Source organism: Paramisgurnus dabryanus, chromosome 3, assembly GCF_030506205.2.
Source record: "Paramisgurnus dabryanus chromosome 3, PD_genome_1.1, whole genome shotgun sequence".
Classification (NCBI taxonomy): Eukaryota; Metazoa; Chordata; class Actinopteri; order Cypriniformes; family Cobitidae; genus Paramisgurnus; species Paramisgurnus dabryanus.
The window spans coordinates 45,305,156-45,373,002 of NC_133339.1; the positions used below are offsets into that span (position 1 = coordinate 45,305,156).

General features: G+C 37.2%; 2 long non-coding RNA genes across 2 annotated transcripts; both read left to right on the forward strand.

Annotated features, from left to right (window-relative positions):
- The first annotated feature begins 47,048 nt into the window (after positions 1–47,048).
- On the forward strand, positions 47,049–56,587 carry LOC135744960 (uncharacterized). Its single transcript, XR_010530897.2, has 5 exons — positions 47,049–47,607; positions 48,406–48,463; positions 48,563–48,598; positions 50,148–50,192; positions 55,935–56,587. It is a non-coding gene; the product is annotated as an uncharacterized lncRNA (long non-coding RNA).
- Positions 56,588–56,729: 142 nt separating this feature from the next.
- Positions 56,730–60,325, forward strand: LOC135744910 (uncharacterized). Its single transcript, XR_010530879.1, has 2 exons — positions 56,730–58,785; positions 58,918–60,325. It is a non-coding gene; the product is annotated as an uncharacterized lncRNA (long non-coding RNA).
- Positions 60,326–67,847: the final 7,522 nt, after the last annotated feature.

The window sequence follows — 67,847 nt, forward strand, 5'->3', positions numbered from 1 at the left end:
CCCCTTATTGATTTGCGCCCGGCGCAAGAGTTATTTCTCACGCCGGGAAAATAGCAACAGCGCCCAAGATCCGCCCACAAACTCACTTGCGCGTTGCGCTTCACACTTGCGTTTCAGATCGTTAAAATAGGGCCCTATGTGTTTCTAAATGTCAAGGATACTTCCTTGGTAGGACTGGTCCTTCCAAGTCACTTCCTTCAAAGGCTAGGCGATGCTCCTCTTTAGCATTTGGAGAACACGTAAATGGAACAGGCTAGAAAGTGCACGTCACTGCGTCATTACGTCAGTGAAAAGGTCTTTTTTGGTGATTCATGCATGGGATTGTGGGTGATTTAAGAGCGTGAAGGGTACACATATGGATCCTTTCTGTATATGGGATATTTTTCGAGCTAAGGACTCAGTCCTTGGTTGAAGTTCCATGGATCCTCGACATTGGAACAGACCTTTTCGACAGATATCGATGACGTAGTGTCCTCGAAATTCTGTCTTCCGAGGATACTACCTTGACATTGGGAAACACCGACTGACTGACCGTAGCAGCGTCTTCTTCTCTTCTTAGATCACAAACTCAAATTTGTTCATTACTGCCATCTATTGTTATATCACGCATCTTTGCGAGGTCGTCTGATGATTACGAACAGAACGTGCCGAGGTAAAGTCAACATTGTATTATAATTCAGCAGGATGGCTGGTTATGGTTAGGGTTGGGGTTTGGGGTGGGTTTTAGGTTTTATTTAAAAAAAATTTGTCCTTGGGTCAACACAGTATCATGCCCTGAGGACATCAACCACTTGGCAAAATCAGTTTGAGCGGCCATATTTGTCCAAGTTCATGTCTCTTAAAGAAGAGTAAACAGTAAAGCTTATTTGTTCGTATGTAATCTGTGCAAACCAAAGATTTGTCTGTCAAGCACATATCAGATGCTGCCGGTGACTGTGCATCGAGTGATCCTGTGTGCATCACATGTCTGGTCAAAATAAGTGCCTGCTGCAGACGTGTCTAAAGGGTTTATGATAAAAGAAACGCTCGCGTTTGCCAGATACTCACATAATCTCATGTGTAATCAGAGTTTACTATTAAATTGTCTTGCATGTATTTTGTGAATGTGTGCATCTCTTTTATCAGAAACGGTTTTGGCAGCGGCAGAAGGCACTTATTTTGACATGGTTAACATGACGCAACAAACACATATTTTGAAAACGCAAGTAACACACGGATGAGCAGTCACGAGCCGCCACTGGCACATATACAAGTGAGCCATTTTAAATGAATCCTCCTGCTTTATTGTTTCTATTTTAAGTGCAGTGATGAATCAGTGTTTCCCATTATTCTAAAATCTAATCTATCCTGTCACAGTTTTGTAACAAACTTATAAGTTTGTGCCACTGCTTTAGCATCTGCCAAATTAAAAATAAATCCAGATATAACTTATTTTATACTTATTTACCTACTTTTGCAGATGGGTAGCTTGGCTATAGTTAAACTACTTTTACTGATAATTATAAAACAGTTAGTTCCAATCCTTGATTCTGATTGGTCAATAGCTGTGCTTTATAAAACATGGCTATGACCGCTTCACCCAACAGTTCTATTTATCACTGCGCCCTTAGCAACACCCTTAGCAACCACACGTATCAGTTTGAGAACGGTTTGTTATTTTTATTTGAGCTTTCATGCATATTACACATTGGAACGTTGTTGTTCACGGTCAGAGACTATTTTTTCTAGCGGAAGGAATGCTTTTATTGATTTAACTTCATGGAAGTTGCACTAATAATTTTTTTTACTTTAATATTGTGTGGTAACCATTTTATAGAAGCAATAAGTGAATAAGTAACGGCTAAAGGGGTTGCAGGCACTACGCGAAAACGTCTTCAGTCGTTACTTATTCACGATACAGCACAGCCTGTCGTACATTATTGCTTACGTAGCTTGTAGCTTATCAAACAAGTAGCTTTCTTTAACATTGCTGTTTAACATACACTAAACAGCATAAACAATAAAGTAGCTACATGATGCAATAGAAAACCTTTTTTTACAGTTCTATAACGAACCTTTCAAAATGATCTTTAACAATGTTTTTCAGACTATGAAAAAGTAAAAATCAAATGGTCCTTTGGGAAACCAAATTGATTCTTCAATTGCATAAGTGTGAAAAACCTTTTGTATGACCGTTATTTTTTTTATAACATTAGGAGATATACAGTATACAATATATATGCTGTATGCAATACATCTTGTATTTCATTCAAAACATTCAGGGATTGTGTAATATTTTGCTGCATATCATATTTGTGTCACAGTACCATAATGCATCACAAATGAAAGACAGTAGTTTTAACATTAAATGTGAATGTGCAGTGTGGATGTGTACAATCTAGCTTTCAATCCAGAGGCTTTATACAACACATGCAGTCATTCAGGGTATGTCTGTTATTGGGGAGTTTTTTACCCTTTTAAGGTAAGAGAGGAATCCAGAATTACGTAACCACTGAACATTAGCACGGGACGTCCCAGAGGAGAAGTGGCATGCAATGAAGTGCAAGGGGGAATCTCCTCGTCCCTTTAAACCTTGTAATCTTCACTCAACCGCACATTTCTCTCAGCCTGTTTTTTAAAAGCTTTGCAAAAGACAAAGATAATCTTACATGTGTCTTTCAGGAGATCTCAATGTTTCAAACTAATCTCAAACAATTATTTGTATCTATTTATTTTTACCCTAATGAATGTTAATACAATCATCTGGGACAAAGGCTATTTAAAGGTGCCTTAGAATGTAAAACTGTATTTATCTAAGCGAATAATAAAAGCTCTATAAATGGAACACAAAAAAACAAATGGTGCTAAATAGCACTAAAAGTGGTTCTTGGCTCGTAATTATAGAGGAACCATTTTTAGTGCCATACAGCACCGATGAAGTATCTGTGTAGCACCGGTGTAGAACCATATTGTGCTATGTAGAACCATATGTGGTGCTATATGACCCTTGTATGGTTTTTCTTAGGTGCTATATAGCTCCTCTATGATTATGAAGCAAGAACCACTTTTAGTGCTTTTTAGCACCATTTGTTTTTAGAATGTAATGACATATCCTGAGCCTCAAATACGGTCATTTCCTTTTTCTTATGAAACCTCGTTCATGTAAAAAACTGCTGGAAAAAAGACCAATCTCAACAAAACACCAACCTTACTATTTATGACCCTTTCAAATAAGGTAATAATCGACCATTTCATTATAAAGGCAAACACTACAGTTGTAAATGGACATAATTGCCTCTGGGTCATTTTTGCACTTAATAAAGCCACAAACCTTCGATGTAGATATCAGAGAACAATTTAACAAATGTGACCCGTCATGGAAACCAGTGACACAAGTCGGCAGCACAACTTTCGAGATAATGAGAAACAAATTTTTTTTTTCAAAATTTGTGATTTTCGTTTTATTGCAGGATCTGTTAGTTGAGATCACGAAGAAGCCTCTCCATGTTTGAGATAGCAGTTTTTGTATATTTAAAAGCATACATTTTGCGGTTGAAATCGGCTTGTTTTTCTGGAGATTCTAGCGTGCAGCGGGGGGCGTCATTGTCTGTGTGTATTTACATTCTGGATAAGCGGTTGTTTTTGCCCCCAAAGGGAACAGCGTGGCTCCTTAACCATCAAACGCTCCTCGTTTTCTGTTTACACATCTGGCCATTGGGGTCTATATGACCCCAAAATTGAAAGCATAATTGTAAGAAAAATATACATTTTCAATAATACAAATAATATATCTTTTATTTTTTGTTTACTTCTCATCTATACAATACAGTTTTTGCCTATTGCTTACACACTTTTTGCAAAATTTGGCTCATTATGTCAAAACTCTACACACAAGCCACACAGACATAGCACTTGGAGATTAACAACTCACATCCATGCCAAAATGAAACACTGCAATCAAAACTTAGCACTCCTTTCTAAAAATTAAATTCTTGTAACAAAACCATACACACAAGCACCATTTGAATTACTCTTTCATATCACCAGCAACACACTGATCCGCTTTATATATAACACTGCAGTCTTTGTGGTTTTATTTTTATCGTAATTTTCTTAGACTCAGTCTTTAGTAAAACTCAAAAGTAGATTTATTTAAAGATATATTTATTTGTTTAAATTTATTCAGTAATCAAACAAGAGTTTTTACCCCAAAAAAAAAAACATTCTTAAAGAAATAAAGAAAAATAGAACCACAAGTCATTACATTTAGCCACAAAACAAAAGTAAAAAACAAAACAAATACTGGATAAACTGCTATTGTGGGGAAAAACACACTTGTTTTGTGTTTGTGTGCGCATGTATGTGTGTGGTGGGGGCCTGGGGGGTCTTATGGATCCCTCCTTCTGTTCGGATCTGGCCACAAGACCTCGTCGACATCACAGGCGATGTCCTCGCGGGCTAGGCATCGGGGAAAATATCGTCTTGTGTGCCTAATCCACCCTTGGATGGATCCCACCTCAATGTCACCACATGCCTCTTCCATTGCTTGCAGAAGAGGCATGCGGGCGTGTGGTTGCCGATCATAGACTTTCCACCGCCATGCTGAAAAGAATTCCTCGATTGCATTTAGAAAGGGGCTGTAAGGCGGCAGGTATAAAAGTGTGAAATTGTTATGGTTGGTGAACCAATCTTGGACCAGAGCAGCCCGGTGGAAACTAACATTATCCCAGATAACAAGAAACCTGGGCTGCTGTGGTCTGTCCTGCACAACTGCATGTAGTGCATCTAGAAATGCAATGATCTGTCCTGTATTGTAGGGACCTAGAGTGGCATGATGATGCAGGACTCCTTGGACACTAATTGCAGCACACAAGGTGATATTTCCCCCACATTGCCCAGGGTCATTTACAATAGCCCTTTGACCAACTATGTTACGGCCTCGACGCCTGGTTTTGGCCAGATTAAAGCCTGCCTCATCCACATAGATGAACTCATGTGGCTGTTCGGCGGCATCAAAATCCAGAACTGTCTGTAACAGAAAATATTTACAGTAATAGTGTTACTGAAAACACATACAGTAACTACAATGTCTACATTTTGACACAAGTAGGGGCTGAGTTGGATTAGTATAGACAAAAACTACAGGTGGCAGCATAAACCCTCATTCCCACATCACAATATATAGTATGTAAAGTAAAGTGACACATACCTGCACATAATCATGGCGCAGATCCTTGACCCTGACACAGTTCCTCTCAAATGGCACCCTGTACAGCTGCTTCATTCTGAAGTTATGTTTCTGTAGGATGCGACTTATTGTAGTAATGCTGACCCTGTTGATATTGTCGAATACCATTCCATCTGCTATTATGCGCTGTTGCAACTCACGAAGTCGGATTGTGTTATTTGCTTGCACCATTTGAATGATGGCAAGCTCTTGTTCTTGAGTAAAGAGCCGTCCCCTTCCACCTCGAGGAGGTAGCCCAACCATTCTGTAAAAAATGCCCTCACAAGATGTCATTGGTTAGGTTCTTTTTCACATACTGTACTTTCAAACTGTACACAGTACTGTAACATTACAATGATACTCCTTTACATATACTTCACAGCACTTCTCATTTTTGAATAGTACTGTACAGTTATACTGTAATATGATACAGAATCATGTGACACATACAGTAGGTACAGGAGTAGAAACTTGAAGATATACCTGTTCTCCAGTCGGAATGTTCTTAGTATTGACGCTACTGTGTAGCGACTGAGGTTAGGGTGGACTCTTTGCCCAGCCTCCCTCATAGATAGGCCATGATTAATGACATGGTCCACCAGAGTAGCCCTGATGTCATCCGATACACGTCTCCGCACTGGTCCTCGTCTTTGTCCTCTTCCATGTCCACGTCCACGTCCAACTCCTCTCTCTCTTTGTCCTCCTCTAACTCTTACTCGCATTGCCTCCATGCTTGCAAAGTTCTCAGAATGTCTTACCATGAGGCCTATTTGTAGTGCTAAGACTCAGACCGATTGGTGTTCTGTTTTCTGTACAAGTGTATTCAGGTGTGTATGTAAGTGCCTTTAATTGCCAGATGACTTTTGCATTTTGAACAGAGTGTTTTCCCAATGATAATAGGTGATTTCGTTTTTGAAAAATGTGTCTAATGTAAGAAAACGTGTGTAGTGTTTCGCAATAAGTGTGCTACAGAATTGCAAACAAAGTGCAAAGTTGACAATGTGTTTAAGCTATGGTTACACTGTGTTTAAGCATATGCTACAAGAAGTTTAGGTATTGAGGCTTTGGTCTAAGCATTCGGATTTAGTGTGTAAGCAATAGGCAAAAACTGTAAAGCTGTGTTTTGAGAGATTTTAAGTACTTTTGTACCTGTTTACCACTAAAATCCTCAACTACACCATTGGCTTGCCTGAAAAATATCAAATTTTTATGAAAATTCACATAAATTATGATCTTTAAATCATTTCGACCGTCAGATTCCCATAGAGACCCATTCATTTTCCTGGATATAGACAACTGCTCAAATCATTACTTTTGTGATATATTTTGTAAATTTATGTTTATATAAACATTAGAAAGGATATTAAAAATAAATATTATTTCAAATAGTCCTTTTTTATAGTTTTAATGCATTTTGAAATGTCTGTTTTTACAAAATGCCACAGAAATTTGACTGAGTGTTAGTGTATGTGTCTGTGTGTGTGCGCGCATGTGTGTGTGTGTGTGTGTGTGTGTGTGTGTGTGTGTGTGTGTGTGTGTGTGTGTGTGTGTGTGTGTGTGTGTGTGTGTGTGTGTGTGTGTGTGTGTGTGTGTGTGTGTGTGTGCGTGTGTGTGTGTATGTGTCTGTGTGTGTGCGCGCATGTGTGTGTGTGTGTGTGTGTGTGTGTGTGTGTGTGTGTGTGTGTGTGTGTGTGTGTGTGTGTGTGTGTGTGTGTGTGTGTGTGTGTGTGTGTGTGTGTGTGTGCGTGTGTGTGCGTGCGTGTGTGTGTGTATGTGTCTGTGTGTGTGCGCGCATGTGTGTGTGTGTGTGTGCGCGCATGTGTGTGTGTGTGTGTGTGTGTGTGTGTGTGTGTGTGTGTGTGTGTGTGAGAGAGAGAGAGCCAGCATGTGTGCTTGAGAGAATGTGTGAGAGGCAGAGAGAGAGAGCATGTGTGTGTGTGTGTGTGTGTGTGTGTGTGTGTGTGTGTGTGTGTGTGTGTGTGTGTGTGTGTGTGTTTGTTTGTGTGTGTGTGAGAGAGAGAGTGTACATGTGCGTGCATTAGGTCACACCCCTTTATATCTTGTTTCTACATTTGTGGCTGATTTTATTTGCAAAATTTTATAAAAATTCTCTCTGTGGTAGTCATGCGTGTGTGTGTGTGTGTGTGTGTGTGTGTGTTTGTGTGCTTGTGGTTGTATGTGTTTGTGTGTGCGTGTGTGGGTTTGTGCGTGCGTGTGTGTGTGTGTGTGAGAGAGAGAGAGAGAGTGTGCGTGAGAGAGTGTGCATGAGAAGGAGAGAGAAAGAGTGTCTGTGTGTGTGTGTGTGTGTGTGTGTGTGCGTGCGTGCGTGCGTGCGTGCGTGCGTGCGTGCGTGTGTGCGTGTTTGTGAGTGTACATGTGCGTGCGTAATGTCACACTCCTTTATGTGTTCTTTTCTGCATTTGTGACTGATTTTATTTGCCATATTCCACGCAAATGTGTCATACCTGTGTGTGTTTGTGTGTGTGTATTTGTGTGTGTTTGTGTGAGCATGTGTTTTTTGCATTGCATTTGTGCACAAGTACCAGGCTTTCATTTCTGTGTCAAAATTTTCAGATTTTTACTGGATTTATTGATATTTATTTTTTGACAAATGGAAAAAAGTAATTTTTTTGCATTTCCCATTCACTTTCAATTGAGATCATATTGACCCCAAGGGACAGATTGATAAAAAAATGTTTTACATACCTTTAGAAAAACCGAATCAAGCACACATAGATTATTTAGGAAAAGTCACAAAGTTTTACATCTCTGAGATGAAGGGAACCTTTTTTTTAACCAATGAAATGTCGTTTGGGGTCATATAGACCCCAAGGACCAATTGAGGGTTAATAGGGATAGTTTGCCCAAAAATGAAAATAATGTAATTAATGACTCACCCTTATGTCGTTCTAAACTCAGAAGACCTCCGTTCATCTTCGGAACACAGTTTAAGATGTTTTAATGTTAGATTTAGTCCGAGAGCTTTATGTCCCTCCATTGAAAATCTGTGTACAGTTTCCATGTCCAGAAAGGTAATAAAAACATCATCAAAGTAGTCCGTTTGACATCAGTGGGCATCGAAAATACATTTTGGTCCAAAATTAGCAAGAATTACGACTTTATTCAGCATGGTCTTCTCTTTTGGTTCTGTTGTGACGTCACGTGACTGTAGTGACGCGGCTGACCTGCTCCTCAGACATGTTTGCTAAGGGTTTTTTTCAAACTTATAGCGTGCGTCTCACCAGACTGTAAATGAAGCTCGGGCTCACAAAACAAAAGGAAAATAACTGGGGCGCAACAGATAACAGTCAGCCGCGTCAATGGCTTGTTCGACTTTATGCGGCGCTGCAGTCAGACGTCAAAGTAATGCGAGAGCTCTTCGGAATCTTACACATGTATTTTAATTTCGACTCAATCTAAAAGTGATCACTAACCAATAACATTAGGTATTCTGGCTAAACATACAATCTCTTTGGGATTCATAAAACCATAAATGAAGATTACTGAATTGTTTTGTATATGTGAATTGGCAGGATAGGAAAGTTATTACACCACTGTTCCTGTAGCTCAACTGTTAAATTCCCAGTATACTGATTAAATGTATAGATTGAATGAATTGTAGCTCCGAATAAAAGCGTTTGTGTAAATGTTAATAACACACAATATCAAGAGATATCTGTAAAGACACCTCTCAGATTGTATTTTTTTTAACAGTAATATAGCACGCTAATATTTAGCTTATAACTCAAGACAAATGGGAGCACTGAATAATATGAAATATATAGATCTCCAAAATCAAATAAGAAAGAATAGACAGATCCATTTACAACCATATGGTTGCTTTAAATCAGTCCATATGATTAATGCCTTCAAGTCACGACAGCTTAAGTCTTTAGAAGACTCGGAAAAGCACAAAAGTGACTTCTGTACAGGAATGTGATGGATTTACAGAATTGCCATTATTATGCAATGCAGTTCTTTTGAAAGACATGCCAGATCAAATTGGCAGAACGTTATGTCCACTGCAGTAAGATACGGCTGGATTAAACTAGATGATAGTCTTCTATAACCTAGAAATGCTAGTGATAAAAGATCAAAGGAGGTCATGAGGGACTCTGTGTCATCATCGCTGGTTAAAACACTGGACACACGATCTCACACAAACTCTCCAGAATCAAAATTTACTTCACACTGATTCACCTCAGCAAAAGTCGCACATACATGTTATACATAAGATTTAAGGATGTCACGATTTTCGAAATCGATCGAAATTAAGTCACAACCTCGAACATCAAATAAAAAAATGGAATCGTCAATGTTGCCACACTCCATGTCACGTCCGGTCGGCTTGCCAAGCGGGAAAAAAAAACGTGTTGAGTGCTGCAAGGTTGATTAAGAGTTATGAAAACAGCATTTTAACATGACTTATTGGGGTATAGTCTCACAATCTCGTCTGACGGTAATAAAAGTGCGTTTTTAAGGTGCAAAGTACTGAAAGGAATGTTCATCTGACAGGAAGTTTTGTTTTATCAGGTATGTGCGTGTACTATATTTTTCCACTGGCAGCACGACTAACATGGCAGGGCATTTCCGGATTCAAGGTCAGATAATATATTCTATAAAATTCTAGTCTAAAAATGGCATTGCATTTTTTTGTGCTTTCAAAAAAAAAAAAATTGAGAATTGAACCGTGACCTTAGAATCGAAAATGTAATCGAATTAAGTATTTGGAGAAACTTGGCACCCCTAATCAGATTAAATGATTTTTTATCTAAGTTGCTGGTTTGATTCCCAATATCACCACTGTACCCTTAAACCAAAATGGAATCGTCGATGCTGCCACGCCCCCATGTCACGTCCGGTCGGCTTGCCAAGCGGGAAAAAAACACATGTTGAGTGCTGCAAGGTTATGAAAACAACATTTAAACATGACTTATTGGGCTATAGTCTCACAATCTCGTCTGACGGTAATAAAAGCGTGTTTTTAAGGTGCACAGAGGTGGGTAGTAACGAATTACATTTACTTCGTTACATGTACTTGAGTAAATTTTTTGGGTAACTAGTACTTTTAGAGTAAATTTAATGATGGGTACTTTTTACTCTTACTCAAGTACATTTCTAGTGAAAAAACTGTACTTTTACTTCGCTACATTCGGCGGCGTTACTGCGCTACTTTCAACTGGTAATAATTAATGAATATATATTTTTTAAGTTTATAGGGCGTGTTCGAAAGTTTCGCGAGACAGGCTGCGTCACCCTGTAGCGCGCGCGACCGCGCGGTCACCCTGTAGCGCGCGCGACCGCGCGTAGATGACAGGAGAAGCAGATGAGGGCGCGTGTGCATTGTGCGAGATATCGGAGGCAGATCATGCATGGCGGCTTCAAGTTCGGTCTATGTTTTCACTCCAAGAGGTCAAAAAGAATAGTTTCATAATGTGATGCATGCTTTGTTCAATAAACGAGCTGACATCTCAGCGTACAGGAATTCAAGATCCAACCTGAAGTAAGTGTCACAGTATTGTCTATTTGAACACTATTAATGGTCATTTCACACACTGTCCGAGTTTTTTTGCCATATGCACTCTTGTGCAAGCGATGACAAAACCTAGTGTAAGTTAAACCATACAAACAGCACGTTCATCTGCACATTTCCGTATAATTTCCCCACTGAACACCAAAATGTAAGGACGTCTTGCATTTGTACACAAATCCTGACACCTAACTAATGTGTAGAAAATACATTCAAATAAACGGGATTGTATTTTATTTAAATCCTTCTAAAAGCATGTATGAATAAAAATAAAAGAATAAAGTTTTAAAGAATTTTAAAGAAAACATGTATTATATATTATAATAAATGTAGAGTTGATTTGCTCGTGTTTATGTTCAGTAATTGCACTTTAATGGCAATGAAAATAACCTATTCATATAAAAACATGATAACAAACAGACACACATGTCCTTTTTTGTTTACTGTTTGCATGTTTAAAGGCAGATGCTGACAAGTTTTTGTTGTGAACATGAAAATAAATACAGAGTTAAACGTCAGAAAACATCTGTGTGTGTGTGTGTGTGTGTGTGTGTGTGTGTGTGTGTGTGTGTGTGTGTGTGTGTGTGTGTGTGTGTGTGTGTGTTTGAGATTTTTTCTCAAATGACACGTTATGTGATGTTAATGTACCCATTGCAGGACTGAGATAGGCTGCTTTACTTGTATATAAGCAGAACAATGAGACTTTTAAGGAGAGGTTTGTGAAAACCCTCCAAGTAGTCTAAATTTAGTGCTTTTGCGCTACTTCTTTATCAGATCGGAAGTAACGAGTAACTAACTACTTGAGTAGTTTTTTCATCTAATACTTTTTTACTCTTACTCAAGTAAATAATTAGATTGATACTTTTACTTTTACTTGAGTACATTTTTGTATAAGTACTTGTACTTTTACTTGAGTACAGATTTTGGGTATGTTCAGGAATGTTCATCTGACAGGAAGTTTCGTTTTATCAGGTATGTGCGTGTATCATATTTTTCCACTAGCAGCACAACTAACATGGCAGGGCATTTCCGGGTTCAAGGTCAGATATTATATTTCATAAAAGTCTAGTCTAAAATGGCAAGGCATTTTTTGTGCTTTCAAAAAAAGTAAAAAGAAGTCGAATCAAATCGAATCGTGACCTTAGAATCGAAAATGTGATTGAATCGAGGATTTGGAGAATTGTTACACCCCAAATCAGATTAAATAATTTTTTATCTAATGCCGCGTTCCAGGCAACCTGTAACCCATAAATCACAACTTCAAAACCACGACTCATGACTCTGAACTGGAAGTACATCGATCTAGTACGAGTTCGCGGGTGGGAAGTCACGAGTTTGACTACCGTTCCAGTGCACTTTCACGGGTAGAAGGTTGGAAAAACACGGGTTACAGGCTGCCTGGAATGCAGCATAAGTTGCTGGTTTGTTCCTAAAATCACCACTGTACCCTTACACCAGTGTTTCCCAATCCTGGTCCTCAAGTACCACCTTTCAGAAAGTTTTAGATGTCTCCTTATTTAAAACACCTGATTCAACTCATCAGCCCCCTTCCAGAATGGTTAAAATGTCTCCCTAACAAGCTGATGAGTTGAATCAGGTGTTTTAAATAAGGAGATATCTTAAACTTTGTGGAAGGGGGTACTTGAGGACCAGGATTGGGAAACACTGCCTTAAACCACTTAAAATTGCTGGCTGATTTTCAACCCAACGTTGTGTCAAAAACGGACAAAGCCAACGACTGGAGTACATTAACTCAAAAACAACCCAACATTTTGGATTGAAACAACTAAGCATATGTTAAATGTCAACACAACGGGTTGAATTTTTCACTTCTTGACCCAACGCTGGATTGGACATAACATTTTAGTTCAACTGAAAATGATATGTCAATCCAAATCATGCTGTTGTTTTTCATGTGGGATACAAAGGAAGATATTTTTCCCTGATGTTTTTCATACATTGACATTTTAACTGGTGAAAGTTGTAGAGGAAAACTGCATTAGTTGTGTGGTGATATTGTGTTATTTTCTATTACTGTATAACACAGATCTAACTACAATCTGATTGTCTGTCTTTGCCATTAGGATGACAAATCAATGCTGACCACACGGTCCATATTAATGTGTCAAGTTACTACAAGAAAAATGCACTAAAAATAACGTTTAGTTATGAGAGCTGAGCTGTAATACAGATAGTAGAGTAATTTGCCCAAGGAGTCGTAGGTGCACATTCATCTTTTGTACTGTAATTCAATTCAGACATTGAAAAAAGACAACAACACTAACAGGCCCTTAGTTTGGACGTGGTGGGAGTTTGAAATTGGGTTAGAAACAAGACTTGCAACACTTTTGTGAGTAAAGAAAAGAAAGATACAATAACCACACGCTGGATATGGAAGATGCTTCTCAAATGCTCCTCAAAAGTAAACAGATGACGCAGAGAGACGACATCCACATGAAAAACATGAGATCACACATGAGAGCTGAGAGCAGCAGGGGTTCAGGTAGAAAGCTTTTATTTATCTACACCCCAGAGTTTACCCTTTATCCTCTAAATCAGGAGTCAGAGCCCTCAACACAATAAACAAACATTTATGAAATCATATGAAATATAAATGCTCTCCTGACTTACACAGGTCTCTCATACACATTCATTCAGCTGTAAACATTACATTGGCCCAAACTTAAAGGTCAAAGGTGTGGATTTTATGTCTGGGGTAAGGTCTTTTTCAGGTCTCTGGAGGTTTTATCTCCATGACAACACACATCTATCCCAAAAACACAAGAGCTCTTAAAGGATGTTCTGAGAAGGCCTGAGGATGGCAATTCAATATCAATTTACACATTTAAGGAGGTTGCACACTGGACGCGCAGCTCAGCTGTGACTCAGGAAGTTGCTCAAATCCCTGTTGCGCCACTCACATAGTTTTACATTAAATAATATCATATTTGTCCCAAATCATTAATGATTACCATTGGTTGCTAACGTATATTTTGCATTTTGAAGTAGACGCTATCTGACCAAGCTCGCGCGATTTAACGTGCACATGCGATTTTACGATACCTCCAAGTTGTCCTAGACCCAACTCTACGCGACGCATCCGGTGTGTGACCCCCTTACATCTACAGCTTTTCATATTCAGCAACTAGGCCAAGTCAGATTAATGGTACTTTTTGGCAGGAAGTGTAACTAAATTATGGCTGTTTTTGAATTGCGTTGTTGATAAACATTGTTTTTGGTCTAAATGGTCTTCCCACAATGCAGTTTGATGTGTATTTTTATTACACATTTATAAGTTTTTCACCAAGTTCATGTGATGTAATCATTGCTGTCACTGTGACGTCAACACAACGTCAGGGGCCAAACCATTGCTTCAAACATTTACATAAACCTCCCATTTGCATTTCTGCCGCTGAAATATCCTTCTGTTCCTGCTTTTATCTTTCCGTTAGAGAGATCGGCGTCCGTGCCAATACCAGCCAGAAAAACAGAGCAAAACATTGCGGCAGCACAAATCATCAGGCTTCTTCGGCTACATGCTGCTCAAAGCCCAAAACACAAGTTACTAGATTAAATATTCAGTGAAAATGCCTTAACCTTAACACTGAGGCTATATTCATATATAAATGTGACAGATCAGAGAGAGAGAGGCGGGGAGGGGGGAGCATATTACTGTTTTCATCAAAGACACGCCTGCTGTGCTTGTCACTAACTGGGTTGTGTTGGTCTCCTGAGAAAAGTCACAAGTCATACAGTAAGAAGTGGGTTACCGGCCATCCAGAGGAAACTAAACCACTGAGGTAAAAATGTGTGCACACATTAGATAGACAGGCAACAGTACAGCTAACAAAGAGTCACAATGTCAATCTGCAATGACACAAAAATAATTTAAATCAATATTAATAACAGTTTTTTATATGATTTGTCTTTAATCCAGCAACTAATGTAACTTCCCTAACGAAAATTAACCATGGATTTAATACAGTTAAAAAAAAACACATGGTTGCTATAGTTAAACCATGGTAACTACAAAATAATCATGAGGTAAAGTGTGCAGTGCTTCTCAAATTTTTCGCCCCCCCCTTACCTTTTGAGAAGGGTGCCTCCCTTCGGGGCCCCCCAAAGACAATTCATAATATAAAGTAATCTCAAAATTTTAATTTATATAATTTAATGTTTTGTTTAATTAAACATACTTACTGTTGGCAAGTAGCCTTATTTTTATGAGGTTTAATTGCACAGATGTTATGAATTAATGTATTTTAATAAATGTCACAAAACTTTGGCCCCTGGCTTTATCTCATACACCCCCATCTGGGAACCACTGGTTTTGCCAGGTCATACAAGTCTCAATATAATTGAAGTTTATATATATAAGTAATATTGTGGTATTTTTTTTACAAATCACTTATCTGTAAACTTCATTATTTAAAACAATTTTAATTTGCCATCATAATCTTTAATCAAAAAAACGCGAATCTCCTCTCCTCAAAATTTTTCTTTACTTTTGGTCATGAGGTATGGCAGGTGGGTGAGGCCCAAGAAAAGATTGCAGCGATTAGCAAATAGCAACATGACCCAACTTCCAAAGATTCAATTCTCAATGGACAAATTTAGCCTGTTTCATTCAGGAAAAATAAGACAATCGCTACTTATGTTTAATTTTAACTTTAAATCGAACACAATGGATGTATCAATGTTTAACTAATTCACTGACAGCTTTTTTTAAAGTTGCCCACCAGCATTTTTGTGATTTTCACAAAATGCCTTCCAGGAAAATGTTCTTCTATAAATATATAAACATAGAAATATATCAAATTAAAAATCAGACCCTCTGGTTTCAAACAAACAAAACGGGAAAATAAATGTTTCAATTGTTTATGATTGTTTACTTTTTATAACCTCTTAAATATGGGTAGGTTTCTGCATTTTTGTAAAAGAGTTTTGTTAGAGATCAGATTTAGAACCATTATTAAAACATACACAGAGTTTAAAATTTATTCAATTCGTTTTTGCTTCAGTTTTTTATAAATTTACTAGGGCCCTATTTTAATGATCTAAGCACATGGTCTAAGGCGCACGGCCTAAATGGGCATGTCCGAATCCACTTTTGCTAATTTAACGACGGGAAAAAATTTTTGTGCGCCGAGCACACGGTCGAAAAAGGTTGTTCCTATTCTCCTAATGAGTAATGAGAGTGTTTTGGGCGTAACGTGCAATAAACCAATGAGAGTCTCTGCTCTTATCCCCTTTAAAAGACAGTTGCGCTGGCGCTATGTCTAATCCCTACCCAGTCTCACAAGGTTTCGTGATATAGTCAGTTTAGTATAGTTTATACTTTTTTCGTGATATTATCACGAATTTCTGCGTTTTTTCGTGATCGTATAACGAATTCCTGTTTTCGTGTGATTATCACGTATTGGTTACTCAACTGCTTTTTCCTATTTTTAAACCATTGTCACTTCGATTTAGGGTAAGATTTGGTGCTTGCATTAGAATGTCACTTTATACATTGGTTTATACTATTTTTCCTGATTTATTTTTTTATATGTCGCCTGGCGTTAGGGTTAGAGTTGGGTTTGGGTAGGGATATCATTTTATGTAAATCTAACCCTAAACCAAAGCTACAATTGTAAAAAAAAATAGGACAAAACAGTTGTGTAACCAATACGTGATAATCACACAAAAACAGAAATTTGTAATACAATCACGGAAAAACTTGGAAATTTGTGATATCACGAAAAAATTATTAAAAAAATATGTGACTATATAACGAAATTTCATGAGACTGGGCTGCTAATTCCTATTTAGAAAATGGAATTTGGAGACTGAAAATCTAAGCGGAGGAAGAGCCCCAGTTTAAGATTAATGTTAAATAATTGTGTTGTTTTTCATTTGTATTAAATTTTTTATTTTTTATTAAAACCTTTAAAACCTGTTTTCTTTTAGTCTTGGAAGTATAAATAGCAGGCTTTTAATTGCTGTAAATGTATGGCTATCCAATATCATCAAAAAATAATTTACAAGTATGTAAGAAAAGGTTTGTACTCTAAAAATACTTTATTTGTAACAAACAGGAGATAAAGAATTTACAAACGTGTGGAAAGCCGTTTCAGCACCTTGACAGCGCCATGAGTTTTTTTTAAAGCATTATTTAAAGCATAAATGTTTCCATCCCACCATATCCACAGGTACAGAGTCATCATATACAATAAATCTGTGGGGTAGCATTTACAAAAAAACATTTAAAAATAGATGCATTTGTTTTAAGTAAAGTATTTATTTACTTACCAGGCTGCAGGTAAAGCAGCTCTTTACGCCTTCTAACGTCTCAGAATCAGTCCTCATTTATGTCCAAGAGACTCAATAATAATCTTTTACATTTGAATGCTTTACTTTTCATATGTAAAAGGGTTTTTGTGCTGCTGCGCATCCATGTGTTTGATAAACGCGCTCATTAAATAACAAAAAAACAAATTATTTTAGTTGCCTCAAAATAGCAACGCGCCAACAATGCGCCTAAACACACCTCGTTTTCAGACCAGAATGCCCATGGGCGCAAATGCATTTGCTATTTAAACAACGTGGCGCTTAACGTGAAAGTGATAATTGCGCTGGATTGAAACTAGCAAAAGACACTTGCGTTGCGCATTGCGCTGCACTGCGCTGGGTGTATGATAGATCCCAGAGTGGATAATAGCGGAATAACAGATTACTGTGAAAACTCGTCGGGAAAGCCACATTGGCAGGGAAATGTTTTCTCTTAATTGACAAGATAACTCGTCAATGGGGGGGAAAGAGTTAAAAATTATAATTATAAAGTAGCCCTAAAAAGTATTTTGGAGACTTATAGTCAAAGTGCCAGATTTACTAACAGCTTGTGCCAGCGCAAACCATCATTTTGTCATTAAATAATGACACGCAATAGATAATTAGCTCTGAAAAGGTGATGTCTAGTTATTTTTGCGACTGAATTATTGCATGTATTCTATCTAGGAGTTTCCCTTTCAGACGAAAAATTTATGGGAGGAGATTATTTAGGTGATTTACACAATGGAATTTACTAATGTTTGCGCTTGTGATATTATTGGTATTTGCACCATTATTTAACATCTTAAATCATTATGCGCTTCAAATGGCTGCAATTGTTGCTGACAAGAGAAGGCATCACAGAGATCAGAGAGTATGTGGTACAAGAGAATTTTTAACATGTAACAGTTTATTTGGAATGCCAGAGCAGACCTGCCAACCTGTACGCATTTTGCGTAGCAGGTACTCATTTTGACCTCAATGTACGGTGGTACGATTTGTCACTCTAAACTATGCAAAAATCTGATGACGCCCTTTGCCGAGCGAAGTACTCAAAAGAAGCAACAGAAAAAATAAAAATATGTCCAATCATAGCACTGGGCTCATCCACCACATAGAAAGTGGGGATGATTGACAAGTCGTATGGCCAATCAGTAACAAGAGTCTGCTATCGATGGAATCACAAAATCCAGCGTGATCTCCTTCCTCCACCCGCAGTTTCTGACCATCTTTTTCAACGGAGAGTCAAGACGTCTGACCCGCTAAGGTAAACTGGTCAGGGTGGATGTGCAAATAATGAAATAATAATGCATTAGCTTAATCCTTTGAAGTCGACGGTCGCGCGGGCTCCGTTTCATAACGTGCACTTGACCGCAAGATGCGTTAACATTACTTCTGATTTGTAAATGGGCATCATTTATAATTGAGCGCTTACGAAAAAGTACAATGATTTTACCATGGGGCAGATCATCCAGTTTTAGTCAAATAAAAAGGAAAGTTCACTCTCAGTGAAGGGAATCCATCTGACATCCGAGTGAAGCGGATTAAATGCGTTCTGAAATAACTCGCTCTTGATAATTGTCAATAAAATAAAACGTCATATACAAACCACATCAAATAAAGTTTTATAAATGGAGAATATCTCGTGTCTCGAGCGCCCACGTGATAGGTGCCTATGCCGTACTGTACTGCACTGTAAGCAAAGCTACAATAAATTACAGACAGACATACAGTTAACAGCACTACTGTCACAGTTATGGTTGAATTTAAAGCAGTGTTAACTCTAAAACACTGTCTTAAAGGTATAGTTAACTTAAAACATGTAATTCAGTCATAGTTTACATAACAGAACAGACCATCCAAACATTTATTTTAGTTTCTTTATTGTGTGATACACAAGTTATTTTAAAGAGTGTTGATAACCACACTGTCTGGTCCCCACTCCATTTTATTTTTTGCTAGTCAGGGAAAAACAACAATTTTTTTTCTCAAATTTTTTTTTTTTTGTGTGTGTGTTTCACTCGAAAGAAATCATGAAGGTTAGACACAATATGAGGTTGAGTAAATGATAACAGAATGTCATTTGTGGGTTAACCATCTCCCACTATTTAACAGTAATATCACTTTAACAGTATTCGTGCAGACATGCTAAACTTTGGAGAATACAGTATTTAACATTAATAATGTTATTAATCACCATGTATGGCAAATTTAGTTAAACATGATTTTATTCACATTTATTATTATTTTTAAAGCAGATTATGGCAAGATGGGGAAAAAGTGAGTGCAATGTGCAGCATGTTACCTTGAAAGTTACCAAGAGGTGTGTGTGTGTGCGTGCATGTGCGCGTGCATGTGTTAAATTATATGTTAAAACCCCGTGTTCTGTCCTTTCGGCCGATGCTACTGTACTCAAAAAAAAAATCCAAGGTTGGCAGGTCTGCCAGAGGAACATATTATTTAAAAATATTGTTTGCCAAGCCATGCTATTTTATTTGCTGGAGGAAATAAAAAAGGTGTCACTAGGAGAAGTCACACAATACCAAGTGTTTCAAAACTTCTTGTAAACCTTTCTTTGTCCTCCAGTTCTTTTCAGTGTACTATGGCTTTCACACCACAAAATATATGCTGCGATGTCTGTGGTGCTGAACTCAAGCGCATCAGGTGTTAGTAGATCACCCGCACCTCATCAGCTCTGCTTATTTGTGACCCTGAACTAATTTGTAGATTGCGTTGGTCATTATGGAAATCAGCTATTGCACCTGTGTTATTTAATTTGCACCTTTTTTAGTAAATAACCTGCAAAAATTACCACTCCCACCAGCGGTTTTTAATTTTTTTGGAATTGCGCTCTCATGCTAATTTTGTTATGTTTCGCTCACGTTTTTTTACATGAAACGAAATTGGAAAGGGAGGTACATTTACTACCCTTACGCCTCACACAAACAAGACCGAAAGTAACACATGATTTGGCCACATCTGTGAGCATTTCCAATACAAGAATGGCCAAATGTACTTGCTAACAGTATCTTGTTTAATTCAGCACACCGTGAACTCTTGGACTCTTATGCACAGCCAATCTTATTCTACAGAGACCCTTCAGAAACTTGCAGCAAAGATAAAGCCTTTTGATCAAAGCCTTTACAAAGCCTTGCTTTAACAACAGAGGAAGAGAAAGAGGCCTCGGCAGAGTGCTAAAGATGTAGAATAATTGCGTATTTATTTTCACCTCATACTCTGTATCTTTCTGTATGACTCTGAAAATACTGGACCGTTGAAAAAGAGAAGGCTGAATATTATTACATCAGGAAGAGAAGGAGACCCCATTCCTACCTCAATCTCAAGATCCCCTTTCCTTTCACATCGGGGAGAATTCATAATACTCAGAATACTCAAAGCTCTGGAGATGAGGACACACTTAGGCCCAATTTTATTTTATAACCCTATGCCTACTCCCAGGGGCGGACTGGCCATCTGGCAAACCGGGCAGTTTCCCGGTGGGCCGACGTACTTTTTGGGCCGATACATCTCATACTATTTTTGTCTGAGCAGCCCAGTTAGCGTCTTTTTTTCTAGTAGACAGACCGGCCCACTGACATTTAAGCAGCAGCCCATTGGTTATTTTTTTTAAACGACATTAAGCTGGCCCAATGACTGACCAGCACAGTCATCATCCTTTCTTTTCCTAGATAGACCGGCCCACTCACATTTAAGCAGCAGCCCATTGGTTATTTTTTTTAATGACATTAAGCTGGCCCAATCACCGCTTTGGTCTCTGTGCAAGCGAGCGTTCATCGTCGGTCAGTTCACGTGTCAAAACAGAGAGAGAGAGAGAGAGAGAGAGAGAGAGAGAGAGAGAAAACGCAAGGGAGGCGCAGAAAAACTGCGCGACAAACAGAAGCAGGCTCTTCAGGCAGACGCTGCAAAATGTGTTAAAAACACACAAATGTTTTCTGCGGCAGCAAGACCTTCATCTCGCGTCGCTGGTGATGATGATGGTGGCGGCGGTGGCACTGTCAGCACCAGCACGCAAAGGGTCAGTGAGGAGAGGGAGAGAGAGACGAGGGAGAAGTGAGTGTATAGTGCCTGCGGTAAGCAGAACTGCTTTCAAAACACAAGTTTAGATGGATACCCCTTGATAAAGCGTCAAAAACACAAAATATGTAATCATACATATCATAAAATATGTAATAATGTAATCACACTAGTTTAGTTCAGTGAATGTAGTGAATACTTTCCTGTAAGTACTGGAAGTAATAATCAGTTTTCAATATTAATGTAAGCAGCACTTGTATTTTGTAATAAGTCAGCAATATAATGGCAAATTTTGCCAATTGCATGAAGCTTGTTTTAGGATTCATAAGTGTGGATTATACAGTTTTATTGCATTAATAAATAACACGTTCTAGCAGTGTTGGTTGTGTCAACTCTCACTCTTTTCTACCTGCTATTAATGGGGTTTAGTGCTTTTATGGAATTGGAGTTGCTATTGCTATACATATTTAAAGGCGTGCAAAGATGGGTGGTATTTGTAATTATACACTGCAAAATTATTTTCAAGAAAAAAAATTCTTAGTATTTTTTTCTTGTTTTCAGTAAAAATATCTAAACATTCTTAAAATAAGATGGTTTTTCTTGATTATCAAAATGACCCAAGAAAATAAGTCTAGTTTTTAGACCAAACATTTTACATTTAAGTGATTTTGTGCATAAAACAAGCAAAAAAATCTGCCAATGGGGTAAGCAAATTTTTCTTGCATTTAGTGTTTAAGAAAAATGTTCAAGAAATTTTTGCTTAACCCATTGGCAGATTTTTTTGCTTGTTTTATGCACAAAATCACTTAAATTTGATATTTTTTTTTTTTGATTATTTTCTTGGGTCGTTTTGTTCATCAAGAAAAAGCATTTTAACTGTTGAATTTTTAGATATTTTTACTGAAAACAAGACAAAAATACTAAGAACATTTTTTCTTAAATAATTTTTTGCAGAGTATATAGTGTGGGCCGGTTTGGGCCAAAATGCCAGGGCCGAATTTTTGTCCCAGTCCAGCCCTGCCTACTCCTCACCCCTTGTCCATCAAAACAGAGTGGAAAGGGTTAAAAATATTCCCCTTAGAAATGTGACACAGCTACTACACTGTCATACGACATCAATACGTCCTATGTCAAAGTAGATGCCATGTTTATCACAAACAGTTTGTTGTTGGTCAAAGGCAAAGTCTATTTTAGCTGCCTCAAAATAGCAAAGCGCCAACAATGCGCCTGAACACACCTCATTTTCAGACCAGAACGCACATGTGCGCAAAATTGGGCGCAAATGCACGTGGCTCTTAACGTGAAAATTATAATTGCGCTGGGTCGAAACTAGCAAAAGACACTTGCGTCGTTGTAAGATAATTTCCTAAATAAGATAGCACCTCCACAAAGGACACTGCATGGGGGCAAAGTGAGGGCGCGGGAAAAGCCTCTCTCCACGATTCACAGTGGACTTCCCACTGAGACACATTTGGGTTTCAAAGACACACCTTTAGGGTTTTGTATTATTTTCTCTAAAAGCAAACTGTATATGAAATGCTACATGCACAAAGAATCTAAAATCTGTATCTTATTTGTTTTCTATTGGAAAGTCTCATTGCAAGTGGTTACAATGGTCTCACTCTTATAACAACAGTTATAACATTAACAAAATGTTAAAGTATATGTGAAACTTCATTCAATGTTGATAGACACCTCCCTTTCTAAGCATAAACCAATCACCCACTGTATACAGATTAAGGACAGCCCTTAGTTTTTACAACAACCAATCATTACCAAATTCCTATATGCTTTGTTCTCTGGTTATTTAAGGAGATGTGTAGAAGATTTAGGCGGGACTTTCAATATCGAGAAATGCACCCCCATGATGCTGTCCTGGCACAGCATCATGTATTTTTATTTTACTTTGAGGAATCTGTAACCAGATCTTCATCTCCTTACCAGGTATGCAATGGTTTTTCGTTTGTTTCGTATTTGAATTGGAATGTAAATTGGCTTCTGAATTATGTGCTACCTACCTGGTGTCAGGACTCAAGAAAACAGAGAAGATCCCAATGCAGTAAACAGAAGGTTTTATTTAAATAATAATGTGGGTAAACAGACAATTGCGCGTCTGGGCATAAAGCCACACCAGGGCAGACGGCTGAGGCGGGGAGCACACACAAGCACCGGGGAGGAGAGCCACACACGTTCGGGCTCCGGCCAGACAGCGAACGGTGGGAGAGAGTATATGTGGGGGCCAACCACAAAAGGCCAGATGACAGTCTGACTACAGGCACTCGAGGCAGATGGAAGAGGAGATCCTGTGGCGGGCAGAGAGAGAGCGTTAGTGGTGCTGAAGGGAGAAGCCGTGCAGCTTCAGTGCTGAAGGACCCTCCTACTGGACAGCGGCAATGCCGCGGCGAGTGTGCGCTGCTGTAAGCACAAAAGGCAGTCAATAAAACAGGCAGGCAGTTAAGCAGGCAGAAGGAGAGTGGTCCGTAACTGGTGAGTGAGAAACAGTCTCTGAGAGCCGTTGAGTAATCAGAGTCCACAGAAAAACTCCCGGGTAGCAGAGAGCACAGACTGGGGTAGGAGAGATAATTCCACAACAAGAAACAGACACAAAACACAACTAGGAACTAGCGTAGCTAGAAATGGCAAGAACATACACTGTGACAGACTAGTATAAAGACAAAGTGACAGGCGAGTATCTCAACAAACTATGACAAACGAACTTGCAAGGAACAAACAAACACACAGGGCTTAAATACACAGACATGATGACGGGAAAACAAGCAACAGGTGAGGAAGACGAGAGGAGGCAATCAAACTGAACAGGAACACCTGTGAGGGAAGCACAAGTGAACCTGTAAAACACATACAAACACAAGACAACCACAGTACCCACAAGACAAAACCATAAATATATTTATATATATAAATATATACAAATATATAAAAACATATACACACATACATACAATATACACATATATACATATAACATCCATACATCCATACATATATATATATATATATATATACACACACATACATACACATATATACACACACATACAAATACACATACATACACATACATACATCCACATGCACATATACATACATGAAAACAGAACACTAGACTAAACAAGACCTAAAAGACAAAGACTGGAAAATACAAGGGAGCGGGGAAAAATAACACACAATGACAAGAGAATACAAGGGAGCGGGGAAAAGTCACAAGACATGGGAAAAACGTGGTCTGATATGACAATATCAAAACCACGCTCTCCCACACAAAACATTGTACTGTCAGGACCCTGCCATACACAACTAGATATAATTACCAAACCAGACTATGGCAGAGTCCTTACACCTGGTTAATAAATTGTGTTTGGATTATTCTGTGTTGCTACGAAAGTTATTGACATGATTAGTAAATTACGATGTATCCTTGTTACCGCAATGTCTGAAAATCAGGCTAGTATTACGGACCAAAATCCCAGACTAGATGGCATAGTAGTACATCAGCGGAGGATTTTGGAGATCCGACTAGCACTTGGCGTTAGTTTAAGTTAAATTAGATGCGTGGAGGCTAATTTCCTGTTTAGAGTAACAAGTAAATGTTGTCTGACCACTCTAAATCAGATGAGCCTCAGCCTCTGGTTATTTCAATATTAATCTATCTAAGTTGCATATTAAATTATGACACGATTATACAAAGCTATCATTGGAGAAGACGGTCAGTTTGTTTTATGATAGTGGTCGTGAGCCTCTGGTTAGAAATAAATATTGTAATAATTAAGTTGCACCTCTATGGGGACTAAATAAAGTATGTTCAGAGATGAGCACGTGTAAGAGCGGCCTTCTGAACATATGGTCTAACCTCTAGCAGCGACCAAGCCTGATTCGGTTGTGATCGTGGGCCCGCATGATTATTAAATATTAATAAACGGCCGGTGCGTGAGTCCAAAGCGACATGAGTAGCCGAATGAACGGATGCAATAACAAGTAGGGCTAAACAAGAATAACCAAACATCCACCCAAATTCTGTAACTGTTAAAAGTAATTATCAATCCGATTTATATTAACATTATCTTGGAGTCAGATAATAATACAAAATTGCATAATGCCAAAACGTCATCTGCAAGCGCCGGAAAAGACAGAACGCGCTATAATCCTCGTTTGGATTCCGCCGTTGGGCCAAACGGATGGATGGGGTCATATTTGGACCCTTACAAAGTGGTGATTCCCGGGACGTGATATTCAACCAGTGAGAAAATCTTATCAAAATGTACAAAGTACGACTGATTCGATCCCTGGAGAATAAGAGTCTTTTCATGGAGCTAAAGGTTTGATCTTCTTATTTCTTCAGCTGATGTGGTAAGTCAATCTTTTCTTTGCCTTTTAAAAATGTTTAAGGGAATGTTTTAAACATCCCACATTTATGAAATAGGTTGTAAATATACCTAATGTTAGACTGGAAATCAAATCCGGTGGGGCCTTTAAGAATGAAATGAAACCACATTATTAGGAAATGCTGTGTGATGTTAAATGAAGAATGAATTGCTTTGCTCTGTTAAGATCTTTTGTTAACATGCCTACGGAAAACAAAAGATTGTCTTAAATTGGAGTTAAATCATCCAAAATTTGCTCTGATCCTCAAACAAGGAAAACATCTAGAATCTAAATTTAAATCACCAAATTCTACACAATTGTTTATGTTGTGACAGTAAATGCACAACATGGAAAGAGTGCCAAAATAACTTTTAACAATTGAAAAATGATGTTGGATGATTTAAACTACAATGCAATGAATGTGTTTGCATGTGAAGGGAGGACTTGGACAATTGAAATGTGAGAAGCACACAGATAGTAAGGTTTTTAAATGCTGCAAACACCAGTGTACAATCTATATTTGATGAATTAAGGTAATATTGTAATCAAGCTGGAGAATGAAGGAAATGAAGGAAATGTATGAATGATTGAAGGCAGCGTTGTTGGATTTAAAAATCCCCAACGCACAGAGAAATGTAACTGAATGGTGGACATTAAGCAAGAAGGGAGATGATTTAAAACTAGTAAAGATTGCTTGTTGTGAGTGAGTCTTCTAAAAGATCACTCTGGATTGAATGAGGATAGAATGGAATCAGTAAGTCATATTACAATTACAAACCTCTAATTCAATGTAGTATTTCTCCATTGATGAGATACAATTAAGCAAAACCTAAAATTGTTGCAGGAAAATATAATGTTGTCCCAGGCCAACACAAATAGTCTTATCTCTTACTGTGAGACACCCAACTGAGATGAAAGGGCTTACCCCCCACTCAGATAACGGGCCATTGTTCCCAAGAGAGAACATCTTTTTAAGAGAGACATTGTCTGTAACCATATTTTTCCTTCTGTTAATCAATCTCAGTGTTCTTTAAGAACTTGATAAACACCAGGACTGTTAAAAGTTCTTGGCTTAGTCTTTCCCTATGAGTCTGTGAATATTGTTTAAAGACAGTTTTATACAGCTTTATAGAGATGTGAAAGGCCACACAATTCTTAGTCTTGAAACTGTTGTAGGAAAACATTAGCATGAACCAATAAACGTCTGTGCCTCACACCAGTCTGTCCAGGGCTGACACCTTTTCACATTCAAATACATTGATACAGTAACATCTTGCAAATTACAAACACCAGCCTGGTGTTCCTTAAAAGAGATCAGTAATGAAAGTATTTTTAATTTATACTATTTTAATGTAATATAATCTATATTGTGATCAAGTTGCAATATACATTATATTATAAATGTATATTGCAGATGGTAAATATTGTGGTGTATTACATGTATGTATACTATTTGAAATAACTTACACAGGCAAAACTCACAGAATTGGTTCACTACACAGTGTGTCAAGGAGCGGAGCACGCTGTCACGTGTTGCCATGTTTTAACACTGAAAAATTACATGACACTCGTGAGGATAGTGAACCAAATCTCCTTCATTGGAAATCCCTAACCCATTTTTTAATCCAATACAGAGGTCTATTTTAATCATTTGGTAACTAAACCTATGATAAATGCTGAACACATCAAACAAAAGAGTCCTTTTGGGTCAGAGATCTGAAGCAGTCAAAGGTGTGATGAGCTGATGAATTGCCCACAGGTCTGACTGAACTGAGCAACTTAAAATGAAGCCATTTGAGCTTATGGGAAAGTTCTCCAGCAGAAATGGAGTTTGAATGCTCACAGCAGACAGCAAGGGTTTAGATGCTTTCACAGCTTAAAGTAATATGCTGTCGGACTACACTGCAATAGCAGTAGTCAAAAAAAAAAAAAAAAAAAAAAAAAACTCTGACCAAAGGATGTAAAGCCAATTTAATCTCTGAAAATAAATTTGCAAAATAATATGACAATGGTACATCTATTCCCTAATGACTGATCACCAAAAGGAGAAATTGTACCGCATGTCTTAATGCAAATTGCATAAAGGGTTAAAAACTAAATTGCTTCTCTGTTTGTCTTTTTATCAGGTTGAAAGCTGTAAATCCTGGCCAGAGATGTCTGGCCACATCAAAGACAGCGAACCCTGCAGAAAAAACAATCTAGAAAACTGAGGATGCGTGCGAAGACATTCAAAGGCCATTTTACACCTCACTACACTATACCATCATGAATAGACATGGCCTCAAAATTTGCAACACTAATTGTTAGAGATAAAATCCACCCATCTTCCAGACAAACACTGACTGTACAGCACACACATTGACTAAAACAATCTCGTAACACATCTGGTATAGACGTAAAGACTATCCAGACATAAACACTACACACCACACAACATATTCCAAACTTAACACTACATTTAAAATCAACATTCTCCTGTTGACACAAACAGGGACATCTAATCCAACACAAATTCTAAGTGATATCATTCACACCCATATTAGCAAAACTACAACATTCATAAGAAACTTACATGGCAAAGTCACACTTTGATGATTATGTTTCTAATTGCAATAACAAACTTACTGTCTAAATCTCAAATCAATAATCTGACTGTTGTTGTCATAAGTGAGGACCAGTGGCGCCCTGATCCTCAACTTATCACTAAACAACAGCACAAACAATTTTCAAGAATCAATCAAACCATTTACATCTCAACTCCTAATATCAAATGTGACTTAGCCGACATATCAGATACACACCTATATAAGTATTCACATATCTCTACACTCATACACTTACTTATACACGCAAACACATTGAAATCTGAGATTCTAAATCTTCAAATGTATGGACTATACATACACATTCACATACAGATACATATACACATAGGCACATACCTGCACATATAGAAATCTAACATGAGATTCTGAATCTTCAATTGTGCTCATGGACTCAACATGTTCTGAACATATACTAAGTTAATCTTAGGCCTACAAGGTGCTTATATTAGAAAATTCAGAGTTCCCTCAACATTCATTTTAGATGTGTGCATGGTATGATTACAACATTATGTGCTTATTATTATTATTATTATTATTATATATGGTCTACCATGCCCATACCTAAATCTATTGTAGCAATATTTTACTATCACGTTTATTGATACACCCTATGAGATGCATTACCAAATTTTACTTTAACATGTTCCGTTATTTTTTTTTACATGACCCAATATATGCATACCTGAATGTTATTTAACACTTTCTGGTTTTTATTTTCTTTTATTTTCACATGACCCAATATGCATACCTGAAGAAGGTTATTTTTACATTTTCTGGGTTTTATTTTCATACAATCTATAATATGCATACCTGAAGAAGGTTATTTTTACATTTTCTGGGTTTATTTTCATACAATCTATAATATGCATACCTGAAGAAGGTTATTTTTACATTTTCTGGGTTTTATTTTCATACAATCTATAATATGCATACCTGAAGAAGGTTATTTTTACATTTTCTGGGTTTATTTTCATACAATCTATTATATGCATACCTGAAGAAGGTTATTTTAACCATTCCTGGGTTTTATTTTCATACAATCTGTAACATGCATATCTCAAGGTTATTTTAACATTTTATTTTCGGGGTTTTATTTTTATAATATGCATACCTCAATGTTATGCATTGTTGTTTTAACCTGATCTTTTGCATCTTCTTCTTCAATATCCAGAGACCAAGTACATTTAAATTCAACTAAACTCCAAATACAACAGTGGGAAAGAACATTGGTAATTTTATAGATCAGATATATTTGACCTGGTGAGACCGTACCACTTGCACTTTCCACATCAAGGTATCATGTGCTATGTTTTTTATTTATTTTATTTATGGTTTACCCTATGAATCTCTTGATAATGTTGCTGAGTCTATCAGTATTGATCAATGTTCAATCAATGAATGGTCCTTAAGATGTGCAGGTGTTTCACACAGTGATGTATTGTCAATGACATGATCCCCACCTGACGATGTCTGAAATCAGAGGAGATCACCGTTCAGAGGTGACAACTTTCTTCAAAGGGACAGAACGTCTAAAAACAGGTGGTTTTTTCGCAAAAGAATGGGACATTCATTGAACAAAGCACGCAGGCCTTGGTTGACACACTGAACTTGAACACTACGAACACTACAGAGATTGGACACCACCAAGAGCTAACATCTTACTGTATGTTGATCTCATCGGGACTGTTATGTTCTCCGATATGATCAAGCGGCGGAGCTGTAAGATAATTTCCTAAATAAGATAGCACCTCCACAAAGGACACTGCATGGGGGCAAAGTGAGTGCGCGGGAAAAGCCTCTCTCCACGATTCACAGTGGACTTCCCACTGAGACACATTTGGGTTTCAAAGACACACCTTTAGGGTGTCATACATTTGTATTATTTTCTCTAAAAGCAAACTGTATATGAAATGCTACATGCACAAAGAATCTAAAATCTGTATCTTATTTGTTTTCTATTGGAAAGTCTCATTGCAAGTGGTTACAATGGTCTCACTCTTATAACAACAGTTATAACATTAACAAAATGTTAAAGTATATGTGAAACTTCATTCAATGTTGATAGACACCTCCCTTTCTAAGCATAAACCAATCACCCACTGTATACAGATTAAGGACAGCCCTTAGTTTTTACAACAACCAATCATTACCAAATTCCTATATGCTTTGTTCTCTGGTTATTTAAGGAGATGTGTAGAAGATTTAGGCGGGACTTTCAATATCGAGAAATGCACCCCCATGATGCTGTCCTGGCACAGCATCATGTATTTTTATTTTACTTTGAGGAATCTGTAACCAGATCTTCATCTCCTTACCAGGTATGCAATGGTTTTTCGTTTGTTTCGTATTTGAATTGGAATGTAAATTGGCTTCTGAATTATGTGCTACCTACCTGGTTAATAAATTGTGTTTGGATTATTCTGTGTTGCTACGAAAGTTATTGACATGATTAGTAAATTACGATGTATCCTTGTTACCGCAATGTCTGAAAATCAGGCTAGTATTACGGACCAAAATCCCAGACTAGATGGCATAGTAGTACATCAGCGGAGGATTTTGGAGATCCGACTAGCACTTGGCGTTAGTTTAAGTTAAATTAGATGCGTGGAGGCTAATTTCCTGTTTAGAGTAACAAGTAAATGTTGTCTGACCACTCTAAATCAGATGAGCCTCAGCCTCTGGTTATTTCAATATTAATCTATCTAAGTTGCATATTAAATTATGACACGATTATACAAAGCTATCATTGGAGAAGACGGTCAGTTTGTTTTATGATAGTGGTCGTGAGCCTCTGGTTAGAAATAAATATTGTAATAATTAAGTTGCACCTCTATGGGGACTAAATAAAGTATGTTCAGAGATGAGCACGCGTAAAAGGCGGCCTTCTGAACATATGGTCTAACCTCTAGCAGCGACCAAGCCTCGTGCACAGAGCCGGCCTTAAGCATCTGGTGGCCCGTTTCAATAACTAATACGGGGCCCTAAACATAAGCATAATAGAGCAAAAAGCAAAGATTCCTGTTGGTTTGCATCAATGGTATATTATTTTATTACGTGCACTTTCAGCTTCACGAACAGGCAGCTCAACAGAAATTTTCCAACCTTATTTAATTAACTATACAATTATATTTGGAATAAGCCTCGCCCTTACCCTTCATGGACGCTAACTTCTCTGCTTAATTGATTTGCGCAGTATATTTTCAGCTGTCTGGGCTGACTTAAAAAAAAACACCTCAAACATTCCCTCAACTTGAATTATTTAACAAAAGAAGAAAAGGTGTCTGACTGACACTGAACCGAACTTATAAATTATAAATAACGATGGGCTCCGCGTTTTTTCAGCACCATAGACAGCTCACCTGGCGGCGGGCGTAGATTTCACCTGAACCCTTTTTAGAAATCCACCCTTCTGTGTTTGAGTGTTAAGAATGCCCTGATAAGTTAATCTTTGTCCAGCGAATTTGTCACCTCGCGCTCAGTTGAAATCTGAACAAGAGCTGACGGCATATGTTCAATAGGCTATTATAAAAACAGTTTACATACTGTGATGCGGGAGCAAAAAAAATAGAAGATTTCCAAGCCACAGTAAAAAAATCAACCTCGTTTATCTAAAGTTCTTGGTCATTATGTTCATTTAATGGAACGTTGTGTGGATGTTGCGTTAGAGGAAAATGCAGTCATGTACAAAATATATTAAAGGCAGTCAGTAAATGCACACAGATGTTATACGCATATTTTAATACAATTAAATACTGCATTAAGGTTAGTATAAATCCAATCATATTATTTAAAAAAAAACACCATTGAAATCAGCCCCTAAAACAATGTATTATTAAAAACCTGGAATCGCACTTGCACAGACAAGCCTGATGAGAGAGAGCATGGTCGAATTCAAAACTGCCTTTTTGCGCCCTTGAAGGGCACTTCGGTAAGGGAACGCCGCTTAAACTCACTCCAGATAAAATGAAAATGACGTTGCTTTCATTGCTCTATTCTCCAAATGTATTTTAACGGTCACAGTCACGCAATGAGACACAATTGCGCAACTCTCTGCACAGCTCTGATCTTCTAAGGGAATAAAAAGGGCATAGGGATGAGTACTTCCAATTGGAATTCTCTCCATTTGTGACGGAAAATTTGTCGGAATGAATGCGCACGGGTTAACTACGAACACATTTAAGAAATGTCGGTTTTCACAAAAATAAGGCTATTAAGCTCTCGTCTAGTGATCCCGATGCTAAAGAATAATTAAACCTCTAAAATTATCCACATGTGCACGTTTTCTGATAGTTTTTATGAAGCACTGTGATGCTGCTGTAAACGTTCTACATTGATTTATAAAAATGAAAGAATTTACTTTAAAAAATAATTTAAATGACATATAATAAATATTAATGCAGTTCTACAGTTTTATTGTAGACTAAATAAAATACATTCATTTCATATTAATAATCCGATTTCTATCGCAGGCTAAAGCGCGTATGAACGTCCGAGAGAAAACAAAGAGCAGAAATTAATTGATTTAAAATGAAAGATATGTGATTGCTTAACATCCACTGGCACAGCTACCCGGCGCCGTTCTCACCAAGATGCGTACAAATGACACGCAGTGTGATTATCCTGCAATAGATACGCCAAATTCCGATTTTGCGTGCATATGATACGCCAGTCCTTCCCATTCACTTATATGGCGAATCGTTTCGTGACGTTTTATTTATTGTTTTCTCATTTGTTTTCTGTTTTTTAAACAATTTTCGCTTGGGTTTAGGGTTAGATTTCACATTTGTTTAAGCAGGTTATTTAATATACAGGTTTCTCTAAGTTTTTATCCATATTTAAGCCATGGTCGCTTGGAGTTGGGGTTAGAGTTGGGGTTTGGGTTAGGATGTCATTTTTATATAACAAAAAGTTGTTCTAACCCTGTCTGTTTACACTTGGCATTAACATGCGTTTTCATCGATCGGATCACAAGTGGACGAGAGAGACACATAACGTTTACACCTGGTATTTAAATCCGTCTCTTTTGTCCACTTTCGACCGCATCTGTCCTGAATACTGTGAGGGGACGGTCTGTGAGACGGTGGGCGAGTCTCTCTGCTGTCATTCAAACCCGAGCGGGAGTAATTATGAGTTTATATGGACGCAAACTATATTATTTCGGAGTCCACTGCTTGTTTAGCAAGTATACATGCTGCATAGTGTTTTGTACGTTTATATGTTGGAGCTTTCTCTGAATTTTCAGCGCAATTGATGAAATAGGATCGCGCAACTTTCACACGCTTTCAAAACGAAACTACGGAGATCAGCCGCTTTAGTTGTATCAATGAAAGGCTAAAAATAGCGCTGTTCACCGTATGTTTACGCCAGAAGTAAAAAAAAAGACGTAAAACTTGTGTTTAATTAAACGCATGTTAATGCCAAGTGTAAACAGCCGAGCTCCCCCGTGCTGGAATCATAGCCCCCCGTTCAAACATTCTTGCGCCAGGCTGGGGCCCTCCTTGGAGGGCGGGGCCCGTTTCAATTGAAACGGTTGAAACATAGCTAAGGCCGCCTCTGGTCGTGCATTGCGCTGCACTGCGCCGGGTTTATGATACTTTAAGTGGAGGTCAATTTGCTAACACTGCTTCACTTGAACTTCATTGTACAACTGGATGGTCAAAAATTCTTTCTTTGTTTTTATGCCACACACAAGTGTTTCAGTTTAAAGCAAATACTCCTGCACGCTTGCATCTACTATCATGTGACACCACATGATCACTCATTAAAGCAGCAAAAAGCGTCTTTTTTAGGTGTTCGATTTCATTTCCCTTGTAACTTTAATAAAACCAGATTTACATGTGCAGTGGGATTTAGCCTTAAACTCAGCAAAAGTATGCAGATTTATTCTGAACTGACATTTTAATAGCTTAAGCGTACTCCTTTCCGATTCTTGTGATGTGTATTGTGCATGCCAACCATCACTCCCCCACACACATACCAAAAAAATCTTCAAATCTATAAGTTTTACATCCATGACATATTTTCATTCTGGTACGTTAACTGTTCCCTGAAGGCAGTGGTCCACAATTTCTGCAAATTGAGACATTTTGAATGAAACATTTCTTCTGTCTGCAATGCAGTGATTTGAATGAAGCTTCAAGGATGTTGGGACAGGTTGCTATGACAATACGTCTTGCTACCTTCCAAATAAACTTTTGTCATATCTAAAAAATTATTTCGAGTCACAGGCATTAGGTCATTTTACAATGGCATAGTCATTCAATGTTAGTTTTCTGGGGTGATCGTAATAGAAAATAAATTGATGATATTCAGACAGCTCTTAGACTGTCTACAAACTTTCACAATAGGGATTTTATTAAAAGTTTTTGAATTATGCAACACTTCCTGTAGCAAACATATCTCATTTGGTGAAATTTGATATTTGTTCAGTCTTAATAACTTGAAAGCAAGAATGACAACGCAGGACACAGCATGCAAGTAGATTTAAGATGTTCAAACACTGAGACAATGTTTATAGTTTAAAATGTTTGAAATAGGGATATTTTTAACAAATCCACTGTTCCTTCAGAAGGCATTTATTACCCAATGGAGACCTTTCTGATGAATATATACTGTATGCTTTTTGGAGCTTCAAATCACGGCTGCCACGTAATGGCTTTACAAAGAAAGGAAGAGCCAAGATATTATTTTATACAGTATAACTGAAATTGTGTTCAACTGAACCAATGAAAAAAAAGAAGTATACATTTGGGATGACTTGACAATGAGTACATTTTGAGAGACATTTCATTTTGGGGTACACTTCATTTCTTTACGCAACAAAATATAAGGATTAGAAAACCACAACTAGTTTAACAACAACAAATTGAAGTAATTTTATGACAATTTTCCACCCTGTTTTTCATCTACTGGTTGAAAGCAGTCTGAGTTGTGCTTCCCCTTTAAAAGCATTCAGCTTGGCTTGGTGTCCCGCCCACTTCTATGATTGACAAACATGCTGCTTCACTACATATTTAGCTTTTTAGTCTTTATAAGCACATTGGCCCTCATTTATCATTCTTGCGTAGAAACGGGCGTATATGTTGGCGTAAGATTATGCTTACACTCCTCTCACCGCCAATATCTGCCCTTCATAAATGCCGCGGCCGAAAACGAGCGTCATTAGAATAACAAGCCCATATAAATTCAAGTCTCCGCCTCCCCCACGCCCTCATTTTACGCCATTGACACACGAAAGACGGCAAAGAAGAGAATTCGGGGAAGTGAAAAGAAACAAAATTGTTTTATTTGGCAGTTTAAAGAGTGGGATTAAAGACACATTAATAATTGGATGACAATTTGTAATATTCTTATTATTATTTTTATTATTAATTGATATTTAGAAGAATAATTATTTATTCTTATTATTATTTACTGTTGCCTACATCTAAATTCTATGTCTGCTTAATGGTTCAGTTAATTTTTTTTTATATAATATTTTAAAATGATGTAGTAACTTTTGTAGTGTGTTGTTCTGTATTTACATACAGTTGTTTGTTAGCTGTATCTTAGATCCAGTTTGATACGGAGCTCCGGATATAATTCAAATTAACAATTTGTTTCCAAGACATCCACATGTTTTAGCTAAGCTAATTCATAATTTGAAGTAATAATAATTGTAATAGTAATTACGAAATATTCTAAACATTATAATAATTAATTCCAAGGAACAAACTGTTGAATATTGGGAACAAATTCTAAATTTATGGCCATACTTTAGACTAAATAAGAAAAAGAAGTGTCCATAGCATAAAAAATTATTCGTGGCCATAATTTTGTCCGCATGTCATCATGATCGGATTTACGGCTCCATTCAACACAAGCATTTTACCTTACCTCATCTGTATTTATTTATCATCGAATGGTATGTAACTAGCTTACCTTTAATTGCATTACCATGTTTTCGTAGCACATCCTTGTGCTTTCTTGCAATGTGCCGCTTCAGATTCCAGGAAGAATATTTGCTAACTCTTTACAGTCTCTCCGCAGTCCCTTTCAATTTTTTCTTCCTGCTCAATCTTAACTTTGATTTTTACTTTACATTTATGTATAAGGCTTGAATTCCATAACTTATTGCTAGACGTTTTTACAGATTATCGAACTAGCAAATTATCAAAGGGCGTTCTGGGTTCAACGAGCGGTGCTGAGGGAGCGGAATTTTCGGAAAGGCGCTTTGATGGTAATATTACCGCACCGCTCAAAGCTCCGCTCCCACTAAGCTCCGTTCACATCAGGTAAAAGCGCACAGGCTCTCAACTGAAGGAATACATATGCATACAAATCAAATGCTTTGGTAAAGTCTCAAAAATTAAACATTGAACATTGTTGCATAAAAATAAACACTGAAGTTTATAATTACTATGTTTTTTACAGTGGGTCATAATATATCATATATTTTAGTTTGTCAGTACGTTTTGTGGTGTTAGGAAGTTTTTGCGCATTTCTGCACTAACTCAAAATGTGCGTACACCACCTCCTGAGCTGGCGTAGGATTTGAGCGTGCCGTACGCCAACATCCATATTGATAAATCTCAAAGTCACCGTGGTTTTGGGTGTACGCAAGGTGTACGCTGGAAATTTGGTGTACGCACTTTTGATAAATGAGGGCCATTGTGTGTTTATTTATGTCGCAGACACCCAAACAATCTCACAAACACGACCATAAAAGTTTCAAACACAGACATATCATCTCAGCCAGTGTGTACAAACACCACAACGTTTTTACTCTTTTAAACAAAGAATTGCACCCTCAATAATGCACTTACAGACACCAACTATGAGCACAGATTATCAATTTAATACTAGTGTGTTAAAGGGCGTTTTCACATTAGCACTTTTGGTGCTGTCTTCCAAACTCGGGTGCGCATTAGATTTTATTTATATTAGGGCTGTTAAAAGATTAATTGCGAATAATCGCTAACAAAATAAAAGTTTGTTTTTGCATAATATTTATGTATGCGCTGTGTGTAATTATTTTGTATATATAAATACAGACAAATGCATATATGTGTATTTAAGAAACTTTACATGTATATAAATATTTTTTTAGATTTTAATATATTTTATATTATACATAAAAATATATATATATACATAAACAAAAAAAATCTTAAATGTATACATGTACAGTATGTGCGTATTTATATATAGATGATAATTCGCGACAATACACACAAATATATTATGCAAAAACAAACTTTTATTTTGTATGTGATTAGTTGCGATTAATCTATTGACAGCCCTTATTTATATAGTGCTTTTCACAATTGTTCAATGTTCCAAAACAGCTTTACATGGAATAGAAACAAAGAAAACACAAAAAAGCAAAGAACAACAAAGCATGAACAAAGCTACGTTTTTAAATATAGTAATTCATTTTTATTTTCTTATTTGTATAATGTAATATGTAGAACTCCATTCAAACTATATTATGAACATGGTCTAGGATGGATTACATGAAGGTATCCAAATTTGTTACTACATGCAGTAGAATAATGCAATAAGTAATACTTCAATTCCAAACTATAAAAAGCTTTGTAACTGGACCACAAAAATGAAAGCAATATTATTGTGATGTACAAAAGAAAGTCTTGAGAAAATCTAATGTCGTTATTATTAAATGGATGCTGTATTATGAGGAGAATACACTGTAAGCCCGGATAAGTTGAATATACTTTAAAAAATGAAGCAAACTTGTTGCCCTAAAAACTTTAAGTAATGATTTCTTAAACATATAAACTGTTCTAACAACAATTTTAAGTTGAATAGACTTCTTCCAATATTCCTGCACTCTTAACCCAGATTAGTTGACAAAATTTGTGAGGAAACCCTTGCATATAACTTTAGTTTTTATCACTTTATATTACTTTTGATGTTATAAATGGTATTATAACACAGAATTGATGACTGATCTTAAGTCAGTCATTGAATAAACGTGATTCTTCACAGAAAAACACAAAAATTTGTTTTTTGACATGCATTGTCAGTACTGTGGAGAGAAACAGTGTTCGAATTGAAGGGGGTCTGGGGGGGTCCCGGACCTCCTATAAGCCTTAAGGGACCCCCCATAAAGCACAAAAATATAAATTAGGGGGGTCCCCTGGTTTTTATTAAAATTAAAATACTACATAAATTTAAAATCCTCATTTTGCGTGTCACAAAGCGATACTGTCCATTATTTGTCCCAATTTCGCAATAAAATAATTCAAATGACTTCTGTCCGAAATAAAGAAACTCGCAAGTGCGCCTCATGCTGTTTTCTGGAGGAATTGACAGACGAGTGTCTCTATCTGCATGTGGAGTATTTTTTACCTCAGTTGCGGTGAGAATCTTTAGTAATCTTTAGGTTAAAGGGTTTTTTAAAAAATCTTCTCAAACAATTATTTTATAACAGTGGCAAAGCTATCCACTCAGACTGACGGCTGGTCAACACAGTCACACAAAATATTTTATTAGGAAAGCAGAAGAAATCACGCTTAAATGATAATAAATGATAGTCTCTTTAATACTTAGCCTATCACTCAACTACGCATCTTTCAGAAATAAATAATTATTTGTAGAAAGTATCTTTTGCATGTGTTTTTTTAAACCTTGGAAAAATGTAACATGCAGGGCCGAAGTGGGACTCATTTTCAGCCCTGGGGTTTCATGTCTTAGACCGGCCCACTTTAGTTCACCACTGACTATATTAAAATAATATAATTAAATCCTCAGTGCACTATTCTTTGCAGCCTTGCAATTAATATATTTTCCAAAAATATTGTTTCCAATTCAATGCAAATAGTCTAAAAACAACAAAATGTTTTTGCCATAATCATGCAGCCCTACCATAAGGTATTTTAATATTATTCAATTAAACTTATTCAAAAACTGCTGAAAAGGATCAAATGTTTTCCCCTATACTTTTTCCCCTAGCGTTTTGCATGAAATAGATGAAGAATAACTATTAATAGATTAATCATTGTTACATATATAACTTACCGGTAGATATAAAAAATACGACATTTACCTTTTATCAAGTTATCAACTGCTGAAAAGGAACAAATGTTTTCCCCTATATTTTTTCCCCTAGCGTTTGCATGAAATAGATGAAGAATAACTATTAATAGATTAATCATTGTTACATATATAACTTACCGGTAGATTTTTACCTTTTTTTTACATTTACCTTTTATCAAGGTATCAAGTTGCGCTCAAGTTTATTTTAAATCTAAACGTGCAGCAAGTGCACTCAAATAGACGCGTCTAAAACAAAACTTGTGTTCACAGGCGACCGCTTTGAAAAGCAGAAGGCGGCGGCGCGTCATGCGTTGTCCATGCGTTTTAAATGAATATGGACCCTAATTATGATTATGAACGCAAGAATTACTTCGTGGTCGGAAGCTGGGGCACAATCAACTTGGTCATAAAGCGGTGGGGACGTATACCACCCGCAAATTACGCGAATGGGGGTGCTGTGAGTGCTGGGGACAGCAACCTTCAACCTGGTGGCATGATAACTATCTTTAAAATTATGTATCTTTAAAAAGATTAATTATATGTAATTTATACAGTGAAGAAGACAGTGTTATTATTCATTTGATTCTATTTATGTACCTAAATACTACTGTTAGATCTTGCTTTATTTGTAACTTTGTTCTTTTCTATTTTTATATGCTCATAAGTTTTGCTGATCCGAAAATGATTCAATCTATGACTCAAAAAACGCAATGTAATCATTCATTTTACCACTACTATATAGTAAAATTATGTAATTTAAGAATGAGTCCACCCTATTTCACCCCTATTCTGTTTTAAAGTTCTGCCCTTGCCAGTGTTTCACACTAATTTGAGGGGTAAACTTTTTTTAGAGTTTGAGTTAAGGGTAATTTGGGGTTTCTTTGATTAAAAGCAGGATCAGATGATTGTTGATCAAGGACGATCACATCTTACGTTGTGAAATCACAGCGACCCTATAATGAGGGGGGTGGGGCTTGGCCGGGGGGTGGGGCTTAGCTAGGGGACCCCCCATAAGCTTTCACATAATTCGAACACTGGAGAGAAATACAATAAAGTGTTCTGAACAGGATTCATGTACGGAAACACTGATCACCTGAACGGTGACTTTACAAAATTATATTTATAATAAAACATCAATAATATAAGAGCTTAAACCTATATGACATTTTATTAAAAAATATTTAAGTAGTGAAAGTTCTTATCAGTTTTTATTCTGTGAAAAAGCAGAAAATAATCAAAGTATTCAGGCGCAAAGGATTATGGGTATTCCTCACAACATGAACTAATAATTTTAAGTTTATTCTACTTGAATTTTTTAGTTTAATGGATTTTGTAAGCTTAAAAGGTAAATCAACTAAACTTTTTTAAGCTTTGGCTTCAAAACAGAAAATATTAAGTTATGTTTATTTGATTGTATAAATAAAGACAATATCAGGGTTAACAGTGTAAAAGAGGCAGATTTGAACAAGAGACTTCACGTCAAAAGCCGTTCCATAAGCCATAAGCTCTACTGCTTACTCTACTTTTAGTAATTTACAATGTTGGCGTTTTTTTTTAAATTTCAACCAGTGTTAACAATCTAGTTTTTGCCAACAAGGGACGCTATTTGCACATGTGTAAATAGACACTCAGCTAAAATGTTTCTCTGATCGTGCCAGAAAATATCATTTTGCATTTGCATTCTCGTTTTAGTTTTTTATAATTATTGTAAAAAAAATTGTTCGTTGAATTCATACGAATTAGCCAACTCGTAAAATATGTACTAATTCTCATGAGATCAGACTGTCCTATCCTACAGTACATACAAAGACATCTTTTTAAAGTACACAGGCGCAAAAAGAAAATTAACATCACCGGTGACAGACAGCGGTGCTCGTATACTGTGCTTCTCCTCTGTCATGGGTGCTTTAGTCAGGAACTGTAGGGCAGTGAATGAACAGACACCTCAGCGCTTTAAATGTGTCGACACATCTTGTTCATTATGTCATAATATCTAAGCTTCGCAATGTATCCTGCCACATTGCTTTGTTTATCAGTACAATGTTACCAATGTAGTAATTTATAATACAAATATTACATTTACTTTGCCTGTATAAACTGTTTTTATATGACAACAGCAACATTGTTGATGTTTAATTACATCATGGCGGATAAAATAAATAGCAGATAAAAGTTTAAATACAGGTTAAATCTAAGATTTAATTGGTGCAAAAAAATCACGAATTAAACTGTGATCAACAAATCGTAGATTATCTCTAAACTCTGCTTAATTTAATCCTTGTTGGTGCAACCCACCCTCTGAATTTCATTCATTAATTTATTCTTAATACAGTTCAGCACAACCCTGGTTGTTATGGTGACAGTCAGAGAAAAAGTGACAATGTTGAAGAGTCTGTGTGTTATTTTTCTAATTTTCTACCTAATTCTCTGTCAGCGTTTCTCTCTCTTTCTTCTCCGTCCAGCCTCCATCAGATAATACCATTCAAACCCACTCGACACCCAAACTCATCTCAGATTGAACAGATCTAACAAAGGCATGCATGAAAGGACAGGCGCTCTTCTATTTCCCCTCTCGGCCTTCACACGCTCTCAAAGCCATCAGTATTTGTTAACACTCGCCTTTCTCTCCAAAAATCAATGCCATGGTTTTTCCATCTGCAAAGTGTTTGATTGACAGGTTTCCCTATGTAACATACTGTATAACCATTGCCCGAGCCTGCGGACTTTCAGCCATATCCTATGATTATTTTAGGACAAAAAATTTGAAATATATTTGAAAATGTTATGAACATGATTAAACATGATGTTACAAAATATTTAACAACCAAACATGCAAGTGATGTTCCTTTAATGTGGAATTTAAATGATGTTTATTACAATCATGTAGTCTTGTTTTCACTTTAGTTTATGCAATTTTAGCTACAATTAGGTGCCGCCCCAGTGCCAACTTTTGTATCTCCTTGTATCATTTTTTTCTGAGAGTGTCACTTACTGAGCAACAGAAGGTGTGTTGAGTATCAGCTGTCTCTGCTGAGTATTCATCTATTAGTCAGACATCCGGCTCCAGCTTTCATTGCTTAATCATCCAATAACCGCCTGATGATACAAAGGGAAATAATAAGGTGACGGGAATGTTGTTCATCTTTAGGCCTTTTTACACTGCACTTAACCCTGGGTTTTCTTTGTTCTAAACCCCGCTTTTAACCCTAGGTTGAGGATCGTTTCACACTTGTAATTTAGATACGGGGTTATACCTGAAATTAACCCATGGTTATGAAACTCTGCTCTGAAGCCAAACGCATGCAGTGTGATAGGAACAGGGTTAGAAAGTTATGACCCCAATGAAACCCAGCGGAAGCAGCTAATCAAGGTGTTCAGGGTTGCTTGATAATTACAGACAGGTGTAGGAGAAGGGTAAGCTCTTAACGATTGGTTAAGTATACAGTTGAACAGAAAAACCTGAGGTTAACTATTTCCAGTGTTCAAAGACCTTTTGTTTCAGATCTATTGTAATTGGTTACTAAACCTTGAGCTGTGTGTGTCCTAGTGCAGTGTTTCCTAATCCTGGTCCTCGAGGACCCCCTACCAAATGTTTTAGATGTCTTCTTATTTAACACACCTGATTTAACGCATTAGCTTGTTAGGGAGACATGTTTACCATTTTGGAAGGAGGCTGATAAGTTGAATCAAGGGTTTTAAATGAGGAGACATCTAAAACTTTCTGGGAGGAGGTCCTCGAGGACCAGGATTGGGAAGCACCGTCCTAGTGTGACGTGACAGATGTTGAAATAATGTGACAGAGATTTGTTTCTTTTTAAAAAAAATTTTTTTAAGAAAGGTCTGATTTAAAAAATGTATGTTTTTGCCAGGCGCTGTTTTCAAAGTGTTTCGGAGATCTGCATTTCCAGCATTTGCTTTAATGGGATTAAAACCAGATGACCTTGGCCTTGCTACTCTCATTCATCACCCGATCTGCAAAAGTCCATTTAAATGAAATACATTGTTTGTATTTTTTAAGAAATTCCAATTTTGAAATGTTTTATCCTTTGTAAGACTTCTTTTAAACAAAATCTTTTGTGCAATTTTTTATACAAATAAATTAAATTCAGTTTCTACAAACCCAACTTGAAAACATCCATATGCAGATTTAAAAGTTTGAGATTGTAAATCCCAAGATTGTAAATCCCCATTTATATGTTTAAATGTCAGGAGTTCCTGTCGGAATGAAAGTAACACTTTTGTCGCATTGCTAATACTGTTGCACAATGTTAAAATGTATATTTTTCTATATTTTTCAAATGTTATTTTATTTCATTTTATAGTGTTCAAATTGTTGAATTTTTTTTTATTTTCAACATTTCAAATTTTTACTGTCGGGTTGCTTTTGAAACATTTGATTAAACTGAAATTTCAAATGAAAATGTAATTTCATAATTTTTACAACAATAAATTACAAAATATCTTTGTAGTTACTTATACTATGACCTTGTTAATATGTATATTTACTAAAAACAAGTGTAACACAGAAATCTATCTTGTTCTGTTGTGAAACTTTTGATCCACCTATGTGTTACTTTTGTCCCTATCAAAAATTTCTACTTATCAAAAAATAAGCATTCACTACTGGTGTTCAAAGTGAAATTATACTGAAGTCATTTTACATTTGTTCAAAATTACACCTGGTATTGATACCACACTTGTGAGTTACTGACCTCAGCAACAATATATCTCTGTCTAAAACTTTGAACATTTTGAAAACTTTGAAAATTAAACTTTTCTGAGAAATGTTACTTTCCCTGCTCTCCCCTATACTGTATACTCATGGGTAACAAGGTAACAAGAGACTAGTCTAGACTGAAGCTTCACAGCAAAATGCCCGAAGTTAAATTAGCACCGGCTCTGTGTTTATATGGGTACCACCAGCAGGGTGTTAAAAGTAACACGGAAGCAGTGTTAGAGTTAATTAGATACTTTAGCAATCATTTGAGTGATTATTTGATTATTGAAGACACCTGGTGATAATGAGCCGAACTACAACTACAACTTCCAGCCACTGCCTTAGATAAAATCAACTGAAAAGACATCTCTCTTATTACAAAACAGACTGACTTTTGTCTATTTGAAATTGTTTGGTCACCATTATGGTGATCAGTGGTTCCTTTAGTGGGCCAGTTTGACTCTTGTTTCTGCCTTTGAGGTCTTTGCAACAGTGTTTATTGAACACATTATTTGTTGCAAATGTTGTTAAAACAAATATATAGTTTTTATTACAGAGATTATAGATTTAAGTAAATTGTTAACACAGTCAAAAAATTCAGTAGATAATTACATGTTGATCAAATACATATTATTCTCTATAGGATTTCAGTAACAAAGCTTTCCTCAGATCAAGCTTTTCAAATTTTATTGTTAAATACTTGCTGAAAATACTTTTTTGCCTCACGTGCAGATATCATGAATCACCCCATTAATCTGAACCATGGTGACAAACATAATGTTGCAAAGCATGCTGGGATCCACCATAGTATAAAACTCATGACTCCCATCATGCATTGCAACATAAATTATATCACTATTGTTGCGATTAATGGTGTGATTCATGATATCTGCACATGAGGCAGAAAATAAAATTTCCAGCAAGTATTTAACAATAAAATTTGAAAAGCTTGATCTGAGGAAAGCTCTGTAAGTTAAAACCAATAGAGAATAATATGTATTTGATCAACATTTTATTTTCTATGAGTACTGAATGTTTTGACTGTGTAAACAATTTACTTAAATCTATGATCTCTGTTACAAAAACTTTATAAACTTTGTTTTAACAACCTTTGCAACAAACAATGTGTTCAATAAACACTGTTGCAAAGATCTCAACAGGAAAAACAAGAGTCAACCCACCCAACTAAAAGAACCACTGATCACCATAGTGAGCAAACAATTTCAAAGTAGACAAAAGTCAGTCTGTTTTGTAATAAGAGAGATGTCTTTTCAGTTGATTTTATCTAAGGCAGTGACTGGAAGTTGTAGTTCGGCTCATTATCACCAGGTGTCTTCAATAATCAAATAATCACTCAAATGATTGCTAAAGTATCTTATTAACTTTAACACTGCTTCCGTGTTACTTTTAACAACCTGCTGGTTGTACCCATATAAACACAGAGGGGATTTTGCTGTGTTTGTTATACTTGCACTTTGCTTTTCTCTGAACCGCAATCCTCATTTACATTACAGAAATGGTAGCTTTAGCGTAGCGTAGCGTAAGTTCTACCAGGAAACTCGAATGTTACGTCATTCATGTCACAAGGCGCAATCAATCACCCCTGATACTGAGAGTATATAAGCCTCGTACTCACCTGTCTTTGCGTTCGCAGATACTGATGCCAGCATTAACAAGCTCGATGTTCAGTGCATATGTACACTAAAGTGTTAGTTACCTGTTGTAACACGCCGATTCAAATGTTGAGTGATTTTATCGTGCATTCGAACTGTTTTCCTGGGATTTCTCATCTCGTTACGTTTCACCTGCACCATCGCGAGGAGCTCTCAAAGAAGGTTAAAGACTTAAAAAGGAAGTCTGCAAGCTTCCTTAAAAGTGTGTAACCCTGCAGTACACAGGGAAGGATACCACAGGCCGTTTCTTTTTATGAACAGTGCAAGAACATTTGGATGATCTGTAAAGTGTATCCATAATATTGACTGCCGCACACTCTGAACGCCCGCAGCAGATGTCACTAATCATCATTGATTGGCGAAGCGCTGCACCTGCACGGGTTTGGAAGAATGCCGAAGATTGATATCTTCCTCATCACAGGATCTTTGTTTTTTATCCACAATACCAAATGCTCCGCTTATTATTGGTTTTAAACCGTACGCGAATGTTTTGTGAAGCAAAGACATGAAATCGACTTGGATTAGTGATAGGTCGTTCGCGAACGCCGGCTCTAAGAGCCGATTCTTTGTAGCGAACGAGCAGAGCCGAATCTTCAGACGCATGCAGGGGAGCCGGCTCCTCTACGGGAGCCGAGCCAGAAGAACCGAATCTATGAAAAGAGCCGGACTGCCATCACTAAAATGTAGAGCCGGAGCTTGAGCCGAAAGAGCCGAATCAATGGAAAGAGCCGGACTGCCCATCACTAATTTGGATGAACGGCTATTGCTCGCGGAAATTTCGCACATTAAATACGGCGTGTATGCAATGCATGACATGCTGCAAACAGGCGAATGACGCGGTCTAATGTTTGCGTGTTTAATTGGAATAAGGAGTGCGCAAAGTATACGAGCTTCATCTGAACTGTCCCTTTCAGTGTTTCCCATAAACATCAATAATATAAGGTACCAATTATTCATGTAACAGGTTCTTGCAACGTCCTATACCTGCTACGGTACTACAACGCAAGTTGCTTAATGCCTGACAGTTATTCATGCAAACTGTTCATATCAAATGCAAATATTTACGTTAGATCTTCACTCACCTGACCCTAATTACAGACTTTAAGGATACGGGGATACGCTAATTTACGAACTTTAAATCTCATGGTAGGACACACCATTAATATATCATTGGAGAATAAATCCTGGTCATACAGCGTAAAGTTTTCAAGCACACATTTTGTTGCTGAGCAAATCGTAAGTGTGTGTGGTCGAATGGCAACAGTAATGCATAGTGTCAATTTTATTGAGCACGGGGTTCAGCATAAATGTTTCCATCTAAAGCTTTGTGCTTTAAGATCTTCAGTTAGTTATGCACATGTATAAAGTACGAATGCATCAACTTTTAATTGTACTTTTCAAATGAGACTTTATTCCAGATCTCAGTCAACTTCTTATCCGAGCTCGGTCGCATTGAACATCTCATCTATTTATCTGGATTATTTTCTCCTAAGGTAAGCTCTCTTATTCATTATACTCCCAACAAACATGAGACGTCCAAAGGACGTTCCGATTATGTCCATATCGGGTCGGTCGGTCCAGAACCTAATCTGCACCTAATCTGCACGTCTAAACGACGTGCAGATCCAGTACAGTATTTGGACGTCTGACTACGACGTCTTTTGGACGTTGATATGCAGTTCAATATTTGAGGGTCCGTTCTTGGACGTCATTTAGACGTTCAAAACAGGTTCAGAAAAAAAATATAAAAACTTATGCAATAAAAACGACAAATGAGTTCTGATTCAAAACAATGTAACATGACGTTTTTTTTTTTGTGAAAATTCTTTAAGGTGATAAAATATGTTATATTTTTAAGAATGAATGTTCACAACGCGTGCCAAAATCTACTGCATTTCTTTTGTGTAATTTGCAAATTAAACCAAATTCAAGTGTGATTTACAAAAATAATCAACATTGCAATTTTAAGTTTAACCACAAGGGTGTGTAAAAGCTTAGGTGGCGAGGTGGCGCGTGATCTTTTTTTGCACGTGATCAACAGACGTATAATTAAGCGAGCCCCAGCCGTAAACGTACTCAACGGATTCAACCTGCTGTGAACAGGAGAACAGGTAAGTTATGTTTATCCATTCCAAACAGTGTGTGTTTATTTTGTTTTGTGTACTTATTTTATTGCCAAAAATATTTTTGTTAGAAAACGTCGAGTTTTTCGAGAATTGTTTTCGATAAACGGATGACAGAATTTGACACCGCGGACATTCCGTAGGCTATTTTCAGACTTTGTTAGTTGTTATTAACGAACTGATGCCTTGGTAAGGTGTTATTAACTGACTGTTAATATGTTCGCGTATTAAATATTTTTCAGTGAGTTATTTTAGACCGTCTTGGGGAACTCTTATTATCTCTTTCAGTCCGAGGGGGACTCGTTCCTAATAACAGCCATGTGAAACTAAATACACGGTCGTACAATTGACTTTTTCTTCCCACACAAAAAATGACATCCGTCCTTTTATAATATTAACCATTTGAATGCATTTTTAATGATTTTGTCTAAGTGACATGCTTGAAAGTGGGCTTCTATGGTAAAAGTTCACCTGTCAATCAAAGAGCTCCGTTCAATACAAGCGCACAGGCACTGTAGTAGACAGCCAGACAAAGAAGTGATTAAGTAAGGAAACTAACATGATGATAACTTGATAATGACCCCCTTTGCCTTGCAATCTATTCATAAAATTAAGAGCCTTTATTAACCTTTGGAATTTAAACAAAATAGAATAATTGTCTTTTCTGTCATGTTCTTAACATACTGTTTAGTCAATAAAGATGAATGAATACTGAATGCATATTAATTTACAAAGGCATTTGCAATATATTTGACTTCTTTTTCTCCTTTCTGTTTTTGTAAACAGGACCTACATACACCCCAAAGGCTCTTTTCAGAGCCATTTGACCAAGCATCTTTGTACAGTAAGTATTTGTTTTGATTAACCTCAAAGAAAACAAAATACATTTTAATATATGCTGACGTTTGTAATATCTTGCTCTTTTTCAATTATGTTTCAATAGTGCCGGTTTTCCTTCAGTAGTGCCAGTTTTCCTAAGGTAATTTAAGATCTTTTTAATTAACCATTTTGTTCAATTTCATGTAAAGGTCCCGTTTTCCGGATCCAATATTCCAAACTTTAGTTAGCATTTAATGTTGCTGTTAGAGCATAAATAATACCTGCAAAATGATAAAGGTATATTTTCTCTAATACAATTCACCTTTCAAAGCCTTCAGTGACCTGCCGGTTTGTACTACAGTCCTCTACTTCCTGGTTGAATGATGTCAATATTAGAGGTGTTTTTTCCTAACCTCTACCCACAGGAATATATCAGTCACCAGCTAAGCTCAAATGCAGTGTTGCCAGATAGAATTGATGGTTTCTACCCCAAAAGCTGTCCAAAACCTTCCCAAAGGCACAAAAAATGCCCAAAACATTTAATCAACATTTTGATTCAATTTGATCAGCATTTAGTTCTTTAACTACCACAGTTATTGCACTATAGCCTACTATAGCTAGCAATTAAACCCCAGCAGCTACAGAATCACAATAGTAAAATGACAACATAACTCGTTTACATATACAGCTATGCCCCTCACCACATGCAAAATGCACATTTACAGTGTATATTTAGATAGTTTTGGGATAATACAAATATTTAATTCGTTTTTAATAAATTCAACAATGTCTGATTTTATCTATTTATATTATTAATAATAATATACCTGTATTATACTCCTTATAAACAGGTGTGTGAGTAAGAGCTAGAGATCGTATAGGCTAACTTTTAACGTTAAATGCACAACAATAATTGGCTGTATGTTAACATGCAAGGATGCTGAAAAGCACTATGAACATCTAAACCTTTCAGAACTATGTAGCCTACGAATCATTTTGATTGGTTGATTCTTTGTTATTTATGGGGCGGTTTCCCGAACAGGGATTAGACAGAGCTGTCCAAACTGAAAACAACTTGCAGTGACATCTTAAAACACATCAGTGCTCTTTGTTTTGGTTCAAAATGCACACAAGTAGGGGTGGTTTCCCGAACGGGTATTATTTTATGCCGGGATTAGGCCTTAGTATAATTAGGCATTATAACTAGTTTTCAACAAACATGCCTTACTAAAAACATTACTGGTGTCCATTTTGAGGCTAAACAAAGGACACTAATGTATTTTAAGATATATCAGTGCAAGTTGTTTTCAGTTTGGACAGCTCTTATATTTATTTTAGTCTAGGAGGACTAATCTAATCCCTGTCCGGGAAACCACGGCGTAATGTTTTTAGTAAGGAATGTTTGTTGAAACTAGTTATATTTCCTAATTAAACTAAGGCCTAGTCTTAGCTTAAGCTAATCCCTGTCTGGGAAACCACCCCATAATGTCCCATGTTTAAGACTGCATATCTATACACACGCATGTAATAACTTTTAATTTGCTTGTCTTGATTATTGGCATCCTAAGATATTATATAACTGCCTGTGACATTCTTGGAGTTTGACTTTAATAATAACATAATTCTCAACACTTGGTAATGACTGTACTGTAATATTGTGTGTCAACAATTGCAAATAACATATTAATGTTCTTTCTTTAATATATTAGATTTTACCTCGTCCTCCACTGCCTCCAGTAATTCCTGGTTTTAAGGTTAGTCATTTTTTTTTTGTTTTCAGTGCCATTCGTCTCAACCCTGACTTCCTAAATAGTCTAAATTTGAATACAAAAATCTGGGCTTGATTTGGTTTTTCTGAAGGTGTTTAAAAGATTTACTGTTTTTGATCCTCTGGGTCTAAATGACCCTCCAATGTGAATAAGACAAGTTACAATTTTTTAATAGTTTAATTTGTAGAAAAAAGAAATGCATCCAATATTAATGTGAAAATAATATACATGTACAAATCCCCGGTTCTAGAGAACAAACATACATACTTTCTTAAGCACACACAAACACACAAGTAGAGTTTTTTTTACAGATGTTATATATACATCAGGGTTCCCCAAATCTTACCCTGGAGGGCCGGAGGACTGCAGAGTTTAGCTCCAACGCTGATCAAACACGCCTGAGCAAGCTAATCAAGGTCTTCATGATCACTAGAAAATCACAGGTGGGTAAGTTTGATTAGGGTTGGACGTAAACTCTGTAGTGTTCCTTAACTCCAGGATAAGATTTGGGGAACCCTGATATACATAGTCATCATTCAGTTATTATTGAAGAGCCACACAGATCCAAAATCGAAACTGACCTGTATTGCAGTGTGTCATGTAGCTGCCCATCAATGTAAACAATGTGCAAAGTAGTTGAACCAAAAACTTTAATACAAGTTATTGGCTTCTAAAGTAGGTCGACTCTTACTCACTGAAACGAGTCGTTATATGGACTGATTCTCCTGCCTGACATTTTCCACGTCACAGGAACACTTCCACGTCACACGGGATACTAATCTCCGCCTACAGCCTTGCCTGCGGGAGAAACGAAAACTATGACCTGCCCAAAGCTAGTTAGTGTAAACATCATGCTGTGTTTTCAGTTTGTGCTGTTTTCACTACCAAAGGAGACATTTTCAAGGAGGGTATACTAAATGTTTGGGTGTGAAGAATCTGTGGTTAAAATTAGGGGTCGATCGATTATCAATCTGGCCGATTATAGACGTCGATATTAAGCATTTTGCCGACTATCAACATCGGACATTTTAAAAGCCTATTTGCCGATAATGTAATTTGATTTTAAATGCACTATTTCGGCTCTGACGCAGCCATGGATTTAGTGAGAGCCGTCGGAACACGGAACAGGGCACTCTATTCAGTTGCCTACAGCAATGCCTGCCCCTTGCCCATCTGATTTGTTGGGAGTCATGAGTCCGGCCAATCAGCGCAGGAGGCTGAAGACACCGCAGAAAGCGCTTGCTAACTCGAGCTGCTTTGCAATGATTTCGCTCTGTGAGTTGACACTGCAATACAAGAGTTTAGCACGCGTTTCAGGCAGTTGACCGAGCTGGCATTTGCACGTCAATGTAAGTCATGTCATTTTAAAAATACAAGCCACTTTAAAGCATAAAGAACTTGACCACTTTGGTCTTCACTCAGTGTGCTCTTATGCACGCGCACACAGCCGCCTGCTTGCAACAAGTAACAGATCAAGTTATTTTTTGCGACTTATTTATTACACAGAAATGTTCATATACACACGGGTATGCTTAAATGCCTGTTTTGAGGACATACAGTTGCAATCAGAAATATTCAACCCCCTCACCTCAAAAAACATTATAGTGATGTTGATAAAAAAATAATAAAAATCTCTTGGAATGTTAAATATTTTGGAAATCTTCTTATACCCAAGGCCCTTCAGATGTGATGAAATAATCTCCTCTCTTAGCTTTTGTGGAAGCTCCTTTGTCTTTCCCATGATTGCAACTCACCTTGAAGACCTTGATGGTTGGAGTTTATATATGCATCACAGCTGAAGCAAAATGGATCGTTATAGAGTTCCTAAAGGCTTAATGAGGTTTCAGCTGCACTTCAGGCCATAAAAACTGTCAGAAAGCTTTAAAAATAACAATATTATATAGGGGTTGAATAATTGTGACATGGCTATCTTAACAAAATATACTATTACACACAAATACTACATCAAACATTTTCTGTTTTGATTTTATGCCTCACTTAACTCATAAAAACTCATCCAAAGCAGAATCCCGCACTTTGAAAAGATTTTTATTTATAAATCCTTAAAACTCTTTGGGGGTTGAATATTTCTGATTGCAACTGTATATACTTAAGGAATAGGCTGTTGAACCAACTAATTGTGCCTATGATATGGTATTAATGTTATAGTTTTATGAAAACATTTGTAGTCTTTTTAAAAACATACAGAATGAAGCTATGAAGGCAATTAAATTAATTACACCTATTACATAATACAAATTGTTTAGTTAATCATTATATCCATATGATTAGGGATGCTCCGATCAGGATTTTTGCAACCAATACAAATTACCGATCTTTTATCTTCGCGATCGGCCGATACCAATTCCAATTTTTTTAGCTGATATGCAAGCTATTTGATGACTGTAACTGTTACATTTTTTTCTAGATAACGTAATACCACAGATGTTGCCTTTGTTATATTACTTACAGTAATTGGGTATATTATTGTTTTAATAGAGAATCAAATAAATTAGCACTCTTCTCCAAAGAGTTATTTAATATCTCTTTAAAAACGTTTGTCTCCTAAGAGTACTGAAAATAAAACACTTCACAGTCTTTACTGTATGTATTAAATATACACACATTCGTATGAAGTATAACAGTTCCTTAGTCAAGAGCAGAGAGTGATTGTATTGAGAGATTAATTATGATACTGTAGCTTTAAGACGTGAGAGAGATCGCTCTGTTCACTTGCACTGATGACAGGCTGCTGTGTGTGCGTGCGGCGGCTGAACGCAGACAAGAGCAGCTGTGAGGAAAATGAACGTTTAAACGCTCAAATGTTGTTATTATTACTATGATTGTTATAATTAACATTTCTTAGAGTCAGAAGAATTAAAAATGTTTCAAAGCATTGAGAGTTTTTGTCAGACCCTGAGTCTTAATTTTGACATTAATTTTCATTTTTACACCAGCCATATCAGTTCAGAATATCAGTTGTCGGTCTACTTGATCAGTAATAATCGGTATCGGCATTGGCTCTGAAAAACACATATCGGTTGACCTCTAGTTAAAATTAATTTTTCACAGAGGGATTTATTAACTCAGACGTTTGGCAATGAAAGATTGTTCAGTACCCACTTTATTTGAAACAACATGCGTCTCCTAACCACAACCTGTAAGTATGAGTATAGCTACATACTTGCTTAAATGAGTGTAAAATGTCTATCATCGTTTTTATTGCTTCGTTGTTTAAACTCGGAGAGTCACGTTAGCAAGCAGTTAACGCATGCTCACTTATTGTTTTGCTATGACCCGGTTAGTTTACATAAATGCTTAAATGAGTGTAAAATTGTTAGTTTCTATCGTCGTTTTTACTGCTTGGATTAATGATGAATGATGGAGTTGTTTAAACTCTTAATATACTGTCAGAGAGTCACGTTAGCAAGCAGTTAACGCATGCTCACTTATTGTTTTCCTATGACACGGTTAGTTTACATAAATGCTTAAATGAGTGTAAAATTGTTAGTTTCTATCGTCGTTTTTACTGCTTGGATTAATGATGAATGATGTAGTTGTTTAAACTCTATGGGGCAGTTTTCCGGACAGGGATTAGACTAGTCCTAGACTTAAACACTTTTAAGAGCTCTCCAAACTGAAAACATCTTGCACTGACGTATCTTAAAATACATCAGTGCCCTTTGTTTTACCTCAAAATGCACACAGGTAATGTTTTTATTAAGGCATGTTTGTTAAAACTAGTTATATTTCCAAATTAAACTAAGGCCTAGTCCTGGATTAAGCCAACCCTGGTCCGGGAAACTGCCCATATATACTGTCAGAGAGTCACGTTAGCAAGCGGCTAGCGCATGCTCACTTAGGTTTTGATATGACCCGGTTAGCTAACATAAATGCTTAAATGGGTGTAAAATGTTAGTTTTTGTTGTCGTTTTTATTGCTTGGATTAATGATGAATGATGTGTATTAATGTCGATTAGGGATGCAGCGATTAACCGGTTTCACTATTAACCGCACTTTAAAATGTCAGGGTTAAGTAACCGTAAAGTTTTCACTACACTGCGTGTTTTTGTTTCAGGCACGCACAGACAAACCAGATCCACGAACCACCAAGAGGCACATGCATCATGATGCACTGTATGACAAAGCTCCGCGTTCAAAAGAATATGTGGCCGCGTGACGTGTCTCTTGGTTGTTCGTGCATCTGGTTTGTGTGTGTGTGTGTGTGTGCGTGCGTGCGTGCGTGCGTGTGTGTGCGCGCACCTACATGAGTACGTGAAAGAGCCACACTCCATGTCTGTACAGCATTAAAAACCTCCTGCTCGTGGATCAAACCTGGGCGGGGCTCCTGGTGGTCTGACTGCATTTCCTTAGGTTGAATTCTTTTAACACGTTTATGATTAATTAATGAATAGCTTGAGTTAACATGTTAATCTTGCCACCCCTAATATTTATATTTTATTTTTGTGTAATATAAAGCTACACCTGTCAAAATGACTCGCAGTACCTGGTCCAGGATGACCCTGTGTTATTATTCGTTTTGAGAACGACTTAATGAATTCGTTTTACTTCAAACAAACCAAAATAATATACATTTTTCAGTCCAAATGTAAAATTACATTTATTCAAAAGATCATTAAAATGAATAGCCTATAGGTTTCAAAAGACACCTATAATGTTTAAGTCAAAGCCAGCTAAGTTATTATTATTATCATTTGTCCAAGAATTGTAGAAAAATACACAAACTGAAAATACAGAAGAATTTAGCAATTGTTAAAAAATGTATTCATGTGATTTTATACATTAATGTTGTAAAAGAAATGAATTCTTAATAACCGTAAAACCGTGATTATTTATCAGACTATAACCGCACCATCAAAATCTATAATCGCTGCATCCCTAATGTCGATAATGTCTTCTCAGTAAATCATGTTAGCACTAGGTCAATACATGTTGCACTATTGTTGGTCTGTGCCACTGATCTGTGGTCTGCGCGGAGACTCTGTCAGTTGTCCAATCAAAGCAGTGTAGGCTACTGAAAGGAGGGGTGTAAGCAGACTAAGTCGTTGAATGGCTTCACACGAATAGTTGGGGGATCTCTGAGAAATGGGTTAATTTTAAATGTATATTTTGAGAAAATTACAGTGTGTTTTGACCTTGCATGCGTTTAAACCTGTTGTCCGGGACTAATAAACAGTGATAGGACGCTTAAAATTGTCATCTTACTGGCTCTTTACTTAATGTTTAAAATGTTTTAAATATTTTTTGTTTCAATGAAATGATTCAAAAAAAATATTTTTAATACAAACATGGCTTGAATTGCCTTTTAATTCATAATGTCATGTCAAGAATAGCGTTTTACAATATTAATAACTATAGATTTATATCTAAATTAGCTATATAGTATGTAATATTATTTGTAATTACTGTAATAAGTAAAAAAATGTATCTGTCAATATAGGTATTACAGTAAAATACACTAAAAATAAACAAGAAATAGACGTGCTGCCAGTACTGTAAAAATACAGGGAAATTGTTAACACATGATAAATCATGAGGTGAAAATTTACACCTAGAGGACAGTTGGTACAGTGCTGCAAAAGCTATGAAGTAAGGGTGTACAAAGGATTTAAACCTTGCTGTTTTCTTATAACATGTATGTGTACTTGGTGTATGACTACAGGCTGCTTTTGCATATTTATATTTTTTGTCTTTCCATTTTTACAGGTGGAGTAATGGAGTAAAGATGCAACGGAGCAGCTGATAAGAAAACATGCTTAAGACCATCTTAAACGTGCACCATCAAGAAAGGGAGGGGTACACAATAAACATTTTTTTTAACATTACTTTTTGAATAGATGCACTTTTTAAAAATTTTTTTAAAGTATATATATTGTTTATTTATGTTGTTTTTAAATGTTATAATTGTATTGTTTTTATTTGTTGTATTTAGCTTTTATGCATTTGTACACACACAAACACACAACCACATTTATACAAAATAAGTTTTGAATAAATACGTTTAATGGAGTGCAAAGTGTGAGTCTTTATTTAGCTAAATGATGTCTAAAATGAGTCTGCAGTTGACGTTATAAGACGTTGAAAATATGTCCACAATGACCACATTTCAACTAAATTTGGACCTTAAAAAGACGTCCTATGGATGTCATTATTGGACGTCCAAAAGACGTCAGAAAAAGACGTCGGAAAACCTTTCATTCTGCACCCTGATGGGGACGTCTTTTCAACGTCTTTATTGGACGTCCAAAAGACGTCAGAAAAAGACGTCGGAAAACCTTTCATTCTGCACCCTGATGGGGACGTCTTTTCAACGTCCGACAAAGATGTTGAAAAGACGTCTTTTGGACATACTTTTGCTCAGTGGGCTGGATTGGCTGACAGTGCATATTACATGCTTTTACAACCGAAAGATGGCAATGACCACGTCTTACAGCGCAATATGGAGACGGAGCTGAGGTTGTGTGGTGTATTTAATACAATTAAAACGTGTTGTTTCTGAGGGCTTGCCGTTGTTTTGGTCGGTGTGCATTCTGCGGATGTCTCAACAAAAGTTGAGCCTGTTAACCCTCATGTTGAGTTTGTTTGTTATGCAGTAGACCTCACTTAAAGTTGAAAAACGTGCGCCTTGCCTCTTCAAGAATACAACAGGTTGCATCAGTTTAAGCCATTAAGCGCATCGTGCTTTGTTTGTGACGCAGGCACACAGAATATGCGCATGTGTAGGCTACAGCGGCCTGGATACTGGTTTGAAGATGTAATGTGACTGCTAGCTTTAAATCACAGCACGTAATTCCTATTTAAAGTGCTGTTGAACGTAGGCAACGTATGTTTCTCCCGAAATGGTGGTGCCACCAGCTATTCAGAATACAAACACAATTCCTTCTCATTTTAACATGGATCCCAATGGAAATTATGTCTAAATATTTATTTGAGTGGTGTTATGTTCAAATATGGTGTTCGATTATCTTATGTGTTTCAACTATTTAATTCTAATCGTCATATGCTGTTTTAATGAATTCCAACATGACTGGAGAATTGGAATGCATTTGAAATAACTTGTTTCTAATTTAATTCAATGTTTCTTTTAAAATCTGACATATACCACAGGATTTTTGCACTCTGACAAGATTGTAGCAGCAAACGCATTGTGCGGTGATCATGCTGAATTTCTGACACTGTCAGAAAACTATTGTAGGCTATCTTGGACGCAAGACCAGGAAAACGTCCGTCTTTGAACTTCTCCCACCATACGACACTGTACCACCGACGAAGAGCCACGATCATAGAAATCGTGATGATTGTTTTACGATGGAAATCTTTCTTCTGGGAAAGCCAAAAATTATGCAGTTATAATTCTAAATGATAACTTTACAAGGAACTTTGTCTGGAATTAGAAGCGTACAATCTTCTTACTCTGCATCCTCAAGAAAATAGCGAAACCTGCATCAACTTTACATACAACCACATTACACCGGCTGCTAGGATTTAGAACATCATAACAGCGCGGCTGCTTACATGAAGCAAGCTATTTTTAAACTATATACATGTTTTTACACAGACTATGGATATGCAGTTCTATAAGTGCTTTATTTCAGTGCCTGCATTACCATCAGGGCTCTTTATCGACTTCCAGGAACTCTAATCGCATACGGCTGCAAGGATTTGAACATGCATAATTGCTACATGTACAAGAATTGGCTTTCGTTAGCACTGGGCCGTGCACACTTGCCGCGTGCACGCAGGTCGTCACGTTTCACGTCCGCAGTCGTGTATGGTGCGGTCTTCGATCGTTTCTGGATTGCCAGCGTGGCGTAGGATCTTCATTAAACAAATAATTCAGAACTTCTTAAGTGCATATCATGTAAGACTGTTAGCACAAAACTGTCACGTTTAATCATGCTATTATGGTTAGTCAAAGTTTAAGCTGTAAACTTTCATCTAGATGGCTATTACTTTCGGAGCACGTCCATCTATCAACTGCACAACCCTACTGATACCGCTCCTCAGTTTTTGGGGGTTCTTAATTTATATCGTAAACGGAGAATTTTATATAATCATCTGTGTGTCATGGCGAAGCAAGCAAGACAAGGCAACGGATCCAAATGCAATGGTTTATTTCTTAAAAACCCAAAAGTCCACAAAGCAGAACCAGAATGAAGACCAGAATACAGGACCAAAAAGTGATGACAGCAAACTATACTCAAGAAAGGACAACTGAAACACAAGGACTGTATTCATGTGGGTAAACAAGATATCAAGACACACCTGGGAAACAATCTAGAACAAGGACCAACGAACTACAGACATGGATGACATTAAAGAACTTCAAATAAAGAGTACAAGACAGGGGAAACGCAAGACACAACAGTGACACCGTGCAATCTTTAGCATCAGTCAGATCGTTTGTAACCTCTAATCTTCTCCCTACTTTTATAATGACAATATAAAAGCATGCATACATAAATTGTCTCTCTTCATCAGGAGCCGCGCTCCTAATTTCACCGTATGCAGGAAAACACTATGACATTCAATTCAATAATGGCAAGCAATAATCAAGGTATGTTTAAGCAAACTACTGGTGGTGGTGGTGTATTTAACCATGCTAAATCATGGCCCTTGCCATTTATATCATTCCTCACTCTGGCATAACGTTGCATTCTGTGGCCTTCGCGGCCTCTCTGCTATCAAGCCTAACGTGGCATCCTTCTACGGATATCCTCTACTGCTGATATTATGATTGACATTTACGGACACGTTTATGGTATGTACCTTTTGTCAATACTGGTGGTGGTGAATCTTATTGCAAGCTAACCTGTTGGCTTTTCCTACTGGGCATATCGTTGCCTTCCACGGCCTATGCGGCCTATCTAACCCTGGCATATCTTTGCCCTTCATGGCCTACACAGCCTCTCTCAACACGGCATATCGTTGCCTTCTATGGCCATGCGGCCTTTCTCACTCGGCATATCGTTGCCTTCTATGGCCTACGCGGCCTATCTCTATCTGGCATATCGTTGCCTTCTATGGCCTACGCGGCCTATCTCTATCTGGCATATATCTCTATCTGGCATATCGTTGCCTTCTATGGCCTACGCGGCCTATTTCTCTGGCATATCGTTGCCTTCCAAAGGCCTACGTGGCCTTTTCTCACTAGGCATATCGTTGCTTTCTATGGCCTACGCGGCCTATCTCTGTCTGGCATATCGTTGCCTTCTAAAGCCTACGCGGCATTTTCCCATTAGGCATATCGTTGCCTTCTGTGGCCTGTGCGGCCTATCTCTGTCTGGCATATCGTTGCCTTCTAAAGCCTATGTGGCTTTTTCCCACTAGGCATATCGTTGCCTTCTACGGCCCATGCGGCCTATCTCTCCAGCCTATCTCTCTGGGGCATATCGCTGCCTTCTATGGCCTAAGCGGTAATCCCATGGCCTCTTATGGCATCCTTCAATGTCAGTAGATAACAATTTCTCTTATCTGTTTCAGGAACCTCAAAGAAACACTGGTGGGTACCGATCATTGCGATCAATTTTTGGGGATTAGATTCTGGCCCGTCTTCATCTTCAGACAGGAACCGCAAGAATCCGTGACCCCCGGATTTGAACTATGGTCGGGGCCTACGCCAAAGAACTATACTGTGTTACATTCTAACCTTGGTTGCTAACTACTGTTAAATAAACTCATATGTCAAGTCTTAACCTATCTTCGAGTCTTTCTGGTAGAAATGGTAGCTTTAGCGTAGCGTAGCGTAAGTTCTACCAGGAAACTCGAATGTTACGTCATTCATGTCACAAGGCGCAATCAATCACCCCTGATACTGAGAGTATATAAGCCTCGTACTCACCTGTCTTTGCGTTCGCAGATACTGATGCCAGCATTAACAACCCACCCTCCCTACCACCATCACCAGGTCGGTTCCGTCCATACTCAAGGGGGATTAGATTCTGGCCCGTCTTCATCTTCAGACAGGAACCGCAAGAATCCGTGACCCCCGGATTTGAACTATGGTCGGGGCCTACGCCAAAGAACTATACTGTGTTACATTCTAACCTTGGTTGCTAACTACTGTTAAATAAACTCATATGTCAAGTCTTAACCTATCTTCGAGTCTTTCTGGTAGAACTAAAATTACTTTTACTAAAAAAATATTATCTCTGGGGGCCTCAAAAGTGCGTGGGGCCTTAGAATCGTCTCAACTCCAGTCAGCCCCCGCCACAGGTGGAGCACCTGCAGGCACTGAAAACTAAACTTAACGTACACAAACATAGAACAAGACCACAAAAAAAAAACACAGAGAAGGGGAGAAATTAAATGAATTATACAATAGTCTGGGCTATTTTTATGAGAAAACACTCAGAAAAGTTGTTGTGGGTTTATTGCACTTCTGGTTTTGCACTGCCAATTGAATTAAAAAGCTAAAAGTAGACTATAGCGGAAACTTATTCATATGGACTCAAGCAATTCAAGTAACAACAAGAGACAACTGTGGAATTAGATGTCTAATCGAACACAGTCTAAAAAATAACTCATTTACCTCAACAATTTTGTCTCAACAAAAGTTTTTAAGTGTCTAGATAGCAAGAATCTCACAAACTTTCAAAAATTCTGTGATAACACTTTTATAGCTGCACTTTCACTTTCCCAATGGTTCCAATAAAATCAATGCTTGCCATTTTTTAAAAACCGCTTTTATCATTATGGTGTGCAGCATATATTTAATTTTTTAACCCTTGCTCTGATTCAACAGTTGCTTTTCAACCTCCGACTTAATAATATATAGTACCAATAATACTGTATCAAGTACCATCCTACTTTTTACATTACTGAGTTACCTCTTTAAATGCATAAAATTACATAAGTACTGTAAAGTGGGTTGTGAACAGCGCTTCACGTTGTTATTAAATATGTATAAACCTTTAGTCTGCACTGCATACACGTGCAGTTTACGTCAATGTAACGATCGTCCAGGTTAACTCGAGCCCTCTATGGACTTTTCAGATAGCATAGACAATTACCTTAACCAGCGCAAGATCCTTCCTGCAACATTCCTTTAAACTATGAAATGAATGTGACTCTGTACATCCTTTGTCTTGTATTAAAGCTTAAAATAGTCAAAAATGATGTTGGCATACCTGACATTCTTCGTTATTATTTAATTCAAATATTTCTATCTACTTTGCAAGCTGAAAGCATCGACTGAGGTTTATTCTGCAGGCATTTTTATAATTGAAAATATCTGCCAGCATCAGAACGAATCAATCTGGAGAGCCTTTGGCTATGAATTGTGGGGAGCACAGAATCGCTTACATTAAGCTGTGTAAACTTTTATGTAAATGAGATTTAAACAGACCCAATACACAAAGCACATCCACCATGAGTCTCTGATGAATCTCATATTCATGCAATCGTTCTCTGTTCCTCTGTATCCCACACACAGGGAAATGGCTCATTGTTTTGGGTTTAATTTAACTAAAAAAACACCCAACCATTTCCAAAACTAACCAAGCATGTTACCGCAGTGAAGGATTTCAACAGGAGGTCCACAAATGCATTCAACATCTTTCTAATCATGAGTACAGCTGGTGTTTAAAGGTGACATAGAATGATTGAACAAGGTATTTATCCTTGTTCTGTGATGTGAGATGTAGACAAAAATGTTTTTGTTTGGGTCTGTAATGCCTTAGAAGCTTCCTAAAAACCTCTCTCAGATAGCTCTATTAGGGTGGGGGATTTTAAACAAGTGGTTTTGCACCTATTTGGCTCCCCCTACTGGCTTAACTTGCAATCTCATTACTGATTGGCTGACTTTGCTGCCACTCAAAAAATGTAGCCAATTATTTTAAAGTGGAGGAGCAGTGAGATGCCTGTGATGTCATAAGCATCCGTTTTTCAGATTGGGCTGTTTTTTGGCTGACATTTCTAAAAGAGGAATTTCTATGAGACTGAGATGTTTAGCATGTATAGCACTTTTTGTATGTTTGTGAATGTGGGTAGACTAAGATAATTCAACAAAGACAAGGTAAAAATGGTTTTTCATTCTCTGTCCCCTTTAAGCAAAAACAAAGTAAATAAACCATGTTGCAGGTTTATATCCTCATATTCTTGTAAACTTTTGAGTCATTCTTAAATGCTAAAGGGAGTAATCTTTCATTTGGGAATCAATGAGAAATGAGTATTTCACACAAATAGTTCAGTCAGGTTATGGTACCAGCATCAAGGACACAGATCTTCACCTCTTCCCACCCAAATCTGACATCTATCGCTGATGACTAGCAGAACAATTGTCATTGATGTCACTTTAAATGGAAGATTTTACAGCGGCATGGGTTTGTTCTTATGTAAGAGCGAGACAGCCGATGGGCGTCTCTGTTTTATTGTGGCTTGTATTGATTTGTGAGTGGGTTTCCCTGGGCTGATTTTTAATGAAGATGTGAAAAGAGGTGAGAGAGTTATCGAGTTCTGCCTGATTAGTGCTGGAGTTTGGGGCTCCCTAGGCAGTATTCAGTGTACTTTACACGGCCGACCTCTGTATCCACCCTTAGATCAAAAAGCAGGACTGACTTTGACGATTTACAGATCTACGGCTGGGACTCGTAAGGAATGTAATTGTTTCTGCTTTCTATACCACTGAACAATTCCAGAAACTGTACTCTGACTTTGTCCAGAATGTGAATATTTTATTACACACTGTGGTAAAAAAAATCGTACATATACACAAAAAAGTTAACAATGGATCTAATTAAACAGTAAAGAGTATATTTTAAAATACGGCTATTGCCGTATATTTTTCAGTTCATGCTTGTGTGACTGTGGTGGATAAAAGTATGATGTTATAAATGTCAGGATTGATCGTGATTGTTCAATCGTGTTTGAAGAGTTTTTTTGAAGCCAATAGTTGGCGGGGCCTGCCGTCATCATCTTGGCATTGCGTCACCGAGCATCATTCGTGGATTACCGAAAATGGGTAAAGAGATGTGACATGGGAAAAGCTGAGGTGGCTGGTTGCTGTACCTACTCCCACCTAACTTGACGGTAGTGACAGCAGTGGCTGTTCACCCATCACTCTAGTGGCCACCCCCCTAATTTTGCAGAACTTTAAAGCTTAATATAATTTATGTAGAGGGACATTCCACTTTAAAATAAGCTCATTTTCCAGCTCCTGAGAGTTAAACATTTGATTTTTACCATTTTGGAATCCATTCAACCGATCTCCAGGTCTGGCGCTACCACTTTTAGCATAGCTTAGCTCAATCCATTGAATCTGATTAGACCATTAGCATCGCAAGAGTCAAGTTTCAAATAGGAAACTTTGGTTATTTTTGAGGGCGATGCTAATGGTCTAATCAGATTTAATAAAAAAGTGGAGTGTCCCTTTAATTATTAAAGGGCCATTTCAATGATAGAAACATTAATCTTTATTGAAAGTGGGTCATATTTGTAGTCGAAATGTAACATACATTTAGAATTGTGTGCCTATTTGACCAAAAAAAAGAGAGAACGTGACTTTAGAGCACATTTGTATGAAAAACTACAACTCCCACTATGCAACACAATGCACAGCTCTGCAAGCCACTCCCATTTATCGGAACACCGCTCAGATTTGTGACCAGTCACGGAAAGTAGGGTATCTGGGGCATTTTGAGTTATTCACCCACCTTGATGTTTCCAACGATGTGTAACACATGGAAATCTGATTAGATTTGGAGAAGTTGTGGCCATTTGAATATAACACATTCAAGAAAAAGAATGCTGAGAAATTTGAGAAAGAAGAATTAACACTTTTCCCTGCCTGGAGAGACAATAGGGCTCATTTACATCTCATTTAGCTAAGACATACCCCCTGTAAAGCCGTTTTGAGATAGGCTACAGATGTTCTAGCATCATATGTAGTATTTTATGTCCGATATATAAGTCCGAATGACAACATGCAAAAATAAACATGACTTTTTACCTTTGTGGTGATCACAAGTCGAATCCAGTCTGTTTCAGATGTGTGAATTATCCAATGACCATTTTTGTCCACAAATGCATATTATCCGTGAAATATAGATATATAGTCTATTGTTTACATCAGATTTCGCATGACCGTCTTGTAAAAGAATATAATATACAATTTACATCGTAACATGTAATGGTATATGAGATTACACTCCGGTAATTTACGTTCCGTTAAACACATGAACCCACCTTCAAAGTTTGTATTTAAAATAGGGAGGTAGTATAATAGATAATCTAAACAGCGCCATCGAAAACGTGACGTCCTTTAGGGATGTAACCAATCGCTCGCTCGTTCCTCCATCAGCCAATGACTTAATGGAAATATTGATAGACAAAACATGTAGCCAATTATATTACAAATTCAGCGATCTCTGTATAACTTATGTGTGTTTGGACTCATGCTGAGCTGCAAGAACTGACAGACAGATGACGTCAAAGTACAGCGAGAGCGAGTCGAAATTAAACAGTTCTTTGACGTCATCCGAGTGCGGCGCCGCACACGGCTGACGTACGACGCACCTGACTGTTATCTGTTCCACCCCAGCTTCTTTTATTTTTCTTTTGTTTTGTGCACCCGAGCTTTGTTTACAGTCTGGGGAGACGCACGCTATACGTTAAAAAAAAAAACTTAGCAAACATGTCTGAGGAACAGGGCAGCCGCGTCACTACAGTCATGTGACTTCACTCTCGTAATTAAAGTCGTAATTCTTGCTATTTTTGGACCAAAATGTATTTTCAATGCTTCAACACATTCTTACTGACCCACTGATGTCACATGGACTACTTTGATGATGTTTTTATTACCTTTCTGGATATGGAAACCGTACATAGATTTTCAGTGGAGGGGACAGAAAGCTCTCGGACTAAATCTAACATTAAAACATCTTAAACTGTGTTCCGAAGATGAACGGAGGCTGTCCGAGTTTAGAACGACATAAGGGTGAGTCATTAATTACATTATTTTCAGTTTTGGGCGAACTATCCTTATTTAGTAGTCAAGCTGTTCCCTTTGGGGGCGGGGGCGAAAACACAAGCCACTGATACAGTATGTAAATATACACACAGACAATGACGCCCCCCGCTGCACGTTAGAATCTCCGGAAAAACAAGCCGATTTCAACCGCAAAATGTACTAAATTGTATTAAATATACAAAAACTGCTATCTCAAACATGGAGAGACTTCTTCGTGATCTCAACTAACAGATTCTGCAATAAAACGAAAATCAAAAATTTTGAAAAGAAAAACTTTGTTTCTCATTATCTCGAAACTTGTGCTGCCGTCTTGTGTCACTGGTTTCCGTGATGGGTCACATATGCTATTGTGTACATAAATGTCATGTTAGTAAAACAAAGAAAATAGCCGCCACTATCTGACAGACATCAATCATGACTTACTTTTAAACACGATGTTACGTTGTGTTACATCACACTTGCGAAATCACCCTTTTCCATATCATATCGAGGACCTTGCGCTATTATTGTAACATGAAGTCTGGCTCACTTCAGAATGTCTATTAGCCTAGCTTAGCATAAGGATGGCGGCTGATCGTTTTTTTTTGTCTGTGTTCATATATTTTTGATCTGTAATAGGTCTTTAGCGTGAGTGGGTCACACTCATAGCCCCCACCTTGAAAAAACGAGGAATGAGTGTTTGAAGTCTTTCACCCTCAACAAAGATAATGCAGTTCCTTCTTTCAATGATGCAAAATGACGACTTTTTCATCATTGAAAGAAGGAAGTGCAACACTAAAAAACTGTATTTCTCCCATCTCAGGGGAAACTGAGGGAATGATGCACGACCATTTAAAAACATGACTGGGGTTCTAACGATACAAAGCTTAATGCAAATCGGTGAAGTGTCCCTTTAAATTCACTCCCTCACAGTTGTCATGAAGGGCAAATTAGCTACTGTATATAAAAATCACTTTTTGTACCAGGCTGTAAACATTATTTTCTGCTGTAAAGTTGGGCATTTTAAAATAAGGGTCTATGGAAATTGACAACCTTTTGCAGCCAGTCTCTGACGACCCATCTATGGATTGCAATTTAAGTCACTTCCTTGTTGGCTTCATCAGAGAGATCGGAAAGTTGCCCCTTAGCAAAGACATAGATAGACGCAAACAGAATTGGGTAGATCTTTTGCCGCAAAAACATATATGCCTCAAACGCGTCTTCATGCAAGTTGAAAGTATTCAACTGAAGGGAAAAATTTTCATTGTCAAAATGATTACACATTTAACCTTTATTTGTTGAAATTAAATACATCCATTATTTTAGTTAAACTATGTGTAGTGAAACTGTAATGCAGTCAACACACCTGAAAATATTAGTACAGTTGGTCGCTGTACACTGAAAAAAATTATTTATTCAATTTACTCAAATTTTTTAAGCTACATTTAAACAAAATGTGTTATTTTATTTTTAATGTAGCTTAAGTAAATTAATTGCAACCCACTTACCTTACAAAATTTAGTAATAAATTATTTTTTTCAGTGTACAGAAAGATATGATTTGTTACAAGCTCAGTGGTCAACTTAAAGGTGCAGTGTGTAATTTTTAGAAGGATCTCTTGACAGAAATGCAAAATAATATACAACTATATTATTAGGGTGTATAAAGACCTTTTTATAATGAACCATTATGTTTTTATTACCTTAGAATGAGACGTTTTTATCTACATGCACAGAGGGTCCCCTTACGTGGAAGTCACCATTTTGTGCCAACATGTTTCTACAGAAGCCCTTAACAGACAAACTTTTTTACTATGTCCTCTTCGACGATGACATGTTTTTCCTGTGGCGGCTGTAGCTTCTCTATGCATTTCAAAAGTGAGGAGTGAGCAGTGGACTGAGCCGTTGGTTGCAATTCGCAACCTCACTACTAGATGCTGCTAAAATTTACACACTGCACCTTTAATGATTATTACTTTAGTTACAGCACTGGCTGACAGATCCAGATGCTCAAGAACCACTAAATGGAACAAAATTGTTTCCAATATGGTTTTAAAATGGAACCAGTACTCAACAAAAATAATTGTTTGATTCCCCTTTGACAGAATGGCAGTGTGTGGTCACAGGTTGATGCGATACTGTTACAAGTCTTTGTCTGTACGATACACAACACAAAACCCGTCATCTTATTTCAATCAAATGTTTCAGTCTGACAGTTCAAAGAAACAAAGACTTTGGCATAGCTCACAAAGCAGCATTTGTGGTGGCAGATAAAGGTAGAAAAATCTGAATTTCAGTTTAGTAGCACTTTCATAACCTTGTATACTTTAAAGGACTCTGATAGAGAGGTAGGTTGTAACATTTTGTAAATCTTGGTATGGATTTCTGTCTTTTAAACGAAAGCAGATGGAAAGGGAATGAATGCTGGAACTCTCTACGGTTTTTATATTCCATCTGTTTGATACCGTGGCTTCATCTAAGAAAGCAAAACTCTTGTGTTTCACTCCATTAGACCCTGCTGAGTTCTGCCAGGGAAGATCACAGACAGACATGATTCGGCTTTGTATATAAGTTTTTGTAGTTTTTACCAGAAAACCGCAGCTTTATAACCTTAATTTTTATTGCCAACTTGCACATCAACAATGAGACACATGCAAGAAGCAATGATGAATA